We start from the raw sequence: 72,089 nt of genomic DNA, 5'->3' as shown, positions 1-72,089 counted from the left end.
GAGTGTGAGTGAGTGAGTGGAGAGTGTGAGAGTGTGAGTGGAGAGTGTGAGTGAGTGAGTGAGAGTGTGGAGAGTGTGAGTGAGTGTGAGAGTGTGAGTGAGTGGAGAGTGAGTGTGAGTGAGTGAGTGGAGAGTGTGAGTGAGTGAGTGGAGAGTGTGAGTGAGTGAGTGAGTGGAGAGTGTGAGTGAGTGAGTGGAGAGTGTGAGTGAGTGAGTGGAGAGTGTGAGTGAGTGAGTGGAGAGTGTGAGTGAGTGAGTGGAGAGTGTGAGTGGAGAGTGTGAGTGAGTGAGTGGTGAGTGAGAGTGGAGAGTGTGAGTGAGTGAGTGGAGAGTGTGAGTGAGTGGTGAGTGTGAGTGAGTGAGTGGAGAGTGTGAGTGAGTGGTGAGTGTGAGTGAGTGAGTGAGAGTGTGAGTGGAGAGTGTGAGTGAGTGAGTGAGAGTGTGAGTGAGGAGTGAGTGAGTGGAGAGTGTGAGTGAGTGAGTGGAGAGTGTGAGTGAGTGAGGTGAGAGTGTGAGTGAGTGAGTGGAGAGTGTGAGTGAGTGGTGAGTGAGAGTGTGAGTGAGTGGTGAGTGAGAGTGTGAGTGGAGAGTGTGAGTGAGTGAGTGGAGAGTGTGAGTGAGTGAGTGAGAGTGTGAGTGAGGAGTGAGTGAGTGAGAGTGTGAGTGAGTGAGTGAGAGTGTGAGTGAGGAGTGAGTGAGTGGAGAGTGTGAGTGAGAGTGTGAGTGAGTGAGTGGTGAGAGAGTGTGAGTGAGTGGGTGAGAGTGTGAGTGAGTGGAGAGTGTGAGTGAGTGAGTGAGTGGAGAGTGAGTGAGTGAGTGGAGTGTGAGTGAGTGAGTGGAGGGTGTGAGTGAGTGAGTGGAGGGTGTGAGTGAGTGAGTGAGTGGTGAGTGAGAGTGTGAGTGAGTAGTGAGTGAGAGTGTGAGTGAGTAGTGAGTGAGTGTGAGTGAGAGTGTGAGTGAGTGAGAGTGTGAGTGAGTGAGTGAGAGTGTGAGTGAGTGAGTGAGTGAGTGGAGAGTGTGAGTGAGTGAGTGGTGAGTGAGAGTGGAGAGTGTGAGTGAGTGGTGAGTGAGAGTGAGTGGTGAGTGAGAGTGAGAGTGAGTGTGAGTGAGTGAGTGGAGAGTATGAGTGAGTGTGAGTGAGTGGTGAGTGAGAGTGAGAGTGTGAGTGAGTGGAGAGTGTGAGTGAGTGAGTGTGAGTGAGTGGTGAGTGTGAGAGTGTGAGTGAGTGAGTGGAGTGGAGTGAGTGGTGTGAGTGAGTGTGAGTGAGTGTGAGTGAGGAGTGTGAGTGAGGTGAGAGTGTGAGTGAGTGAGTGAGTGAGTGGAGAGTGTGAGTGAGTGAGTGAGTGGAGGGTGTGTGTGAGTGAGTGGTGAGTGAGAGTGTGAGTGAGTGGTGAGTGAGAGTGTGAGAGTGTGAGTGAGTGGTGAGTGAGAGTGAGTGGTGAGTGAGAGTGAGTGGTGAGTGTGAGTGAGTGGTGAGTGAGAGTGTGAGAGTGTGAGTGAGTGGAGAGTGTGAGTGAGAGTGTGAGTGAGTGGTGAGAGAGTGTGAGTGAGTGAGTGTGTGAGTGGGTGAGAGTGTGAGTGAGTGGGTGAGAGTGTGAGTGAGTGGAGAGTGTGAGTGAGTGAGTGAGTGAGTGAGTGAGTGGAGAGTGTGAGTGAGTGAGTGAGAGTGTGAGTGAGTGAGTGGAGGGTGTGAGTGAGTGAGTGGAGAGTGTGAGTGAGTGGTGAGTGAGTGGAGAGTGTGAGTGAGTGGAGAGTGTGAGTGAGTGGAGAGTGTGAGTGAGTGAGTGGTGAGTGAGAGTGTGAGTGAGTAGTGAGTGAGAGTGAGTGAGAGTGTGAGAGTGTGAGTGAGTGAGTGAGTGAGTGAGTGGAGAGTGTGAGTGAGTGAGTGGAGAGTGTGAGTGAGTGAGTGGTGAGTGAGAGTGTGAGTGAGTGGTGAGTGAGAGTGTGAGTGAGTGAGTGGAGAGTGAGTGTGAGTGAGTGAGTGGAGAGTATGAGTGAGTGTGAGTGGAGAGTGTGAGTGAGTGGTGAGTGAGAGTGTGAGTGAGTGAGTGGAGAGTGTGAGTGAGTGAGTGTGAGTGAGTGTGAGTGAGTGAGTGAGTGAGTGAGTGGTGAGTGATTGTGAGTGAGTGAGTGGAGAGAGTGAGTGAGTGAGTGTGAGTGAGTGAGTGGAGAGTGTGAGTGAGTGAGTGTGAGTGAGTGAGTGGAGAGTGTGAGTGAGTGGAGAGTGTGAGTGAGTGGTGAGTGAGAGTGTGAGTGAGTGAGTGGAGAGTGTGAGTGAGTGGAGAGTGTGAGTGAGTGGAGAGTGTGAGTGAGTGAGTGAGTGAGTGAGTGAGTGGAGAGTGTGAGTGAGTGAGTGGAGAGTGTGAGTGAGGTGAGAGTGTGAGTGGAGAGTGTGAGTGAGTGGTGAGTGAGAGTGTGAGTGAGTGGAGAGTGTGAGTGAGTGAGTGGAGAGTGAGTGTGAGTGAGTGAGTGGAGAGTGTGAGTGAGTGAGTGGTGAGTGAGTGAGAGTGTGAGTGAGTGAGAGTGTGAGTGAGTGAGTGAGTGAGTGAGTGGAGAGTGTGAGTGAGTGAGTGGAGAGTGAGAGTGGAGAGTGTGAGTGAGTGAGTGGAGAGTGTGAGTGAGTGAGTGGTGAGTGAGAGTGGAGAGTGTGAGTGAGTGGTGAATGAGAGTGAGAGTGAGTGGTGAGTGAGTGAGTGGAGAGTGAGTGTGAGTGAGTGAGTGAGTGAGTGAGTGGAGAGTGTGAGTGAGTGAGTGAGTGGTGAGTGAGAGTGAGAGTGTGAGTGAGTGAGTGAGTGGAGAGTGTGAGTGAGTGGAGAGTGTGAGTGAGTGGTGAGTGTGAGAGTGTGAGTGAGTGAGTGAGTGGAGAGTGAGTGAGTGAGTGGAGAGAGTGAGTGTGTGAGTGAGTGGTGAGTGGAGAGTGTGAGTGAGTGAGTGTGAGTGAGTGGTGAGTGTGAGAGTGTGAGTGAGTGAGTGAGTGAGTGGAGAGTGAGTGAGTGAGTGGAGAGAGTGAGTGGAGAGAGTGAGTGAGTGAGTGTGAGTGGAGAGTGTGAGTGATTGGTGAGTGTGTGAGTGAGTGAGTGAGTGGAGAGTGTGAGTGAGTGAGTGGAGAGTGTGAGTGAGGTGAGAGTGTGAGTGGAGAGTGTGAGTGAGTGGTGAGTGAGAGTGTGAGTGAGTGGTGAGTGAGAGTGTGAGTGGAGAGTGTGAGTGAGTGAGTGAGTGGAGAGTGTGAGTGAGTGAGTGAGAGTGTGAGTGAGTGAGTGAGTGAGAGTGTGAGTGAGGAGTGAGTGAGTGGAGAGTGTGAGTGAGTGAGTGGTGAGTGAGAGTGTGAGTGAGTGTGTGAGTGGGTGAGAGTGTGAGTGAGTGGTGAGTGAGTGGAGAGTGTGAGTGAGTGGAGAGTGTGAGTGAGTGGTGAGTGTGAGAGTGTGAGTGAGTGAGTGAGTGGAGAGTGAGTGAGTGAGTGGAGAGAGTGAGTGAGTGAGTGTGAGTGGAGAGTGTGAGTGATTGGTGAGTGTGTGAGTGAGTGAGTGGAGAGTGTGAGTGAGTGAGTGGAGAGTGTGAGTGAGTGGTGAGTGAGAGTGAGTGGAGAGTGTGTGAGTGAGTGGAGAGTGTGAGTGAGAGTGTGAGTGAGGTGGAGAGTGTGAGTGAGTGAGAGTGAGTGGGTGAGTGAGTGGAGAGTGTGAGTGGAGAGTGTGAGTGAGTGGTGAGTGAGTGGAGAGTGTGAGTGAGTGGAGAGTGTGAGTGAGTGGAGAGTGTGAGTGAGTGGTGAGTGAGTGAGAGTGTGAGTGAGTGAGTGAGTGGAGAGTGAGTGAGTGGAGAGAGTGTGAGTGAGTGAGTGAGTGAGTGGAGAGTGAGAGTGGAGAGTGTGAGTGAGTGAGTGGAGAGTGTGAGTGAGTGAGAGTGTGAGTGAGTGAGAGTGTGAGTGAGTGAGTGAGTGAGTGGAGAGTGTGAGTGAGTGAGTGGAGAGTGTGAGTGGAGAGTGTGAGTGAGTGAGTGGAGAGTGTGAGTGAGTGAGTGAGAGTGTGAGTGGAGAGTGTGAGTGAGTGGTGAGTGAGAGTGTGAGTGAGTGAGTGTGTGAGTGGGTGAGAGTGTGAGTGAGTGGTGAGTGAGTGGTGAGTGTGAGTGAGTGAGTGAGTGGAGAGTGTGAGTGAGTGAGTGGAGAGTGTGAGTGAGAGAGTGAGTGAGTGAGAGTGTTGAGTGTGAGTGAGTTGAGTGGAGAGAGTGAGTGAGTGAGTGGTGAGTGAGTGGAGAGTGTGAGTGAGTGGAGAGTGTGAGTGAGTGTGAGTGAGTGAGTGGAGAGTGTGAGTGTGAGTGAGTGTGAGTGAGTGGAGAGTGTGAGTGAGTCAGTGGAGAGTGTGAGTGAGTGGTGAGTGAGTGAGTGGAGAGTGTGAGTGAGTGTGAGTGAGTGGTGAGTGAGAGTGAGTGAGTGAGTGGAGAGTGTGAGTGAGTGAGTGGAGAGTGAGTGAGTGGAGAGTGTGAGTGAGTGGAGAGTGTGAGTGAGTGGTGAGTGAGTGGAGAGTGTGAGTGGTGAGTGAGTGAGTGAGTGGTGAGTGAGTGAGTGGAGAGTGTGAGTGAGTGTGAGTGAGTGAGTGGAGAGTGTGAGTGAGTGAGAGTGTGAGTGAGTGAGTGAGTGAGTGAGTGAGTGGAGAGTGTGAGTGAGTGAGTGAGTGAGTGGAGAGTGTGAGTGAGTGAGTGAGTGGAGAGTGTGAGTGAGTGAGTGGAGAATGTGAGTGAGTGGAGAGTGTGAGTGAGTGAGTGAGTGAGTGGAGAGTGTGAGTGAGTGGAGTGAGTGAGTGAGTGAGTGAGTGGAGGGTGTGAGTGAGTGGAGAGTGTGAGTGAGTGAGTGAGTGAGTGAGTGAGTGAGTGAGTGAGTGAGTGAGTGAGTGAGTGAGTGGAGAGTGTGAGTGAGTGAGTGGAGAGTGAGTGAGTGAGAGTGTGAGTGAGTGAGTGGAGAGTGTGAGTGAGTGAGAGTGTGAGTGAGTGAGAGTGTGAGTGAGTGAGTGTGAGTGAGTGGAGAGTGTGAGTGAGTGAGTGGAGAGTGTGAGTGAGTGAGTGGAGAGTGTGAGTGAGTGAGTGAGTGGAGAGTGTGAGTGAGTGAGTGAGTGGAGAGAGTGAGTGAGTGAGTGGTCAGTGAGTGGAGAGTGTGAGTGAGTGAGTGGAGAGTGTGAGTGAGTGAGTGGAGAGAGTGAGTGAGAGTGTGAGTGAGAGTGTGAGTGAGAGTGTGAGTGAGTGAGTGGTGAGTGTGAGTGAGTGGTGAGTGAGAGTGTGAGTGAGTGAGTGAGTGGAGAGTGTGAGTGAGTGGAGAGTGTGAGTGAGTGTGAGTGAGTGAGTGTGAGTGAGTGAGTGGAGAGTGTGAGTGAGTGTGAGTGAGTGAGTGGAGAGTGTGAGTGAGTGGTGAGTGAGTGGAGAGTGTGAGTGGTGAGTGAGTGAGTGAGTGGTGAGTGAGTGAGTGGAGAGTGTGAGTGAGTGTGAGTGAGTGAGTGGAGAGTGTGAGTGAGTGAGTGGAGAGTGAGTGAGTGGAGAGTGTGAGTGAGTGAGTGGAGAGTGTGAGTGAGTGGAGAGTGCGAGTGTGTGGAGAGTGTGAGTGAGTGAGTGAGTGGAGAGTGTGAGTGAGTGAGTGGTCAGTGAGTGGTGAGTGAGTGAGTGGAGAGTGAGTGTGAGTGAGTGGTGAGTGAGTGGTGAGTGAGTGAGTGGAGAGTGTGAGTGAGTGGAGAGTGTGAGTGAGTGGAGAGTGCGAGTGTGTGGAGAGTGTGAGTGAGTGGAGAGTGCGAGTGTGTGGAGAGTGCGAGTGTGTGGAGAGTGTGAGTGTGTGGAGAGTGTGAGTGAGTGGAGAGTGTGAGTGAGTGGAGAGTGTGAGTGAGTGAGTGAGTGGAGTGTGTGAGTGAGTGAGTGAGTGAGTGGAGAGTGTGAGTGAGTGGAGAGTGTGAGTGAGTGAGTGGAGAGTGTGAGTGAGTGAGTGGTGAGTGAGTGAGTGGAGAGTGTGAGTGAGTGAGTGGAGAGTGTGAGTGAGTGAGTGGAGAGTGTGAGTGAGTGGAGAGTGTGAGTGAGTGAGTGAGTGAGTGGAGAGTGTGAGTGAGTGAGTGTGAGTGAGTGTGAGTGAGTGAGTGGAGAGTGTGGGTGTGAGTGAGTGGTGAGTGAGTGAGTGGAGAGTGTGAGTGAGTGGAGAGTGTGAGTGAGTGTGAGTGAGTGAGTGGAGAGTGTGAGTGTGAGTGAGTGTGAGTGAGTGGAGAGTGTGAGTGAGTCAGTGGAGAGTGTGAGTGAGTGGTGAGTGAGTGAGTGGAGAGTGTGAGTGAGTGGTGAGTGAGAGTGAGAGTGTGAGTGAGTGGAGAGTGTGAGTGAGTGAGTGTGAGTGAGTGGTGAGTGTGAGAGTGTGAGTGAGTGAGTGAGTGAGTGGAGAGTGAGTGAGTGAGTGGAGAGAGTGAGTGGAGAGAGTGAGTGTGAGTGGAGAGTGTGAGTGAGTGGAGAGTGTGAGTGAGTGAGTGGAGAGTGAGTGGAGAGTGTGAGTGAGTGGAGAGTGTGAGTGAGAGTGTGAGTGAGTGAGTGGAGAGTGTGGAGAGTGTGAGTGTGAGTGAGTGAGTGGAGAGTGTGAGTGAGTGTGAGTGAGTGGAGAGTGTGAGTGAGTGTGAGTGAGTGAGTGGAGAGTGTGAGTGTGAGTGAGTGGAGAGTGTGAGTGAGTCAGTGGAGAGTGTGAGTGAGTGGTGAGTGAGTGAGTGGAGAGTGTGAGTGAGTGGTGAGTGAGAGTGAGTGAGTGAGTGAGTGGAGAGTGAGTGAGTGGAGAGTGTGAGTGAGTGGAGAGTGTGAGTGTGTGAGTGAGTGAGTGAGTGGAGAGTGTGAGTGAGTGAGTGGAGAGTGTGAGTGAGTGAGTGGAGAGTGTGAGTGAGTGGAGAGTGTGAGTGAGTGGAGAGTGTGAGTGAGTGAGTGGAGAGTGTGAGTGAGTGAGTGGAGAGTGTGAGTGAGTGAGTGGAGAGTGTGAGTGAGTGAGTGAGTGAGTGAGTGGAGAGTGTGAGTGAGTGGAGAGTGTGAGTGAGTGAGTGTGAGTGAGTGAGTGGAGAGTGTGAGTGTGAGTGAGTGAGTGGAGAGTGTGAGTGAGTGGTGAGTGAGTGGAGAGTGTGAGTGAGTGGTGAGTGAGTGAGTGGTGAGTGAGTGAGTGAGTGGAGAGTGTGAGTGAGTGTGAGTGAGTGACTGGAGAGTGTGAGTGGAGAGTGTGAGTGAGTGAGTGTGAGTGAGTGGAGAGTGTGAGTGAGTGGAGAGTGTGAGTCAGTGAGTGAGAGTGTGAGTGAGTGTGAGTGAGTGAGTGTGAGTGAGTGAGTGGAGAGTGTGAGTGAGTGGAGAGTGTGAGTCAGTGAGTGAGTGGAGAGTGTGAGTGAGTGAGTGGAGAGTGAGTGAGTGGAGAGTGTGAGTGAGTGAGAGTGAGTGAGTGAGTGGAGAGTGTGAGTGAGTGAGTGGAGAGTGAGTGAGTGGAGAGTGTGAGTGAGTGAGTGAGTGAGTGGAGAGTGAGTGAGTGGAGAGTGTGAGTGAGTGGAGAGTGTGAGTGAGTGGTGAGTGTGAGAGTGTGAGAGTGTGAGTGAGTGAGTGAGTGGAGAGAGTGAGTGAGTGTGAGTGGAGAGTGTGAGTGATTGGTGAGTGTGAGTGTGTGAGTGAGTGGTGAGTGAGAGTGTGGAGAGTGTGAGTGTGAGTGAGTGAGTGGAGAGTGAGTGTGAGTGAGTGAGTGGAGAGTGTGGGTGTGAGTGAGTGGTGAGTGAGTGAGTGGAGAGTGTGAGTGAGTGGAGAGTGTGAGTGAGTGAGTGGAGAGTGAGTGGAGAGTGTGAGTGAGTGGAGAGTGTGAGTGAGAGTGTGAGTGAGTGGAGAGTGTGAGTGAGTGAGTGAGTGAGTGGAGAGTGTGAGTGAGTGGAGAGTGTGAGTGAGTGGAGAGTGTGAGTGTGTGAGTGAGTGAGTGAGTGGAGAGTGTGAGTGAGTGAGTGGAGAGTGTGAGTGAGTGAGTGGAGAGTGTGAGTGAGTGAGTGGAGAGTGTGAGTGAGTGAGTGAGTGGAGAGTGTGAGTGAGTGAGTGGAGAGTGTGAGTGGAGAGTGAGTGTGAGTGTGTGAGTGAGTGAGAGTGTGAGTGAGTGGTGAGTGTGAGTAAGTGGTGAGTGAGAGTGTGAGAGTGTGAGTGAGTGAGTGGAGAGTGTGAGTGAGTGGTGAGTGAGTGAGTGTGAGAGTGTGAGAGTGTGAGTGAGTGGTGAGTGAGAGTGTGAGTGTGAGTGTGAGAATGTGAGAATGTGAGTGAGAGTGTGAGTGAGTGAGTGTGAGTGAGTGGTGAGTGAGAGTGTGAGTGAGTGGTGAGTGAGAGTGAGTGGTGAGTGAGAGTGTGAGAGTGTGAGTGAGTGGTGAGTGAGAGTGTGAGAGTGTGAGTGAGTGGTGAGTGAGAGTGTGAGTGAGTGGTGAGTGAGAGTGTGAGAGTGTGAGTGAGTGAGTGAGTGTGAGTGAGTGGTGAGTGAGAGTGTGAGAGTGTGAGAATGTGAGAATGTGAGTGAGAGTGTGAGTGAGTGAGTGAGTGAGTGAGTGTGAGTGAGTGGTGAGTGAGAGTGAGTGGTGAGTGAGAGTGTGAGAGTGTGAGTGAGTGGTGAGTGAGAGTGTGAGAGTGTGAGTCAGTGAGTGAGAGTGTGAGTGAGTGTGAGTGAGTGAGTGTGAGTGAGTGAGTGGAGAGTGTGAGTGAGTGGAGAGTGTGAGTCAGTGAGTGGAGAGTGTGAGTCAGTGAGTGGAGAGTGTGAGTGGAGAGTGTGAGTGAGTGAGTGTGAGTGAGTGGAGAGTGTGAGTGAGTGGTGAGTGAGTGAGTAGTGAGTGGAGAGTGAGTGAGTGGAGAGTGTGAGTGAGTGTGAGTGAGTGAGTGAGTGAGTGGAGAGTGTGAGTGAGTGAGAGTGAGTGAGTGGAGAGTGTGAGTGAGTGTGAGTGAGTGGTGAGTGAGTGAGTGGAGAGTGAGTGAGTGGAGAGTGTGAGTGAGTGTGAGTGAGTGAGTGGAGAGTGTGAGTGAGTGGAGAGTGTGAGTGAGTGGAGAGTGTGAGTCAGTGAGTGGAGAGTGTGAGTGAGTGAGTGTGAGTGAGTGGAGAGTGTGAGTGAGTGGAGAGTGTGAGTCAGTGAGTGAGAGTGTGAGTGAGTGTGAGTGAGTGAGTGGAGAGTGTGAGTGAGTGGAGAGTGTGAGTCAGTGAGTGGAGAGTGTGAGTCAGTGAGTGGAGAGTGTGAGTGGAGAGTGTGAGTGAGTGGAGAGTGTGAGTGAGTGTGAGTTGTGAGTGAGTGAGTGAGTGAGTGAGTGAGTGAGTGAGTGAGTGAGAGTGTGAGTGAGTGAGTGGAGAGTGTGAGTGAGTGGTGAGTGAGTGTGTGAGTGAGTGGAGAGTGTGAGTGTGAGTGAGTGGTGAGTGAGAGTGTGAGTGAGTGAGTGAGTGGGTGGAGAGTGTGAGTGAGTGAGTGGAGAGTGAGTGAGTGAGTGAGAGTGTGAGTGAGTGAGTGGAGAGTGTGGGTGTGAGTGTGTGACGTGAGTGGTGAGTGTGAGCATGTGTGTGAGAGTGTGAGAATGTGAGTGAGTGGTGAGTGAGAGTGTGAGAATGTGAGTGAGTGGTGAGTGAGAGTGTGAGTGAGTGGTGAGTGAGAGTGAGTGGTGAGTGAGAGTGTGAGAGTGTGAGTGAGTGGTGAGTGAGTGGTGAGTGAGTGAGAGTGTGAGTGAGTGGAGAGTGTGAGTGAGTGGTGAGTGAGTGAGAGTGTGAGTGAGTGGAGAGTGTGAGTGAGTGGTGAGTGAGTGAGTGAGTGGAGAGTGTGAGTGAGTGGTGAGTGAGAGTGTGAGTGAGTGAGTGAGTGTGAGAGTGTGAGAATGTGAGTGAGTGGTGAGTGAGAGTGTGAGAATGTGAGTGAGTGGTGAGTGAGAGTGTGAGTGAGTGTGAGTGTGAGAGTGTGAGAATGTGTGTGAGAGTGTGAGAATGTGAGTGAGTGGTGAGTGAGAGTGTGAGTGAGTGAGTGAGTGAGTGTGAGTGTATGTTCGTTCCAAAAGAATCAGTCAGAATATGCAAGGATTCTAGTCCTAGCAGAATAACCATAATAACTGCAGCACATGAACACCTTTATTCCTAGCTATATAGCTCTCTTGCAATTTTTTTGGCAAGCATGATCCAGCTGTACCGCTTAAAATCACAGGTTTGAGAAGTCCAGGCCTAGATTTACCCTGTGTGTATCACAGGAAGTAAAACTGAATGGCTTTATCAGCTGATTTTTTTTTTTATATGCTTGAATTAGTCTCTCGACTCCAGTATGACGAGATGTAGTGGGCGGGGCTTTCTTTCATCTCATTGGCCACACGTTGAGCCAATGGCTGGTCTGTAAGCGCGTAGTCCGCTCTACAACTGCTTACGCAGATCTACAACTCTCCGGCATGTCAGAGGAGGTAGGTGTGCTCTCCGTAGCTGTGGAGCAGAGAGAGCAGATCTTTCAGCCAGCAGCGTCCACTCCATTCTCCTGAGCTCCTCTGAAGACAGCTCGTGGTCGCAGAGTGCCATGTCCTAGCTGAGGTAGTAGTTTGTGCTGTTGGATGGGATGTGAGATTGCCCGCTTATGGAGGTGACTGCGCAAGCTACTGCCTTGCTAGTGCTGGTCATTAACTCCAGACACTGGACATCTACAAAGTAGCATCATGGGAGCAGTTTTTTTGTGGAGTCGGCTACATTTTGTGCTCTACTCGTACTGCAGCAGTCTGAAAATGTGTAATGTGTTATTTTTGTTGTGTCGGGTATTATTAACGGATACTTCCTTAATTATTCTCCGCTTTTCTATAAAGAGGACATGATCGTGTTAATAACGCGGATGCTGTTAATGTAAAAAAAAAAAAATAACAGTAGGATTAAGGTATTTACGGATTTTTAATCACTAACCTAATTGTATTTCATTAAAAAAATGCACGTGTTATATCTGACTATATCCGATTTTTTTGTTTGTTTGTTTGTTCGTTCGTTGGTTGTTTTTTTCCCACTGATTACTCGATTATTATAGGTACATTAGAGAACAACTGAAAGCACACTGGACATCCTGATTGATGGGTTTGTAGTGTCCTGTTTACTAGTGCTGTTCATTCTAAACTAACTGCTACTACATTTAAAATATGTAATTATCTATCTATCTATCTATCTATCTATCTATCTATCTATCTATCTATCTATCTATCTGGATTTAGGGCAGCTGGTTTATAGAGTGAATTTATTTTTTTGCTCCTGGTCAAATCAGCTGACGTCAAAAACCCTAATCATGGTCTAACTTCTTGATATAGAAGAAAACAAGTCATTAAAAGTTGACTTATTTCAATGATCCACATTTTTACAACGTGGGTCCTTCTAGCCGAAGGGTCCATTTTCCACAGGGTTTCTCCGAGCCCCTCCTTTGGGCGTCACGCCAGTGAGCATGTGGGTGACCTTGAAGATCCATCCTCCCACACTTAGTGCTCAGTGTGATTACTGAGCTCTGTGTGTGTGTGTGTGGGTGAGTGAGTGAGAAAGAGAGAGAGAGAGTGGGTGAGTGAGAGTGAGGGATGGATAGATGAAAGGAAGGAAGAATCCACTGTGAACATAACCTCAGGTCTTCCCAAATGAGCCTTATGTGATTTGCTGGGCAGCACCAACACAGTCCCAAAGGAGATAGGCCTCCCAAATGAGCTTTCCCAATTGCGCCGATGTTAGGATGACCAGATGGCCTATTTCCTTTGGGAGTGTGTTGGTGCTGCCCAGCAAATCGCATAGCTCAACACTAAAAATCGCCAATGCAATCTCTCTTGTGTGCAGCTGAGTACTTGGGGTATGAAGACAAAGGCAGTGCTTTACAGGTTTAAGAAATAAAAAGTATTTTATTTATTTAAAAAAAAAAAAAAAAAACTAAAGGCCAGTGACATGGTCATACAAGAAGCTTGTTTTTTTTCCGAACACTATAAAGTACAAACCTAGAAGGTAGATGTAGTAATGTACTCCACATAATGATGCATAGTATTATTGCAGAAATTGTTGCTTTGTGTTTCTGTAGCATATCTTTTATTTTCAAATCAGCTAAAATCCATATTTAAACTTTGGGGATTAAAGTAAGTTTATATTAGTAAATGTAGTATATTCTAGCAAACAGTCCTGAGGCCTGGAAGATATAATAATCATACTTTTTAAAATGCCAGTGCAGACTAGTTTAAAGATTATATAACGCTGATAAAATTTTATTTTGGCTTCAGTATATTTAAAGTGTAGCATTGCTTTCATAGAACATAGGTGAAAAAGAAAATCACAATAAATCAGAATAGATTCAGTCCCTTAACAATTTAATGTCATGTCATTTACAAAGAAAAAAAATCCTTTTTAGCTATAGAGGTCATTCATGCTCCCTATATTGTAAGTACAAAAATGCTTTTTTTTAGTTTTGCGCTACTGTAAAACATACTGAGAAATCGAGCCTCGGAGGGTATGTCAGAGAGCACCATGGAAAGGCAGTTTTTTCAAATACTATTCTAATGGTGTTAATTCACATATGCACAATAAAACCAAATTATCCATTCCAAGGATTCACTTTCATTTCCATTCACAGAATGGACAAGAGAAAAAAAAATTTAAACAATCACCTCTGTTAAGACAATTTATAAACAGAAGGCAAGTGGAAGACTTGAACAATTGTTAACATCCGGTCCTTGATTTCTGTAGCACATGGACAACTGGTGTCTGTGTTGTTTCATCAAATTATGTTTAATCAAATGTAAACTCCTGTCATTCAGTCGTAAGTCAAAATTCTGCCACTGAAATCCTGTACATGGTTTAAACCTCCTCATTTAAATGTTCTTTGATCCAGGACTTTCTGTGGGTCACCTTGACTGTGACTGTCTGTTTCCGAACATTAGAGGAATGATGTAAACAGATATGTCATCACCAGAACCCAGTCTACCAATCGGTGTCCTCCAGCCTTGTTCAGTAAGTACACCTCTAGCTTTCATCACCAACTCCTGAGCTGCCAGTGTATACCTAAACAACCAGAGGAACACAGATAAACTGTCACACATTAGCAGGGAATAACAAGTGCCAAGGTATTATTGAAGAATTAATTATTTAAAGAAAATATGTTTTTAGTTTTCTGGCAAGGCAAAGCCACTTTACTTTTATTAGCATGCATGATGTCAGTCATTAATGATTTCCCAACTATAACTATAAACCACGTTTTATTGTGGGTTTGAAGTAGAATATTAGCTTGCCCAACCCATCAGGAATATTATCACGTTCTTGCCAGTGCATTGTACAAGTGCTCCCGTCTTTTCCTGCATTTACAGCACTGTTGGGTAATTTCCCTATCCTAAAACTCCTACATTAACATTTCTAATGAACTGATGAATCGAATGAAGTGTGGACACACAGTATGTACAAGAGCAGAGTGTTAGTGGCTGAGGAAATTTGCAGATGAAGTATTTTAAGATGCAAGACATCTGGCAAACTATGATAACTGATCATTCATCATGTTCACAGTAACCGTAACTATTCCCGGTTGCCTAGTGGCTACTTATAGGCACCAAATGCAGATTTATTGTTTGCTCTTGCCATTTACTCAAGCATGATTTGCCATACTGGAGAACTTGCCTGTAATGGTTGTCAGGGTCACAGTTTCCAAGGAAACTAGTAACTGCCTCAGCCACTTCCTTGTTGGAGAGAACATCCCATAAGCCATCCGTAGCCAAAATCATGACATCGTCAGCCCCATGCTCAAACTGCTCCAAGTTGTACACTCGCACCTGGAAACAACACGTCACGTATGCGTAATACGTTCATTCAAAATGGAAATGCAAATCTATGATCTGTCTGTAACTCATTTTCAAATATGAATCTCAAACACTTCTAAAAGGTTCCACAAATTGCACTTCATATGCACTTTTCCTTCCAGCTGTTTGGCTGAGAGTAAAGAATCAGTCACTTAATCATCTTCAGATTTATTTTGGTCAGGGTTGCCGGCTGAGAGCAAACACAAAAATGAAATGCTTGTATAGAAATAGAAGTAATTTTCACAGACTACACGTACGTAAACGATCAAACTCCATAGCACGACCCCAATGCAAGGTGAAGTGGAAGCGAGTGAGTATTTTCGAACGCATAGTTTTAGCCCAGGGTGACAGTAACTCGGCTTTTTTTTTTTTCCCCCAAGATCAAAAAGAGAATCTGAGTCTTGCTTGTGTTTGTGTAGTTGAACTGTGGTTGAACTCTGCCCATTTGCAATTTGAAGATCAAAAGCTATTCAGATAGACAGTGCAAGCGGAGAACAGAGAGTACACCATGCTGTCAGGAACTACAGTGCCTCAAGAGAAGACAAGCTTCTTACAGCTAGGTTCACATCTGCTTAAAATTAAATGTGTTCACAATAAAAAATGATCTCATTGTTATCAAGGACATAATTCTGACATCCTGGTAACCAACAAACTATTAAATGGTACAAAAAAAAGTATAGAAATATACATCATGTCCATTTTATATCCATTAACATAACATTATTCATATGTGATATAACTCTATTCAGTACTGAATGAAGCAAAGATAAAGAAACTACCTCTGGACTGCAAGAGAGAAAAGGTTTAATGGAGATGCCCGTGCCATGAACCTTTAGATCATGATCACCAAATCCTCTGGTAACTCCAATAGTAGCCATCACTCGGGCCTGCGACACCAGAAGAGCGCACAGAGTTCACAACTCTACATCACTGTCCTGCCATTTACATCATTTACATTTACGCAATTAAATTAACACTACCTCTGAAGCTCTAGTAGAAGATACATGTTTATGAGTTACAGTGCACTGCATGTTATGACTTCATGTTATGAAAATCATTTTAATAAAATCATTACTTTCTGTCTAGCTTTATGATTCTTGTGTATTAGGACCACTTTTCTGCCACATGTTTACTAGCTTGCTTCCATTCCTCAGAGACAGACATTTGAAAATCTGATATTATTCTGCTTAATATGGTTTCTCTTATATGACTGGTTTTGTTGTTCACAGAGACGAAAGCTGAACACATTATTAAATGAGAGATGATTAATATCTGTAGTGTACTTGGGTGAATTAGTGTTTGGTACTCACTTCTCACTTCTATATTAAAATATGGTATGATAGAGAATCCAAATACAAAACACTTCAAGTATTAAAATGCTTTATAAACACTATTGAAGTTTATACCACTGCAAAAAAAATGTTACAGGAAGGTATGTACAGTACCTTATATACAGTATATACTGAATGTATACCAGCTTGTTTGATTATGTACAAGTTGATATATAAATTTTCATCTTATGGACCAAATTTCATTCCATTTATGTGGCTTGAAAAACAATTAGGAAATGTAGACACTGACAATGAATGTATTTATAACATGATATGGTGTTTTGCCTGGCTCTGACAGGGGCTTGTCTATAGCTGATTTAGGCCAGATGTCTAATGTCTTCTCAACAGCTTTGACTTATATATAATATAACTTATTATATAATAGAATTATATAATTTTGGGTAATCTCAGACAAAAGAAAGGGTCGTCCTGAGTAATCCAGTTTAACAAACGCTTTCAAACCTGATGTTCCATTCTAGTAGATGTTATTAAGTTTATAAGAACATATATATTGCGGCAGTTGTGCTTCTTAGTATTTTTATCCAGAATTATCATATACCTTCTCTGCTACAGCTAAAGATCCAGCTATAGAACCAGCTATAGACCCAGCTATAGATCTAGCTATAGAACCAGCTATAGACCCAGCTATAGATCTAGCTATAGACCCAGCTATAGATCTAGCTATAGAACCAGCTATAGACTCAGCTATAGGCCCAGCTATAGATCTAGCTATAGGCCCAGCTATAGACCCAGCTATAGATCTAGCTATAGAACCAGCTATAGACCCAGCTACAGACCCAGCTATAGATCTAGCTATAGAACCAGCTATAGACCCAGCTACAGACCCAGCTATAGATCTAGCTATAGGCCCAGCTATTAATCTAGCTATAGTTCCTGCTATAGACCCAGCTTTAGATCCAGTTATAGGTCCTGCTATAGACCCAGGTATAGATCCAGCTATAGACCCAGCTAAAGATCCAACTATAGATTCAGCTATAGATCTAGTTATTGGTACAGCTATAGTTCCTGCTATAGATCCAGCTATAGATACGGCTAAAGATCCAGCTATAGATTCAGCTATAGATCCAGCTATAGATCCAGCTAAAGATCCAGCTAAAGATCCAGCTAAAGATTCAGCTATAGATTCAGCTACAGGTCCAGCTATAGGTCCAGGAAAATCTCAGTCAGACATGCAGCTATGTCCTTGTTATTAGATCCATGTTTTTGTCTTACTACAAAGGACAGGTCCATAATTTTTTCATAAATATTCCTCATACCTTCTTCCCTTCTCCAAAAACCAGTGGAAACCTCAGGTCCTCCTCCTGCAGAGTTTTATATGCCCTACACAAAGAAAGAGCACTTTATTGAGAGCACTGTGGTGCTGGTGCACAGGATAATCACCAGAAAGTGTAGACAGAGCATAATTTAAGAATGGCAAAGCTAAATTATTTATGAAAATAGGAATTACACAAAAATATCTCATATTTGCATTAACTGGATATATTTTTGTCAGTGTAAGCAGCATATCCATCTGTCTTTCCCTTGCCTCCTCATTTCACTAGTTTGATAAGATGTTCTGCACTGCATTTAGACCCCACAGTGATCTTGTAATCAGGCTGCCTCTCTAGCCACTAGGATATGGCCTATCAGCCTGACAAGACATTATGTGTCTATTAACTGCTAACAGCTGAAAATGCAGCAGTTTGAGGATTCAACGTAATCAGGGTTTAATCAAACACAACATTATACACCTAATAGCACATAATATATCGTCTTTAGGCCTGGGTGTACTCTGGACAACTCATTATAGAATGTATAGCATGTTATGCAATTTTAGCAAAAAGAAATTTTCACAAATCCAACAATTATCATAATTTTGAGAAATTCCACCCATGAATTCACAAACTATCTGAACTTTCCTGCACAGGGTCTCAAAAATCTGGAGTTTATCCCAGTCACAAGACAGGGGACACCCTGGATGGGGTTGCAACCCACCAGAAAGCACAATCACACATTTACTCATTCACACAGACAATTGAGAGATGCCAATCAGGCTACAGTTCATGTCTTTGGACTGGGTGGGGGTCACCAGGGTACACAGAGGAAACCATCAACACATTGGGAGAACATGTAAACTCTGCGCATGCAGTACGGAGGCGAAAAATCAATCAATCCACCAACCCCAGATGTGCAAGGCAAATGTATTTCACACTAGTAAGTGCAATTTGTTTGCAACTGTATCAAAATAAACTGACAGATTTCTCACAAGGGCACGTCATCAAATTTCTAGAGAACAAGCTTTCCAAGGATATTAGCATGACTGGATTGTGCTAAGTGCATTTTTGTCTGTATTGTCTCGCCTCAAATCATAACTTTAAAACAAAACAAAGCTGCTGTCTGCTCATCAGATCTAGATTGTAAATGTCTTTAAAATATTGTTAGAAATTAGTACATATTTATTACATAAAGCAAACTGGCCAATCATTTGATATACACATAATATATTCATTAAAGCAATGACCACACTGAAAACAGCCGCAGACATATCCTCTTACCAGCCTTTCATGCTGTAGTCTCTGTACAGCATTCTTTTCCCCACCTCCTTCTTGCAAACAGTTCTTGGGAACTCTAAGTGCGTGAACTCATTTCCCAACAAGTGAGGCTGCATATAAGCCTGAGTGGGGAAAAGAATGTAAAAGCATAAAGGTCATAGATTCCTATCTTTTTGTTGTTGTTGTTGTTGTTGTAGTACAATCAGACAAATTTGCATTAATCTGTGTACTAGTTCCGGGACTATGAACTAGTTACATGCACGATTTCTATTTGTTTTTTTTGCAGGAAACCAGACGATTAGTATTTTTGTGTACTAACAAGCATTCATTGATTTGAATCTGGAAGGTGAGTGCACAGGAGTGACTATGGGAGCAGATGAGCCATTGTTTCTGCCTTATTTTATAGTTTGTTAAATGAAATTCTTCAGAGAATGACCAACTATGGCATCAGAATGTGTGCAAAATTAAACACTGGTCAATGTTTATTGGTTTGAGATCAAACTTAATGGATTGTTTGATTATCTTGGTTGACCTTTGAATCATTTTTTTAGTATTACATCATTTTATAGCACTTAAATCATATTAAATAGGATTCGATGCTCATGTAATTCAGAGTACACTTGACTGTTCATTTAATAGTGGCATTTTTCTGTGCCATATATGTCCCTAAAACCTAACCCCCATAGCTTTGTAAGGCTTGAAAAGGCTTTGTCTTTCACTATTTCGCATTGCTATTATTAATAACATGTAATCTCATGTGTCTATTTTTATCAGTAACGTTATTAACCATTAAAAATGGTAGTGACTGCTTTTTTTCCACCAGTTTGGCCAACCAGATGAGAATGGATTTTCTTTTCCTCTCAAGGTTTATTCCTTATATCGTCTCAGGGAGTTATTCCTTACCACTGTCATCTCTGGCTTGCTCATTAGGGATAAATTAAAATTTAAACATGTATGATTTATATTCTGAATTTATATTAACAAATGTCTATAAATCTGCTTTGCAATAATTTCTATTGTAGATGAATTGAAAATACTAAAGCTGTATGGAGTCCTGAATCATATGGATGAAATTGTTTACTAAATACAGGTAAAAAAATAAAAATAAAAATTGCCATTCTAAGATTTATTCTTTTATAGAAATGGCATTCTTTCAGGACTTACAGTGCTATGAACATCCTTAAGCAAATCCTTCTATTACTAGCAGTATGGACCAAGAACAAAAGGATCATTAAGTTCCTCAAAAATTGTCTCTTATGAAATACTTTAACTTATCATAGTAATTACTTTTATATGGAATTTTCAATAAGAGCACGTCTCTTTTATTCTTACCAAACACTGAAGTCTCTGTCTCTCTGACTCCGGAGTGAAGGCACTTGACATTGGGACGATTTCCCCACTTCGCAGAATTATGGCCCTGGCAAAGAAACAGAAACAGAACTGTGCCTGGGGGAACATTTAAAAGCTTAATCTGAAAGGTCACTGAACTTGGCTTGGTGTGAGTGGGAAGAGAACATTGTACATCTGGACGTTCCTTTTCTATTCTAAGTATATGCGTGTGTGAGTACTGTAACACTGGACTAGCTCAGCTCACTATTTTTGGACCGTATTAGTGTTACCTTTTTATTTGTCTGTATTTTTTTCTGCACTCTCTCTGTGAATGACCTTCTACCACGCAAAAACTGCTTACTCTAGCTCATGGTAAACTAAGATAAGTCAAGGTCATGTGGTGCAAGATGTACCAGGCACAGGATAAGAATGTGTACAAGAATGAGTTTTTCAGGATCCACCCATTGCTATGGCGTGAAATATTGCAGCTGAACATGTCAGCAGTTGCTACAATGCAGTTGTCTTCATGCTTGTCACAGACTTATGAAAGGACTAACAAACTCTAACAAATCCCTTGGTATTACATTGGGCTTTATTGGTCTCAGTTCAGTAAAATATGCAATACCATCCTCCTCAGTGTACCACACAAGAGAACAACATCTATTTTATTTCTAATTGTTCAAAAGCAATCGAAGATGCTTAGCATCAAATATGAGCTTATATGATAAAAAATCTGAATAAATTTACCTGCTGTCTCCTGCATTGGCCACATAAAGCTTCCCCAACAAGCACATCGCCACTAAAGCTGTACACCCTCCAGAGATATCATACACACTTCTCTCTCTGCCAATATGTTTGTCCTGCAGGTGCATAATAGTGAAAATATTAGTTAATAGGTTTCAGTAAAATTCCATGCAAACTATGACTACCATCTAGTGGCCATACACAAGTAACTGACCGCGATATTTACTACTTTAACGGAAAAAATTAATCAAAGTTTATTTTCTTCCATAGTAATTCCTCATAATGTTCTTAACCAACATTTAAACAGCTCTAAAATACAAAAAAACGTAAAAAAATAATTTAAAAAATTCATGGCTTTAGGTCTGTCCTTGTCTTTAAAACTTACCATCTCTTTGAAAGCATTCTCAATTGCACCGACCACCAAGCTCTCCTGCTTCACTTTTTTCTCCATGAAGAAGCGTGGAGTTAGCGTGTTGGGTGAACCTGGTGCTCCCGCGGCACCCCTCAGTGATGCGGCTCTGGACAACGCTCGCTGGGATGAGGCTGATGGGCGAACATGAAAGCTGCTCTCTTCACCCAGACATGTAGGGGGCTGCAATGAAGGCTTCTGCAGGATTTCCAGCACACTTTGCAGTTGCTCCTCAATGTGCAGATGCAGGAGCTTGGACGCAAAGACGGCAGCACCCGACCCAGCATGTCCATCAAAAAGTGCCCAGTAGTGGAAATACAGCTCTTCCTCTTCATGCTTAATGCAAGTACATAAACACATATAGTGATACATACAGTGATATAATATTGCCTTATACTGTATATCTATATCCACCACTCATCAGAGGTCATGTTGGTTGTTCTGTATTTTATTGGGAAACTGTTACATCCCACATTGCAATTGGACGAATTAGGACAATCTGGGGCTTTGGATTAATATGGAATAAAATGGCTCAGTACACCAGAAGAGGTGCATGTACAAGTAAATGTTTGACAAGATGAGTGATGGGGATACATTGCTTTCTGAATGAAAGACCAATCCCAATTATTATTAGATTTTGTGAAGGCAACATAATATGCAGTAAAGTAAATATAAATATATATTACATATAAAAATATATTAAATATAGTGTATATGTTGTCCCACCCACTTTATTGAATAGGTTTAAGTTTAGTTTAGTGCTCTGAGATTTTTGGGACAACCCACAGATGTACTTTAAACATGTGAAAATATGCAATTAGGGAAATCTTCCATACATATAGAGAGATGTATAAAATATTTTACATATTTGGTCAGCCCAAATAGTGGCTATATTTAAATATACTGCAGACCTCAACTGAATAATTCAAAGATACTGGGGAAATGAGTAAACATTAAAGGAGGGAACATGGAAGCTAAATACAGAGGTTTATGATCAATGATGATAATAGCAGCAGTTATAGCATTTAAGGAATCTATTTCTCTAAATAACTTTCTTTATTAGGAAAGGTTTACCTGTGATACTTACTGTGTACTTAGCTTGGTTCATTTTTGCATAGAGGAGCATCTTAAAATCATCTAACATTCTATTTTAATTTCAGCACAAAACATCTCTATTAAACTTTCTGAGCCTAATAAATGTGTCCCAGATTAACAAATGCCAGATTTTGGCACAAATAAAGCTATAAGGAGTGACATGTCGCCTCTGAGCATGCTATGCACATGGTTAGTTCAAATGTGGTTGGAAAGCATCTTAGGAATTTCAGTGTGGATAGAATTTGTTAAAAAGACAATATATAGTATATGACACAGTGGTTCAAAGTTAAGAAAGTGTCCCAGATGTCACTATTTCACCTCATTCTTCATTTCCACTTGACACAAAAACATATACATTTACCTCTATATTGATTTTAAACAATGTCAGAAAATCTATACAGACCTAAAGTTCTTGAATGCAATAACCGCATCAGTAATCCTCGGTACATTGGTTTAGCTTCCCTCTTTTACCTTATTCCCACTTTGACAATCTCTTTGTTACACTTTCTTTAAGTTATTATTTAATTGAGATCTGCAATATATTTAAATATAGCCACTATTTTGATTAACAAAACATATAAATATTGTATTACGCTACAAAAGGCGAGCTAGTATGTTATGGGACTTCAGGATTTCCCATGTTTAAAGAACAAAGATTCAAATAATCTGATTCTACCTTATTTTTTTTATAAGGCTTTCACTCATGATTTGATTAAATAAAAAGAAAAGTCACTGGATACACTGGCATGCTGGCGGAGTAATGGTAAGGTGTAATACCCATGGAGCTGAGTTGGATAAGCTACTCACTGAGCTCTCCTGAATGAGAGAATCCTCTGTAGACTCCAGAGATTCTCTGGTTGGTAGTGAAGCTCGCCTCCTGCTGGTGGGAGTGTAGCTTGGACTGGCGGGATCAGCAGGTCTTTTCCTCAGCTCCACCACCTCACAACAAGCCTGGTCTTCATTCAGAGCACTCTTACCAGCATTAATCACCCTAAACAGATGCAGCAATAACTAACAGGAACACATGATATCATGATCCAAACCTGCAACTTAGTTATTCCAATAATTCACTGTCATTATTTCATAAGGATGGAGTTTTACAAGTTATGTTTCATTAAAACTAGTTGAATTCCTCTAGGCTTATCAATTAAAATAAGAATTGTAAAAATGAATGTTACTTGGTCATTTTAAGTCAGGGGTGTGCATAGTCTTACCCCAGGTCCAAAAGCATCTTTTAGACAGAGAAGATAACTTTCCCACAGCTTCACTATTAGAATGTAATACACCAACACTTTTCAATTGTTTCTTTCACCGGACAGAGGCAGCAGATTACACTATTACACTAACACAGGTAGTTAAAATCCAAGAGCATTTTTTTTCTCTGACTATACCTGGCTCAGCTATTAAGGCTCTCAGTTATTTCTCAGAATGTTTTGATTACATGCACCAGCAATGCCAAAGTGCCACTGTTGGGATCTTGAGCAACCGTCACTGCTCCAGCATTGCTGTATCATTGCTGACCCTGCGCTATAAATAAAGGTGTCTTGTTCTTGTGAATATTGTTCGTGTGTCCAATTACTTTCGACCACTGAAAGATGCCACATATAACAAGTGCTGTAATTACTACACCAATCTACCATCATGTAAATACCTAAATTAAAGCTGACAGTCTGCCATTTGAGTTCATATTCATTATTCAATTCCGACTCCAATAAACTGTGACATATTTTTTGACACCTTGTGTATTTAGTGAAGTCTAATCTATCAACTATGAAAAAAGTTTTGGTACCCCTGTTCATGTAGAAGTCCTGCTTAATAACAGTTAATGACATCTATTGTGATTAACCAACATATTCATTTACAGAATAATAATTTAAAAAATATAATCCAATTTGATTATTGTTATCTGATTTGTTTGTGATTCTTCACACTCTCAAAACATCTTCTGTTCTTCTGCAGTATATCTGACTTACTCAGGAACGGAAATAGAGCCATCCCACCCACACCCCGACTGTGCATTGATCAGTGACCCAGTTACTCTGGAGTAATATGTAAAAGCCCCATCTCATACATTAGATCAAAAAAAAAAAAAACAGGACCCTGAAGGAGAAAAAAACCCTACTGACTATGCTCTCTTCACTTTACAATCTCATCTTGATTTCATTATTACTGGCAGGACAGATCAGATTACATAACTGACTAAAGCTGTCTGGGCTCCAGACTGGAGCTAAGGACCAGACAGAGGACATTAACATATTGCATTACACAAACATCGTAAAAAATTCCAGTGTGAAGGACGATTTTGTTAATAAAATTTTGAGTGTCTTCTTCGGTGTTGAACATTACATAAACAAAATAGACTTGACCAAACCAAATGTGACTGAGGAAGCTGCTAGAATATAAATTGGTGACAAATTAAAAGAAAAAAAAAAAAACAGCATAAAGTGTCCAACGGGTTTTCAACTGGGCACTCATTGACCAGTTCAATGAGCATTCATGGCCTTTGGCTAAGTGCACAGTCATCCTGGAAGAGAACACTCCCATCAGGATAGTCAGAAATGTCTTATCATAGGATAAAGATGATAAAGATAAAGATCAAACATATGAACTTTGTTTAGCCTTGCAGTGCAGATTTTTTATTAATCTAACAACCTCCCCTCCTCAAAAAAACAGCTTACTTATGTCTTAGTATGTATGCATTTGTAGCTTTTAAGGATTTGCTAGCATCAAGTCAGTCAATATATTGATTGTTCCATCCGCTAATGGCTCTATTAAAGCAACTTGGTTTTTGTAGTGTAGAGATATTCTCTCTACCTAAATGGGGTTTTAGTGTGGCCAAGAGACCAGCTGCTTACACTTTGAAAATGCATGCATTGGCATGTTCATCTGATCTATTGCCTCTTAACAGTGATGCAGGCTAACACCATGTAGCCATGTGCAGTATCAGATTTCAGATTTCAGGACTTCAACACATCACATGTATCAATAGGTGAAAAGAAATGTACAAACAAAAATGAGGATGTAAAATAAAATAAAAGGAAAGGAAAGGAAAGGAAAGACAACGATAACATGTAGACAAAGCCATAGTAAAAGTAAGTAAGAAAGCAACCTGGATGACGTGATGCAAAGCAGCAATGTGCACCTGGCCTGATTTTCCTGAAACAACCTACAGTTGAATCAAAACAAGCTTGAGCATCTTGTTATAATAATAATAATAATAATAATAATAATAATAATAATAATAATAATGCATCATCATCCAAATGTTTTTTGAACCACATTATACTACACAGGATCACAGGGAGCCTATCTCAGGGAATTCGGGGCACAAGGAGGGAGTCACCGTGAACAAGGTCCCAGCCCATAGCAGGACACACACACACACAATTTAAAGACGACAAACAGTCTACAAAAGATGTCTTTGGACTTAAGAAAAAACACCAAAAGCACAAGGACACTCCATGCACAGGGTGGAGCCGGTAATCAAACCCCCCGGAGGCGCGAGGCAAACGTGCGACCCATGATCCTCATCATCAAGCAGATGAGACGCGTCAGGTGCATTGCAGAGAAAACATTACAACCAGGAGTGCTGAAGGAAAGTGAACGCCTCTGCTTACTCTGCATAGCCAGTGGACCATAGCAGACGGTTGCTCTCCTTGACGTTCAGGATCGGCCTGGCGATGTGATCCGTGGCACACTGCAGCTCATCCGCACACAGCTCGAGGAAATCGGGTCGAGAGTACGGGAATCTCAGCGGCAGATTTGTTCCGACGTCGTTCTCATTCTCCTGGTTTGCACCACCACCACCACCACCACCACTACCACTAGAAGCCATGATGCCGCCGATCATGTTGGAAACGGCGGATCTCATCCGTGTCAGCATGGTGAGAAATAAGGTACACCGGAATGTATTCAGAGCCGCTGTTTAACGCCACCGTAAAGGCTTAACACGAAACACTGGCTGCCTGTCAACTTCATTCAGCTCCTGCAGCACAGAGGCAACGCGGAACTGAAATCCTACTGAATGACGTCATGTGCCCAACCTGCCCGCAGTCCTTAAAGTGCTCTGAGCTTCTTGACTTATCAGCAGTTAACTGCTGATTTAAAGAAAGACAACTGTGCTACCTATATATCTTATTGTAAACGTATGGACTATATATTTGAGAGGTACAAAACAAAAACAGACATATACTAAAGATTATGTCTCTCTTTTTTAGCTCATTTTGAAGTGACTGCAGAAATAAAATTATTAATGAATAAATAAAATAAATAAATAAAAATCTACAAACAGCTTAATTCACACATATTCATCTCCTTAGTGTGAACTGTCATTTGAAGCAAACAAAGATTTATCTAAAACACAAAACACAAACCTTTTTTTTCCACCACCAAGTCATTCCTTTGTAATTTTTTGACAGCCCTGTGCTTTGGCCACCAGATTTTTTTTTACCTAAATGCAGATGCCTGGCTTAAATTTGGCAACAGTACATGTTGCCTGTGATGGTGACAAGCTATCCATGTCCTCCTGCTGAGAAACAACCACAGAACATGATGCTACCATCACCAGACTTCACAGGAATGGTGTTTCCTGAGCGTTGGGCTATGTTTGATTTGTAACAAAATATTATGCTTCCGATTTAGACCACATGGCACAAATTTAATCTCATCAGACCACAAAATCTTTTTCCAAAAATCTTTTACTTATAATTTTTGTAATTGCATTCCTTAGAAGTTGCTTTCTTATGGCCACTCTTTTTGGCCTGATCTTGTTAGCCCCTAAGAAGGTTCATAGCTTTGATGATGTTTTTATAACCTTCTCTATCTTTCTTTCTTGCTGAGCACTTTATTAGCTGTGCCATACTAACACAGGGTAGGGTCTCCCTTTGCCTCAGTTATCTGTGGCATAGCTTCCACAAGATGTGGTAGCTTAGTGGTTAAGGCATTATCCTACACACATCTCACCACTTGCCACTGCTGGGCCCCTGAGCAAGGCCCTTAACTCTTAATTGTTCAGTTGTATAAAAATAGATGAATTGTAAGTTGCTCTGGGAAAGGCTATCTGCAAAAAGGTGTAAATGTCAGAAACATTCCTTGTGAATCTTCTATTCTTCCACATCCAAAAGGTCTTTTATTGGACTTTGATACAGTGACTGGGAAAACCAATAAAAAAACACTGAAATCATTGTCACGTTAATAAAAGATGAGTTTGCTTTGTGAAATGCTGATTTATCATGCTGGAAGTAGCCATAAGATGAGAGTAAATTTTAGCCATGTAGAGATGTACATGGTCAGCAACAATGCTGAAATAGGCTGAGTCATCCAAGCAATGATTGATTGGTATTACCGGTGCCAGTAAAACATTCTCCACACCATTACACCATTTCCACCATCCTGGACTGTTGACAAAAGTCAGATTCAGTTCATGGATTCATGCTCTTGGTGCCAAATTCTGACTCTACCATCTGTGTGCCTCTGCAGAAATCAAGATTCATCAGACCAGGCTACATTTTTCCATTTTTCCAGTCTTCAGCTGTCCAGTTTTGGTGGATCTGTGCTCACTGTAGCCTCAGCCTTTTGTTCCTGGCTGACAGAAATGGAACCTGATGTGGTCTTTTGCTCTAGCCCATCTGCTTCAAGGTGTGAGGTGTGCATTCTGAGCTGTTTTTCTGCTCCCCAATTGTACAAAGTGGTTATCTGATCAGTAGAAAAAAAGACTCTCCTAGCGGATCTTTCTGTAAGCTGGAACCGGTCTGAATGTTCTTTCTTGACCACTCTCACCAAAAAGGTGTTTCCATCTGCAGAAATGTCACTCAGTGGATGAGATCAGCAGTTATAACAAAACTCAAACCAGCCCATCTGGCACCAACAACCATGCTTCACTCATCAAGTAGATCACATTTTTTTCCACATTCTGGTGGTTGATGTGTACATTACCCAAAACTGCTGGCCCGTATCTGCATGATTTTAAGCATTGCACTGCTGCGGCAACACGATTGGCTAATTTGATAATTGCATAAATGTGTAGGTTTCCAGGTGTTCCTAATAAACTGCTCTGTGAGTGTATATCGAAAAATTAAGATGCTTGGTAATTTCACCTTACTTCCATTTGTTGTAGCAAGAAAGATCTAGAATAAAGCATAACAAAGGCCTAAGGTATTTGGGGCCCAGAAAGAGAGCATTTATAAAGCAGTTATTAAACAAATGGCATAACATATGCAAGTAGCTATTAATCGAAGTCATTCATGTCAACCTGAGCAGCCCATGTGGCCTGTCAGTCTTTAACTTACTTGTAGAAGCATGGATACATTCATAACCCATCATTCTACTTTCTTACCTTCTTGACACCTTCAAGTTTCCTTCAAGAGCTAGCATACAACATATATTACATACTTATCAAATAAGTCATCAAACTCATCTTCTTTCCTATTCTTCATGTTCCCACCCTCCAAAAAAAGAGGCTTGAACTGAATTAGATGAGGTGAATTGGCAGATTTGGTAGATTTGAAAGTGCAAGTGCATGGTGTCCTGCAACGGCTTGGCATCCTATCCAGGGTGTATATTCACCTCATGCACAGCAATGCCTGGATCCATTGCGACTCAGACCAGGACAAAGCAGTTACTGTATGAATGTTATGGTCAAATTTGAACTACCAAAGAGAGAGTATTGACCTACACATTGGGTGATGTGCCGATGTTGTGATTATTTAATATTATAATTAACATTATAAACTTATTATATTATAATTTAAAAAATGAATTTCCAGGTTCCTGGTGTCCTGTATTTCAGGGCACAATGGTGAGATATTTGTGCTTCCAAGCCCTGATGGGCCCAGACCACATGCATAATTCAGATTGTGACGCAGGAAGTATGCTACACATAGGTCATTGGAGAAAGGCTGCCTATTTAGCAACCTCCCCAGACTATGCACAAAAAAAAGTAAGGCTCCTCTGTAGTAAGATCAAAGGGAGAACAGCAGTTGATAAAGGGTTTCAAGGGACAAAGCCGACTGAGAAGAGCTGGCGGCATACATGGCCCAAATGGAAGATCTTTTAGCAGCAATTTAGTTAAGTGCAGAGTTTATTACAACCTTGCATGTAGAGACAGATCCTAATGCGCTTTCTGTGGCTGCATCTCATTGTTGTAGCTTGAGGACCACTTTTGGGTGTGGGGGATGACTTGCTGCTAGTGCATGGTTATGTCTTTGGCTCACCAGTTCCAGGGCACTGAAAGATCATCTCTCCTTGGTTGAAATTCAAACAAGGCATATGGGAAACCAGTGAAAGTCCTTAACCATAGTAACTTTTTTGGTTATTTCCAAAGATGTTACTCTCAAGAACAGCAGCAGTGGATAGAATGATACAGGATGTGCCACACTGATACAGCAGACCAGAACACAAAGACGAGTTAAAATTGAGTCAAGACAAACATTGACCAAACAGTCAAAGCATATTGACGTAGGTAGATATTGTAGATTATGTATGTGTCTGTGGTTCTTTCAGTAAGTGGAGAACTGTGAGTTCATCTGTGTCACCAAGCTTGACTAGATTATCTAGTAAATAGGCATGATGTAGTGGGGGCCTTCTATAAGCTATAAATGTTCAGAGTCACAAGGTGACACCTTTGCTATTTATACTCACAGAAGATATGAGCACACAGCAAATCTACTCAAGTTCCAAAAAAAAAATCCTCCACATCGGTAGAACTATACAGTTATATTTGTGGAATCCTGGAACAGCTCTTCATTTGGTTTGTCTTACTTTGCTGTAAATGCTACAGGATTATTCTGAACAAAAATATATTTTGCTTTTGCATGTAACACAACCCCCTGCGATGGGTTGGCACTCCGTCCAGGGTGTATCCTGCCTTGATGCCCAATGACGCCTGAGATAGTATAGATCGGATAAGCGGTACAGACAATGAAATGAAATGAAATGAAAATTTATCACAACCAGATATAAAATTATTGAATTTTAGAGACTGAATATCTCCAAAAATGTAATAAGGGAAAAAATGCATTTAAAAATTGTATTCTAGTTCTCCTGAAAGATTCCCCGCCTACCTCTCCTCTACATTTATAACCTAAATGTCTTAAGGAAAAATATTACTGCCATATCATAGGACATTATTTATATTTTCATTATTTACTGTCCAGTGTCACCCAAATGAGGATGAGGTTCTCTTCTCTCATATCTCAGGGTGTTTTCCTTGCCACCGTTGCCCTAGGCTAACTCATTAGGCATCAATGTTATGGATAAATAGTAACTTAACTTTAAACTTTAGTTTTAAAATTAGTTATTATTTTAAATCAGTATGATGCACATCTACATAAGCCTCACTGACATCTTTTTGAGATGATGCAACTGATTTCAGTGGTGAATTAATTGCTAATTAATACATTAAAATATTTTTAAATAGCCAGGACTAACAGGAAACTAATGAAAACATAAAATGAGGTAAAATGTTATTTTTGCATGAATTACTGAGAAAACGTTTGCCAAGAGCATTTTTCACTTTTTTTTGGCACATCAGAAGCTTTTAATGATGAGTCAATTTTGGCATCATGTGGTATATAAACAGTAGGTTTATCTTTAAACATTTTGCACCATTTAGCAACCATGCAGTGTAATAACACACTTCCTCCCCTCGCACTTCATATCTCTATCCACTCTCGAGCTGCCTGTCTGTTTGCATTATCAGCAACCCCACTCATAATGGCAGAGATTGTTTTGGAAAACAAATTTCTTTGGGCTGATGGATAAATTTATGGAGTTATGCAGATGCCAAATGTACCTTCTGATCTTCTGTGCTAAGCTCCCACCTGTGCTTTGGATTTACTGAATATGGATATTCTTGTTTTGTTTTTTTTCTTGCAGCTTGGTACAATTCTGTTGGCCTGTTTCAAAAATATTTGTGCTTTTGTTGTTGTAAACCACAATCATTTTAGACAGATTGTATTTATTGCTGTTTTTGTGTATGTGTGTGTGTGTGTGCATTTGGATTTGACCTGTTAAACCTATTAAGATGGTTGGATAAAGTACAATAAAAAAAAAAAAGAATAATGAATATAAATTATAGGGCATGTGTGTAAGCAACTATAATATCAATGGAAATGTCGAATTCATTATATGCATGTGAATATCAGGTAGCTATTACACAAATCTATAAAATGCCTGGGGTTTTGCAATGAACCACAGGAGTCAAGAGACTATCTGTATTACAGGATGTGACAGTGGATCAGTTTATGCTGCCATTTTATAAAGTGACTGTGATTTTAGAATAAAGGATTTGTCAAGAGTTAATTTAAGAACCTTTGAGAGACTATCAAAACCAGGAGTGGCTTGAGAGAACAGATTTTAAGGCAGAATGACAAATAACACAATGGCAAAAACAAAATTAATCTTACTTGACTTATTTACCCTGTAACAGGCACTACAGAGTCGAGACTGAACCTGAACAAACTAATTATTTACACTAATTTTCAGTGAAGGAAGATAGTAGTCTGGTCTAAAAGCCAGGGTGGAAACAAACGGAAACAAAAATCTCTGACGTTATACTGCACTGCTTAATTGGCCTCATTTGTGAAGAAATTGAACTTGTTGATCTTTCATGTTAAATTTCTGTTACTGAAATCAGATGTTAATTGTATAAGCAGTTATTGGTTTGCAGTCGCTGAATTGCTCCCCGAAGACAGTAGTTAACTGAGTAACAGTGTAGATTAAACCGTTACATCCTTTCTAATCAGAGAAAAAACTAGATTACAAATATAAAGTGTTTCATTTTACAGTTCAGCTGTGTTTAAGACAGCAACTTACTACTGGTATTGTCACAGGGTGTGTGAGATGAACACAGAAAAACTAATAACATTAACTCATCAATACAATTCAATTGATTTGTATAGCACTTTAAACAATGGGCGTTGTCTCAAAGCAGCTTTACAGATGTATAGAAACAGAAAAGAAAAACATATATATAAAGTTTAAAGTTAAGTTACTATTGTATCCGTATTTTATCCATAATGAGCAAGCCTGAGGCGACAGTGGCAAGGAAAATCTCCCTTAGATGACATGAGGAAGAAACCTTGAGAGGAACCAAGCTCAGAAGGGAACCTTATCGTCATGCTGTAACTCTTCTCTGCTTCTCTTCCTAAACTAAAAAAAATGTTCAAACATGGGGCAGAGTGATTCTTGCCCCCTATGTGCTTAAGTAATTTCCATTTTTGACCTCCAGTTGCAACAATAATGCTAGAGTGAGCATTATTACCAACTCAACTGAACATTAGCTTATATCTGTAAAACAGCCAAATTATTTAAATTAATCAAAACTTAGTATTTCAATTAAATTTAAAATGTATATGATTGTGAATGACGATTCTATTTAAAGAGATTAACATTTGTTGAATTGCCCTGCCTGACTCTAGTTGAAAGACTCCTGAAGGTTCTAGATTTGTTATTTTATTTCATTTTACTCTTTTTTTTTGTCTATTTCACTAAAATGTAGCAGTTGAAATGACTTAAACGAGGTTTAACAAATCGTTCACATTATTCATGTCCAAAAGGGGGCAGTGCGTACCTGGAATTTGGTCAGAAAGATCTGACCATGTGCAGGCCTTTCCTTCAAGCCTCGCAAACAAATTTATTACTATGTGTGTACTCTGTGGAAAATTATATAGACAGCCAAGACATGATTTCACTGGTTGCACAGAAAAAAAGGTATGATTTCTTATCCATGGAAAGTCACTTTACATGTGGGATGACTTCTCAAGACTGATACATTATGGCCAGTAATATATCTTCACTTTCATTACACAGTATGAATGATAAATATTATTGCCATGACATGTCTCTGTGGTTCAGTCGATATTATTCTCAGTGTTTTTGGATTATTGGGAATCACACTATTCACACTAATTGGTCTTAAATTAAGTCTTTATTTACCTCTGGATAAACCTGCACTGACTCACACAAGCATCATAAGACAGCTTTTGTTTTTAGAACCAGCCACTTTAGATGTAATGGTAATGTGGTGGTTAACTGGTGGAGAAGGATGTTAAAGTGGTTGAGTTTTTTTTTTTCTTGGCTAAAAAATGTCTCTAGTCAGGTAGTCAGGTAGTCATTACACAAATTCACATTTCTTCATACACACATGCAATACCATGACAGCCCACTGCAGTGTCTTTTTTCTATCTTTTCTTTTTAATACTAAGTGGATATCTTGTTAGCCTACAATCCACATGGGTCTTGGTGTTTTTTAAAGAGGAAACTAAAGGAATGTTGCTATGTGAGGCTACTCTTTGATTAATTATGACTCAAATAAACAAACACACACACACACACACTTGTTTCACAATCATTGTGAGGATGTTCTACTGCCATAATTATTAATATAGGTAATAATTCTACACCTGACATAAACATGTCCTCAATCTTAATGAAGTTTTTGCCCCATTAGTTGCTGTTTTTATCCTCACGTGGTTAAAACTGTCCTGTGTGATATTCTTATCCTTGTGGGGACATTTTGTCCCTGTCAGGATATAAATAAATAAATCCAGCCTACATACACATACTTTGGAATTAAAAATGAGTATTTCAGACACATTCCTATCACGAAATTTACTTAGATGCTGCCTAAACTCAGTCAATAAATATGTTTAAAACTTTTCTGTTCAAGTCTAGAAGAAGAAGAAGAAGAAGAAGAAGAAGAAGCCTTTATTATTGCCACACATACATCACAGCACAGTGGAATTCTTTTCTCCATATATATCACAGCTAATGTCGGGGTGTGGGGTGTCAGGGTCGGAGCGCAAGGGCAGCTTAGATGCAGCTCCCCTGAAGCAGAGAGGGTTAAGGGCCTTGTTCGACTGCCCAAGAGTGGCAGTTTAGCAGTGCTGGGGCTTGAACCCCAACCTTCTTATCAACAATCCAGGGCCATCTGAAAATCATGAGAACATTAACCAATATGTTGACTCTATGAATCCATAGATGCACTGAAATATATCTAATAGTTGATAGCCACCATAAACTACTCAAACTAACAACTTGGATGCTAATAGCTAGTTGATGGATATTGATTAGGAATTTGTTGGTTGTTGTTCCATGTTCAGTATTTGTCATAGTGCTTGTTTTAACTAGTTATACACTGATCAGCCATAACATTCTGAGCACTGACAGGTGAAGTGAATAATACACTGATTATCTCCTCATCATGGCACCTGTTAGTGGGTGGGATATATTAGACAGCGAGTGAACATTTTGTCCTCAAAGTTGATGTGTTAGAAGCAGGAAAAATGGACAAGCATAAGGATTTGAGCGAGTTGCGAGTTTGACAAGGGACAAATTGTGATGGCTAGACCACTGGATCAGAGCATCTCCAAAACTGCAGCTCTTGTGGGGTGTTCCCGGTCTGCAGTGGTCAGTATCTATCAAAAGTGGTCCAAAGAAGGAACAGTGGTGAACCGGCGACAGGGTCATGGGCAAGGCTCATTGATGAACGTGAGTAGCGAAGGCTGGCCCGTGTGAAGTTAATGCTGGTTCTGATAGAAAGGTGTCAGAATACACAGTGCATCGCAGTTTGTTGTGTATGGGGTTGCATAGCCACAGACCAGTCAGTGTGCTCATGCTGACCCCTGTGCACCAAAAGCACCAACAATGGGCAGATGAGCATTGGAACTGGACCACGGAGCAATGGAAGAAGGTGGCGTGGTCCGATGATTTACATTTTCTTTTACATCATATGGATGGCTGGGTGCGTGTGTGTCTCTTACCTGAGAAGCACATGGCACCTGGATGCACTATGGGAAGAAGGCAATGCTCTGCTGGAAAACCTTGGGTCCTGCCATCCATGTGGATGTTACTTTGACACACACCACCTACCTAAGCATTGTTGCAGCCCATGTACAGCCTTTCATGGAAACGGTATTCCCTGATGGCTGTGGCCTCTTTCAGCAGGATAGTGCGCTGTGCCACAAAGCAAAAATGGTTCAGGAACGGTTTGATGAGCACAACAACGAGTTTGAGGTGTTGACTTTGCCTCCGAATTCCCCAGATCTCAATCCAATTGAGCATATGTGGGATGTGCTGGACAAACAAGTCTGATCCATGGAGGCCCTACCTTGCAACTTATAGGACTTAAAAGATACCACAGCACACCTTCAGGGATCTAGTAGAATCCATGCCTCAATGGGTCAGGGCTGTTTTGGCAGCAAAAGGGGGACTAATAGAATATTAGACAGGTGGTTATAATGTTAAGCCTGATTGGTGTATGACGTTAGATTAGTCTAGTAAAAGCCATTTCTGTAAATATATCTGTGTATATATCTGTTTTAGTATATAAGTACCTTTTTTGCTCAGGAAATGAGCAATTTCACAGTTGTGCTGAAAATGCAGTAGGGTCCCTCACAGTATGTGCGTGGAAATGGCAGAACTGCTAATGATATGAGATCTTGAAAGAAAACACATGTTAGGAATGTAACCAAATATGGATGCATTATCCAGATTGAACAGATGTGTGCATCCTAAATGAATACAAATACAGACACAAATAGTATGGATTGTTTTTTAAAATATATATTGCTAGAAAGGGTATTTGAGTTTATATCCTAACAGAAGCAGCAAAAAAATCACCCGAGTTTCTGAGATTTTTAGTATTCTGTGATGCATGCTCGAGTTGGACAAAGTAAAACCCTTCACTAGTAATTTCCTGGTCATGGTCACAGTGAATTCAATTAGGCATTTTATATTTAGAAAGATAGAATTAACTTAATTCCATAGAAAAAAAAACCTACCAGGAGCCAGCTGCTTGCTATGCAATTCCCTCCTGCAGGTAATCAGCCTAAACATGGTGCACCTGGTCCTGCCTCTTCAAAAGCCTTCCAAATGCTGTTCCTCTATGTGTGGACATAGCTTTGTACCAGGTAATGGAGCAGCACAATGTTACCCTGATCGGCAAGTTATTTGAGGAATGGAAATAAAAGGAGAGACAAATATTGAGGGCTAGAAAGCAAAGGAGCACAGAAGTAAAGAGAAAACATTAAGGAAAAACAAATGAGCTCAGGAGTAAAAGGAAAACATTAAGAGGAAAAGCTCTCATCTCATTTGGAGATAAATATTTGTTTCCTTTAAGTTAAGGGTGATTTCCCGCTTTATATAATTCATTGGCTTTAGGTTCCACCAAGAGAGGGTCAATCTGAGTCATTCTTTTGTGTGTTAAATGCTCTGAAGCTCCTACATAGCAGACCTCACATCCTGTCACATAAGCACCACTACCCTTATTACACTACCTGCAATCAGCCATGTAGTTACTGCTACTGAGTTGCATTACTCATAGGTGTGTCAACACTTAATTCTCATCCAGCTAAGGTGATTGTGTTATGTTGAGCTGGTTGGTGACTAGTGTGCATTAATTCAGTGCCTGGTTGGGTGCCCAATCTTCTCAGAAAGGGCTGGTGTGGGTGCAGGTTTTTATTCCAACCATGCAGAAGCTACACTTAATTCCAACTGGCTAATCAACTGATCTTGGCTTTCAGTAGACTCGGGTGTGGCTTCTGCTCAGTTGGAATGAAAACCTGCACCCACACTGGCCCTTTGCGGATAAGATTGGACACCCCTGCCTTAATTATATATGGTCCATTCAGGGACAAACTGACCCTATACCATGCCTCTACCTGAATCCTGTTCAGAGCTGTGACAATCATAAAACAGTTACTTATACGAAAGAATACAAACCATGTATTACATACAGCATGCATTCAGTAGTGTGAGATGGACTGAACACTGCATCACCTCTACATGCTGTGTTCATGGTAATGTAATCTTAGCCAATTGAAGATAAGGACATGGTATGGGGAGAGTAAATCTATGAGCACAACAGGGAAGCTTTTATAATCTGTGAACTGAACAGTAGTGGTAGGGGTAGATGGACATTTTCTGGAATTTTGGTGTGTATTTCTAAAAAAAAAAAAAAAGGGACAAAGTGTTTATCTCAGAGAATATTTCACTTGGAAGTGCTTGTTTTTCTAAGAGTGGAATCATAGAAAATGTGGATCCTCCATCTGACATATACCGTTTTAACCTTTAGAATGTATGTAGGTTTGCCTGGTTACATTTTTTGAATATTTCATCAATAAAAACATTTAATTCCTGGAAATTCCATGTTTTAATCAAAAATCTTGTTTGTAAGTCTTAATGAACTGAGTCAAAATGCATTTCCTATGAAATTTTCACTCCCTATGGTATTTTTTGATAGATTTTCTCAATAGTATTTTATTTGTTGACATTCCATTTATAAGTCGAAAAAATTGTTTTCATGGTTTTTTGCATTGGATTTTTTTTATGGCTAATCTTTGTTCAGAAGTCAAAAATAGTCTTGATAATTCACTCGATATGCCTAATCCATGTATGTCATGTATTTGTCTATTGGTTGGTTTGTGTGATGGGGTCAGGTTATGTATGATGAAGTTTGAAACACAGGTATTCAAATATTCAGATTCTGCTCAATCTTTGCTAGCTAAATGAGGAATTTTGTTCAGCCCATTCCCACTGCAGCCTCATGAGTGGAAATTGATGTGGTCTTCTGCTGTTGTAGCCCGTCCACCTCAAGGTTTGGTGTGAGTGGCTATTTGAGTGAGTGTATGATGATTTTCCTCTGACCTCTCATATAAACAAGCTGTTTGCACCTTCAGAACCACTGCTAGCTGGATGTTTTGCTTTTTGCACCATTCTGTGTTAGCTCTAGAGACTGTTACATGAAAAAACCATTAGGAGTGTCAAACCAGCCTGTAAGGCACCAAAATGTAAAACCAGCCTGTCCAGCACCAAAGCTTTTGGCCTACAGCAGGGGTGTCCAATCTTATCCGCAAAGGGCCAGTGTGGTTACAGGCTTTCATTCCAACTGAGCAGAAGCCACACCTGAGTCTGAAAGCCAAGATCTGTTGATTAGCCAGTTGGAATCAGGTTTAGCTTCTGCTTGGTTGGAATGAAAAACTGCACCCACACTGGCCATTTCTGGATGAGATTGGACACCCCTGACCTACAGGATTTTATGCATCACAGTGCTGCCAGTTGATTGGCTAATTCTGATTGATGTTCCTATTAAAGTGACGCGGGAAGTGAACAAATAAACGATTAAAACATTAAAACTGCATGATTAATTCTCAAATGATTTGCATTTACACTTGAGTAAAATAAAAACATGATACTATTTCTCTGAAGAAATGACTCTTCATTTTGGTGCTCTTTATGCATTTATGTTGGATTGCTTTGGATCATCCATTCCAAGTTTAAAAGCAGAGCATTGTAGGTAAAACTGTTGTAAGTGTGCAAGCCCTGAAGCCTGATGCTTGGTACAAAATTGCACATACTAGCACAGGAAGGAACTGTGACGAGGCTGTGACAAAATCATGAGCACCCAGGAAGACACCTTTCACTGTGATGTGATGCACTGCGATGGAGACTTTTCAGTAGTCCCTGTAGGAAAGCTTATACTTTAGTTCCCTTATACAACAATCAGAAGCATATGTGGGAAAGCTGTGAGCTTGAATGTCTGCTGTTATGAATACTAATAAACAAGAAGGCATTAAATTTTGATAATCATCATTGTAACACTTTTACTACTAAACCAGATCATACTATTACTCAATATAGTCTTAATATTTAGCCACTTAATAAATACAAAAAACAGCCATTATAGGGCTGATGTTTTTATTATTGTAAACTGTAAATATTATCTACAGTAAAAATACCACATAGTTTGTTCTTTTCACTAACGACAAGCCTCTCTTCAATGTCAGTAGAAATTTCCTGGAGCTCAACAGACTCCATCAGACAGAGGTTCAAACTGCAGACACCTTTTTTGTGTCATTGTTATCACGCTAGTTATTCTGGTAGTGAGAAATCTTCCATTTCAAATGATCTTAATGAAACTACTCTCTAAAATATCACACTTTCTGCTGTATCTAACCATTATTAGAATAAAGTTTCATTTGTGACCATGCTAATGTTAACGATCCCCTCACCTCTCATCACATCACGCACAGCATCCTGCTTCAGCACACACACTTGTGACAAAGAGAGTGGGGACTAACAAAGATCAAGCCTGTGATTACTCTTGAGGTCCAATTCACAATGCTATGAGAAGGACAATCAAAGGAAAATAGTGATTTCTTTTTGCAAATAGAAACAGCATTATGCTTATACTTGGGAGGTTGTGCTATAGATAACACTTGGCAACAGATCTTGCATCAACAGACAGCATTATTCAATTTATATGGTTCTACTTGATGTCTAAATATGTTACACTTTAATAAAACTGTTCATGTAGAATATCTGATCTGGGCTACAAAAAATTCCATATTTAGAAATCCAGTTGTACTTTCACTACAGCTTTTAAACAAACAAACAACAAGATAAATCGGAATTTAAAGGCACAGTTAACCTGACAAAATAAATCTAACTCTCTGTGTAGGAAGATAAAAGATTGCTAACATGAACACAATTATCTACACAATTATATTCTCTATATAAAATGGCATTAACTGGTAAACAGCATCTCACAATAGCACCTATGTGATAGTTGATTGTATGAGTTAAATTCATTAGAACAACTTTAAAATAAATAATGCAGTAAAATTGCACATAAGTTGTAAAATTTCATTAAAGACTGAAATGTGGTATCATTACATGTATCATGCTTTCAATATAAGCAATTGAAACCAGATTATTTTTGGCACAGGAGATTACTATGTCTATATCTTCTAAACAAGCAAACAAACAAACAAAAAAAACAAGTTCACAGAAGACCATGAACACGGAGCACTACATCACAGTCAATAACACATTTGTTTCCCACTTCTGCACATTTTTACAGATATTTAAAAGTAAGAAAACTGTATTTTGACTAAAGGTTATTTTATTTTTGTATTTCAAAGTAGTGTATGATAGCTTGAAAAAGAAACAGTATAGGCTCACTGGAGCCACAATAATTGAACCAGTTCATTTGACGGGCACAGAAATATCTTGTTCTTGATGATTATATATTTTGTGCTTTCTGTATTCTTCAGATTTACTGCATAGCCTACACACAAACGATTACCCAGTTCCCCACAGGATTTTGACAACACGTGACTCTAAAAGCATCACGTCTCCAACCGAGTAGATTTCAAGGAATGCTCAAGGTCATTTAAACCACATATGGCGCTACGATTGGAGATCTTGGTGAGTAGTAGTGGTCTTCCGTATGCTGCTGTCTGAATTCTTGTCATTTCTTTGTATTGTCTGACGGCAGGGAAAGCAGTGTGTGAAATCCTGAAGAAGGTGACCACTGAAGATCATATAGATCCAGGGGTTACAGCAACTGTTCAAGCTCGCCAGCAAGGCTGAGAGTGTCACAGCCGTGTTCTCTGAATCTGGTAGTGTAACATATTATGGGAGAATTTTTAGACATTTTTTTTTTCTACTAGATGATATGAAGAGAAATTCAACATTACAGAAAAAGGACTAAAATGTATATGTATAATGTGCTGTGAAAATCATTCAGTGTAATCACTTGATTTAAAAAAAAAAAATCATATTACTACTCAAACTACTACTGTTTTTTGGTTTGTCTGCAGTTAATCAAATGAAAATTAAATGTGGACACTATTCTGAAACCTTAAACATTTGGAATGACTGATATATGTAATGTACACATGTTTTGTTAAAGATCTTATTAACAATTGTGCTACAGGAAGGCTGTGGCGCATAAACTAGGCTACACTTGCCGATAGATTTACTAGTTAAATCCTATATTTAAAAAAATACAAAAATACATACCGTCCCAGAGGAAGTTTTTATCCCAAACTGACCACATCTGCACGATGAAAAACGGCGCCCAGCACACTATATACGCCAGCACGATAACAAATGTCATTTTGACGCTCCTAAGTTTGGCTCTGGATATGGTGGTCACACTGCTCACCGAGCTGTTCCCTGTTAGCCCGTTTCTGCACGCCCTATTTCTGGTCTTGCACCTGATGTTCCTCCAGATGCTGTGGCATATGAAGCTGTAACATATGATCAGCACAACGACGGGCACGAGGAAGATGCCCACTGTGATCCAGGTGATGTAGGCGCGGATGCCCCACGGCTCGATGAAGTGGCCCCAACAGTCGTAGACGTCCGAGCCATTGCGTATCTCGCTGAGCGAGAAGATAAAGTACTGTGGGGTGCTGAGCGCAAGGCTGCCCAGCCACGTGCTGCCGATCATGACGTAGGACCGGCGTGTGGGCTCCTGCAGGGTCTTCAGTGGGTGGCATATAGCGATGTAGCGGTCCACCGTCATCATCACCATCATGTAAGTGGATGCAAACATACCCAAAACCTGGAGGTGCTTCACGATCCGGCACAGGAAGTCTGGCCCATAGAAACGGAATGTAATCTCCCAGCAAAGCTGCGGCAACACTTGAAAAAAGGCCACTACCAGGTCTGCCAGGCTCAGGTGCTTGATGAAGAGGTGCATGCGAGACGGCTTTTTCTTAGTCTTGCATATCGCTGCCAGGACGCTGAGGTTGCCCGCGACAGCCACGGCGAAGGTCACGCTCAGCACCGTGATCTCAAGCTTGGCCACCTCCTCGTTCCGACCAAAAGGGTCGCTTTCGTTGGTTGAAAGATTCATTGCTGAAGCATGGAGAAAACAGTTAATATTAGTGCCAGAGTGAGAATAGTGGCAGATCTGAGAATGAGAAACGCGCAGGTTGGGATTCTTAAGGCACGCTCCTGTTGCGCGCGCGCGCTTTTTTCATCCAGACGCATTCAGAAGCGCACTTCTCTCATAGCGCAGCACACACACACACGGACTCCTCCTGTTTCTCTCCTCCTCTGGTTTTTGTCTTCTTCTGTGGTGTAAATCAGATCAGAGCAGCTAACCGCGTCACATTTCAGACACCGTGAAAACAGAGACTATTATAGGGTCTGCAGTCAGTCATGCAGTCCCCAGGCGGGGAAACTACCACCAAATGTGTTTGGGTGCAACAAAGTTCGCTTGACGAACAAACACATAATGCATGCAACATAAAATATATAGTATGCTAAGTGAAAAACAGAAATATTAGGAACTATATTTATTATTTATGGAACGTGCACGTAAAAGTATATAGAGGTCCAAAATTCTGAGAGCACTCGTGAAAATGTTTCTGTTTGGCATTCTTTTAAATCTAGACAAAGGTTTTCATTACAAATAAATTACATACATTAATGACATTTATGAATGTATTGCATGTATGAAGGAAATTGCATGAATGAGTCTTGGTGTTTGGTGTGTCCCCTTTTTTGCTTTAATCACAGTATGCACTCGACTTGGCATGCAAAATCCTCCAATCATGAATGGTCTTTGATATGTTTGTTTTCTAAAAACGTTTAGATCAAGTACTCTAGAGTGTCTTCTGAATGAAGTGATAGAACTGACGGAAAATATGAACTTTTGTACAAAGCATTTAACATGAACAAAATAACACATTTGCTTACATTAATCAAGGACTTTGTGCAACATCTTGAAAACTGAATTGTCAAATAGTTGAAAAAAAAACCCCTATTTTTCAATGTGGTCTCAGACCTTTTTGGGACACCACTGTATATAATCACTCACTGATGATTCATTCTATGAAATAACTATGTTTATTAAAATATATTTCTTTCAGAAGACCATAGAGAAAAGTGCAAAATAATTGTTAATTGTGGCTGTGTTTCTAATTGAATTACATCTCATGCACCACAGCATCATATATTCTTGAAGCATCCTTTATTCATATAGTATAATATACTATACTATACTAAATTTTAATCCTGTTTAATATGCATGACATACATATGCAATATCCTTTAACCACACAACAATACATTAACTTCAGTTAATAACATTTCCACTTCCATTTTACATTTCTGGCATTTGCCAGATGCTCTTATCCAGAGCGCCATACTAGAGTTCTTTGAAGTCTCTTAACAATGAATACATTAACACTGGTTCAATAGATCAAAGACAGAATACTGTCAGCCTAAAAACTGTGTTGGAGGATTTTTTTAAAGCAACATGCAACATACAGCAATACATAAAACTAATAGGGAATATAAGAGCTAGTTTAAGTGCTTCAGGAAGAGGTAGGTCTTCATCAGGCGTATGAAGACGGTCAGTGACTCTGAAGTACGGACATCTAGGGGAAGTTAATTCCACCACCTCGGTGCTAGGACAGAGAAGAGTCTAGATGTATACCTACCTTGTATCCTGAGATATTGTGGGACCGGTGGAGCAGGGCTATAAATAAATAACCAAATTGCCTGTTATATCAATATATAATCAGTTATTGGAATCATTTCATGTCAAATTGCACAGATGATATAAATTATTCTATTGCCTGCTAATTTTTAAACATATAACAGAAAACCTAATTTAGTTTAAACTGACCTTTTACACTTTTTTTGTTGGTTGTGTAACAGTGGATCATATCCAACAATACAAAATCATCTATATAAACCAAGCAGTTCTAAGGCACAATGTTTAAAATGCAGTGGCTGTGAAATACATTGTGAGTGATCTGATTCATATGATTAAATGCTAAGTAATGGAGTGCTGCTCAGTCCATTTTGTTTGATGGCATTATGGAAAGAGAGTGAGTGAGAGAGAGAGCTTGAGCTGCTTTATGATAATATCAATGACAGACAAAAGAACCATGAGTTGAAAACAACGTAGAGCTACATAAAACAACACACATCTAAGGACTTAGCAAATAAGTTCTCCTAGCCACATACTTCCTGTGCAACTTAGTGCAAGGTGAAACATTTTAAAATAATCCTTCATTAGAATATAATATGGTTTAAAATAACAGTTACATTCAGCGTGCAGATTGTTTTTTATTTTATATTAGAAAAACAAAAAGTATCCACACATAAATCTTTTGAATTCATTTCCTTCAATGCGAATTGTTAAAAAAAGGTCAGGACCCACTTTTAATAAAAGCTACATGGTTAATTTGCTCTGTAAACCTTATTAATTTAACGATATTGTTAGAAAGGGCTGTTATCTCATTTAGACAGGACAAAACAGTTACCACTTTTTGCTGAATAGTAAATTGCAATGTAATGTAATTTTAACTTAGAGAAACATAGAGAGTGGAAGCACTGATCCAATGTGATGTGTTCATGATGGTACATGTTGTGGATCTCAAGACTTAATTATGCTTATTTATGTGGTTATAATTAAAACAATCAACATATTAATGTCAAATACCAAATTTGATATTGAGCCATTATTTGCCAGTTACCTTAACTGTTTTGAGTGAAGAGCTCATGAATAATCATTAAAGTAATTCTTCCACTCCAGCCTTGCTTCATTGAGCTGGCTTTGTGCACAGGGGCATTGTAATGCTGGAACAGGTTTAAACCTCTTAGTTCCAGTGAAGGGAAATTGTAATGCTACAACATACAAAAACATACAGAATTGTGTTCTTGGTTCGTGGCAACAGTTTGGGCGAGGAACACATGGGTGTGATGGTCAGGTGTACAAATGTTTTTAGCCATAAAGTCTACTTAACACTTGACACAAACTTTACCTAAGTGCTTAACCATGTTTAGATCTGTACCTGTGGCATTATTATTCAATTTGGAGCTTAACTTGATACCAATACTCATGACATCACATTTTATTACAGTAATCCCCCTGTATATCGCGGTCCCGATTTCGCGATTTTTATTTGGAATATAAGTGATTTTTTTGCGGCTTTTCCCAGTATATCGTGGTATCCGCAAACCTTATAGTGAATTGTTTTTATGTTGAAATGAGGTAATTTATTAATTAAAATATAATCATTAATTACAAAGTATAAACATTAATTGAAAATGAAGTAAAATGTTAATAAGAACACGTAGCATTGATTAGGAAAGCACGGTGCGGGATGCTGAAATTCAAAATACAGTACGGCTGGAGGAACGAGTCTGGCCAATCGGAATGCTCCATTCATTTAATCATGGTTGTGATTGGCTGCTGCCGGTTACGCGTGCAGTTGGGAGAAGGGAAGCAGAATTCTCCAGCATCGCAGTTCTTCGCGTGTCACTGTCCTGAGTGTTTCGTTTTGTGTTGTGTACACTGTATTTTTAGTTTTTTCTGCAAGCCCTAGTAATTCATCTTGCTATATGTGCGCAAATGTTTTCTGTGTGTGTTTAAAGAGTGTGGGAGGGTGATTTACGGATTAAACATGTATGTCCATGTATCGCTGATTTTCGTTTATAAACGGGGGATTACTGTACATTTTACATTTATTACATGAAGACATTAATAACTTGAAAACTCTCATGGCTATATGGGATCATTACAGGAACAGTGTTTACATTATGCACTGTACCTGGTTTTGTAATATGGCTTCATGTAATCATGCAGAGCAATCAACAGACCTAATGACTCAGAAGATGTACGACTATAATTAAAAATCTGATCACATGGCGACTGCTTTGAATACAAAAAGTTGTGTTTTTTTGTTTGTTCAATCAGATTTTAATTTTGTGGTTCAGCTTTTAAGGTTGTGTTGTTGCTGTGGTTATTACTACCCTAATAACCTGACATTATTGTACCAAAGAGATGAGAACCACACACACACACGACTTCTTGTCCATGGCCTGGCATTTTTCAGCTGTAAGAAAGCAAAATCTTAATAGTCTTACTGAAAGCACACGCATTCCCAAACAGCTGCATCAGCTACCGTGTAAATAGATCAGTAATATAAGAATTGACATCAGGAATGATCTCACTTGATAAATCATCCCTTAGGAATATTGAGCAGGACAAAATCTTACCATCTAAAGTGCAGCACCAGTTTAACAACTGTTTCTGAATCCTTACCACAGATTCCCAGGGGGATTGCATTGTTTAGGTTTGTCTAAGGAGTTGTGGAACAGGTTGAAAATTCACTGTTAGTGATGAGATCCTTATGTTGAAGCTCGTTTACTTCGCATTTCATAAGCGTTGTTTAGTTTATAGTTTAAGATAATTAATTTGTCTTTGCACGGATCACATATACTATACATATACTGTATATACTCATATAATATTATATCAGCGAGAATCAAAGGAGAAGGTGTACAAGACAGTGGTGAGACCGGCCATGCTGTATGGTTTAGAGACAGTCTTCACTGAGGAAGAGACAGGAGTCAGAGCTGGAGGTAGCAGAGCTGAAAATGTTGAGGTTCTCTTTGGGAGTGACAAGGTTGGACAGTATTAGGAACGAGTACATCAGAGGGACGGCTCATGTTGGACGTTTGTGGGACAAAGTTAGGGAGGCCAGATTAAGATGGTTTGGACATGTTCAGAGGAGGGAGAGTGAGTATATTGGTAGGAGAATGTTGGACATGGAGCTGCCAGGCAGGAGGCAAAGAGGAAGGCCAAAGAGGAGGTATATGGATATAATAAATGAGGATCTGAAGTTAGTGGGTGCAAGTGTTGAGCATGCAGAAGATAGGGATAAGTGGAGAAAGGTGATTCGCTGTGGCGACCCCTGAAGGGAAAAGCCGAAGTAATAATAATAAGAATTAAACCAATATTACCATATTAAACAACTTCACACAATATATATATATATATATATATATATATATATATATAGCCATACTGCAAGGTTTTAGTGTGTGTCGATCAGGATAAAATACAACATCCTAGTAACAAATGCTTTTCTTTGTTCTTTTAACACTTTGCAAATGCAATCTAAATCTGGACTGAACATTCAGAGTACTTTACTATTCACCCAGTTAAACTGAGAAATCCAATTCTAGCCATTAATCACATTCTGACATCATGAACAAGTTGATTTAAACCTATATACTGTATGTCTGTGACAATTTGAAGAAAATATAGAAAATACATATATGTCTATGTAGCACATAAGGCCTAGGTTGAAGTCTATATCTATTTTGAATTGCCCTGCACTTACCTTAAACTATCACACTTACTTAATTCATGCAATGGCTTACTGTTCATTCCTCAAGCTTGAAGCATTCCTCAACCATTCCTCAAACATCTCCTGATGTTGCTTTCAGAATGCAGAAGTGATCTAACCAATGCCATGGACATCTTTCGGTGCATGATCTGAAAAATACAGTATGCATCAGGTAAGGATGAGGATGAGGTTCCCTTTTGAGTCTGGTTCCTCTAAAGGTTTCTACCATTGTTTCAGGGTGTTTTTCCTCACCACTGTTTCCTCTGGCCTGCATAATAGGGCCAGAACTATTCAGGGTCAAAATAACTCAACACACAGCCATTAATGTCTAAACAGGAAAATAATGGTGGCCACACAAAATATTGACACTTTGGGCCCAATTTGCACATTTCCACTTAGGGGTGTACTCACTTTTGTTGCCAACAGTTTAGACATTAATGGCTGTGTGTTGAGTTATTTTGAGGGGACAGCAAATTTACACTGTTATACAGGCTGTACACTCACTACTTTACATTGTAGCAGAGGGTCATTTATTCAGTGTTGTCACGTGAAAAGATAAAATAAAATATTTACAAAAATGTGAGGGGTGTACTCACACCCCTCATTTAAAATGTAAGAATTTTTATTCTGAGGTTTTATATTCTTGTAACACTGCTTTGTGATAATGTCCATTATTAAAAACGCTATACAATTAAATAGAATTTTATTGATGCAGTTCATCAGGTGTCATTTTATAAACATATAAGTTATAAATTAAAAAACAACAACAATGGGATTAGTGATTATTCTAAGTGTACATCTTTTGTACATTTAGTGTGCATTTATACCCGGAAAAGCATTAGTGTAGTGCAATGGATTTAAGCTGAATAACTGAAAATTATTCCCTAGTCAGTCACCTAAGAGAGAAAGCTTTCCAGACATTTCCACAGTATGTCTGGTTCCAGATTGAATAATGTTAAGTTTTACAAATTGCAGTTTGCTGTTATAATGTTTTAATGAAAAATTGGTTCTATATCCCTAGAATACAATCAAAAGAAAATTCGTTATTTCTATCAGATACTAAACTAACCACTTTTATTGCTCCCTTAATCAGTACAACTGTTATCAGCTGCTAGCACAATTGCAAAATGTTTTTTTTAAATAAATAATCAATTAGCCTTGTAATGACTAAAATAAAAATGATTCACTTGGGTTAGCCAAAAAAAGATATGAGATTGAACCAGAGGACTAATGGTTGCTGATGATAGGCCTCTATGCAGCAATGTAGATCTTTCTTTAAATATCATCTGATTTATTTTATGTTTTTAAAATGGGTTTTTCTTTAGAAAACAACGACATTTCCAAGTGATCCCAAACGTTTAAACAGCATTATAAATGCAGTGCAGTAACGTTTCTCACAAACCTACTTAACCTTATAATAAATACAATATATAATATGTTTGATATCTATGCATTCCTGACTGAAGGACGGTTTTAATCCATGTTGCACATGAATCAATAAACTTTCCTACAATGACGTCTCTTTACATTCTTGATTCATAAACATAGATAAGCCAATAAGAATGTGTAGGCTTAACTGGATTACAACACAAACACAACTTTGTGACTGGATAAATTAAAACTGTTAAATTAACCACAAAATCCCTTAAATATTTCACCATGAAGAACAACAATTTGTGAGGACATTTATTTAAATACTTATATTTGGCTTAGCAACAAATTTAAACTAAAACCTTTAAAATAAAATGGACATAATATGCATACGTGATTTGTCTGCTACTGACCATGCTGCAATGCTATAACATTAGACATATACACTACTGTTCAAAAGTATGGGATCACTTGGAAAGGTCTGTGTTTTCCAAAGAAAAACCCATTTTAATCCATTTCTGAAACATCAAATGAATCAGATGATTTATAAAGAAAGATCTTCACAGAGGCCCATTATCAGCAACCATCAGTCCTCTGGTTCAATCTCATGTTTTTTTGGCTAAACCAAGTTAATCATTTTATAAAGCTAATTGATTACAGTGCTCAACTGGAAAACAAGGAAATTTCCAAAAGATCCCAAACTTTTGAATGGCGGTGTAGATACATTTAGTAAATCAGATGAGGACTTTATGAATATGTTAAATGTGCCACAACCAAATTTAAATCAGGTAATAGAAACCATCCATCAACAGCGAGCAGAGAGAGAGAGATTGTGTATATGGCAAGCAGTCATGTGGTCTGAGCACTTGGTTAAAAAACTGCTCTCATTCCTTAATTGCTCTGTGATTTGGTTTTTGTTTTGTTTACACTGCCATGTGTGTTTTGTTTGATTTATGTCTTGTCTACACCCCTGTACTGTCGGTGGTGTCCTAATTAGTCTCACCTGGTTTCAGTTCACATCCTGATTTGTGTGTGTATTTAAACCCTTGTGTGTGTGTGTGTCTAGTGTCTGGGGTAAAGTATTTGCTTAGTTTATGCTTGTAGCTGGCATTACCAAGCTTTTTGATTGTTGTGGTGCTCTCTGGTTTTGACCTAATTCCTGTTTCTGGTTTACCAGTGTTCTTTCTTTTGTCTTTGATATCTTGTTTGTTGATCACCTGACTACTGCTTGATTTTAACAATGATTTTGCTTAATGTTTTTGGACTGTTTGGCTGGTTTTCATTAAAAGCCGTTTACATGCATTTGTATCCGTCTCTGTATGTTTCTTTTGACAGAACACTTCATTGCTGCATGGAGTTCTGCCGGGATGAACATGTGTCCTCTTCTTGCAATGGGTCAACATCGAATCCCCAGCCTCCTTCAACGCCACTGAAGTGTTCAGGAGATTTTTTATTTATTTATTTCCCTTTAAGCAGTGCTGATTTTACTTTGAGAGCCTTTCTGCCCTTAAGCCCAAAGAGAGGCAGTGTCATGGGTTTCTATTATGTTGACTCACAGGCCGAGCTCCTGGTTATCAAAAGAAGCCCCTGTCTGGGATGTATAGCTGGCTTGGTGTGTCTCCTCAGTGGGGTGTTCAGGGTACCCAGGCTAAATGCCAACCTCTTTTTGTTTTTTTGTTTTTTTAAAACCAGCTACTATGAGATGCCAGCCTTCTTATCATAGCTCCAGCCAGAGGCCAACACAGTTACCTCCAGCACAGAGGTCCAGTGCTCATTTCCTTACTGTTCCATGACTTTAGGGTTTGTACTGTATACATTGTGTGTGGTGTTTTGCTTCATGTCCCCTCTTACCCATGTCGCTGATTATTGCCCTAATGTGTCCTGATTAGTCTCACCTGTTTTCAGTTCACATCCTGATTGTGTGTGTGTGGTTCAGGGTGAAGAATTTGCTCAGTTTACAGATGTATCTGACATTACCAAGGCTTTTGATTGTCACATTTCTCTCAGGATGCTTTCTGGTTTCTTGCCTTTGTTTCTGATATCCTGTTTGTTGATTGCCTGACTATTGCCTGTCTTTTGACAACAATTTTTGTCTTTTGAACAGTTTTGGACTGTCTGTCTGCCTGGTTTTCATTAAAAGCAGTTTTCCTGCATTTGCATCCGTCTCTTGCGGGTTTCTTGTGACAGTTTGTTGCATGTCTCGAAAAACATTAATTTCATCATTATCCAGTGTTCCCCCGAAAAGAACTGGGTCATAGCCAGTAGCTAGTTATTTGGGGGTTATTAGTTATTAATGGATGCAATAAATGTACTATAATTCAGTGACTGAGTTTAATGAAGGTAATCATTAAACACACACAGGAAAATTGTCTAATCACTTGACTGCACTGTTATCCCTGAAGTTGTTTTAACTCAAATTATTTAAGTGCAATAAACATAAATCCTAACACATTTGCTCTATTACTCACTTTTTTGTGTTAAATCCATGATTTGCATAGGTTTTATAAATCTACTGATTGTTTTCAGTTGAATTAACCTAACGAAGCTCATTTTAGTCCGTCGTCATGGCAACGAACTGAAAAAAAAATGAGGAGTAAACCTGGACTCCATGAAGAATTTGTGTGGGCATGCACGGATGTAGCGCACATTTCAAACAACGTTTGCTGGTGAGTTGAGTCCTTCTACATTGTGCTCTGAAAAAAAAAACCCCAATGTAATAAGATATAAATGAGAGCTAACTGTTAACTAATAAAATAAACATAGTTTAACGCTGCATTTATATTTCCAAACGCTTCATCGCAGACTTTTTGAATTTAAATACACCGAATTAGTTCACGTAGGTTTTTTTTTCTAGTAAGAAATGGACGAATATGTTTAGGTTATAGGTTATTTTTCTGCATTTTTGGGTCGATATTTGTATGCACCACGCCATGTAAAATAAATGTTTGACTGTTCATATTAAACATTTGTGAGCGACCATTGCAGAAACATCAGATCTGGTTCATTTATTATGACTGTATTGCAAATGCAGCACAACTGAACAAACATTCCATAAGATTTCACATTACTTTAGTGAGTATTACACAAACTAGCTTGCATAAAAAAATCCTTTTTTTCCATGCACGTGACAGATAATATCCCAAGTAAGGTCTATAAAAATGTAACCTCAGGTTTATCCAGATGGTGTTAGCCAGGCTAGTTACTGAACTGAATTTCAATACAAAGTCTGTTCTACCATGTTATGCTTGATAAATGTACTGTAACTTAATATGTTATAAGCACGGTTTGCATTGTCTTTAAATTAATCTAATTTAAATGTTTTAAATTTTGCTGGTTCCAAGAAAATACATGAAAATTGAAAATGTGGAAATGTAAGTTCTGTGTTTTTGCTTCTGACAAGAGGGGACAGCTTTTAAAGCATTACAGACTTAAACATGGGAGTTATACAAGAAGCCAGCTTTATCCATGTCTGCACCAGGAGTGCTTATGTACTTTTAAGACTTTCAATAGCCTCAAAGCACATTTATCACGTTTGCATAAAGTAACTCAGCAACAACAATCTGTGAGACAGTTTGAAGTTAAATTTCGTTGCCGGCTTTGTGATTTTCTTGAACCATGTCAGGATACTGAATATTTTGCCCACCTTCGGCGTCGACATCTTAAAGACAACCAAATCGTTCAATGTCCCTTTCAAGGCTGTAGCTTTGAAAGCAGTGTTTATTCTACTTTCAGTGCCCACAAATCTAAGAATCACAGAGATCATAATGAAGCCATGTTTAAGCCAGAATTGATAGTAAGAATAGGGAGTAATGTTAATGAAAATGATGACAGCATTATTGATACTCAGGAGTGTTCCCAGCAGGAGATGATTTCAGATGAGTTAGACCAGGATGATGTCAATGCAGAACCCAGTGAGATGAAATGTCAAGATTTAGCACAACAATTAGAGCATAATTTAGCAGCTCTTTTTTTAAAAATGCAAACCATCCTTCATATACCAGAGACCTCTGTTCAAGAGGTAATTCAACAGCTTTGCCAAATAGTTCAGTTTTCCAAGCCACTTTTGCACAAAAATGTTAAGGCTGTTCTACAAAAACATTTAGGAAATACAGGTGAATCTGTTGTAAAAGAGTTGGTTGAGACTTTGACAGAAAACAACATCTTTTCAAAATCGTGTGGGAAAAAATGGATGTCTAGCAACCAGCAAAAGGCGAGCATCATACATCATGTGCAACTTTCCGCTTGTAATGCCCATAGAGTATGTAGTTGAGAAAAGAATGAAAACTGTAGCATATGTCCCACTCTTACAGATGTTACAAAAACTCTTGGACAACAAAGATATTTTGGATAAGGCCATGTCACAGGATCAACATAATCCACATGAATATAGGAGCTGTAGAGATGGCTCAGGCTTTAGAGAAAATGTTATTCTTAATTGTGATGAATTCACAATAGCTTTGGGTCTGTATACAGATGATTTTGAAGTGGCTAACCCTCTAGGAACATCTAAAAGGAAACATAAGATGTGTGCAGTATATTGGGTTACTGCAAACTTGCAAGGAAAGTACAGATCAACACTAAGCAACATTCAGCTTGCTCTCCTGTGCAACACTGAAACTGTTAAAGAGTGTGGTTATGAAAAAGTACTGTACCCACTTCTTTGTGATTTAGCCTCTCTTGAACAGCATGGGGTCTACATTGAGCGGCTTGGTAAAAGTGTGAAAGGGACCGTGCTCTTTATGGCAGCAGATAACCTTGGTGCCCACTCTCTTGCAGGATTTTATGAGAGCTTCACAGTGGAAAAATTCTGCAGATTTTGCATGGCATCCAGGTCTGGTGCACAACACCTACAGGTACGTGATGGTTCATTTCAACTCAGAGAGAAAGGTGCACACAACATGCAGGTGCTACAAACTTTGCAAGATCCAAATGTTGGTAGGCAGACTGGGGTGAAAGGACAATGCCCACTCACAGCAAACTTGGAGCATTTTAATGTCATTGGAGGTTATCCCCCTGACATTTTGCATGATGTTTTAGAGGGAATAGCCCCAGTGGAGTTGTCATTGTGCATCAAAGATCTGGTGGCAAAAAAATATATCACTTTAGATGTGTTAAATAGAGCTATAAAATCATTCTCTTACACATTTCTCAGATAAAACTGATAAGCCTCAGATTATTTCAAAGAGCTTCTTCTCCAAGGGCACACTTGGGGGAAATGGCCATGAGAACTGGTGTCTAATTAGGCTTCTCCCTCTACTTATTGGCCATTGCATTCCAAGTGGTGATGACACATGGGAAATACTTATGCTACTCAAGGACATTGTTGCTCTAGTTGTTGCGCCTCAATTTACTGCTGAGTCATTGTACATTCTTGACTACAAGGTAGCAGAGCACAGAGAACTTTTGCAGTCAGTATTTCCTGATTTTAAACTGCGACCAAAACACCACTACATTGAACACTACTCTGAGCTAATAAAGGTACATGGTCCACTTACTGAAGTCTGGACAATGCGTTTTGAAGGAAAACTTAAGTTTTTCAAGAAGGTTATACGCGATGCCCAGAACTTCAAGAATGTTGCCATGACACTTGCAGTAAAACACCAGAAGGCTCTTAGCCATCAGCTAGACTGCAGTCCTTTTATTAAGCAAGCTGTGGAAATGACTAATGTCACATCAGTGTCAGTTGCCACATTCCCAGAGAACATTCAAAAAGCAATTGGTCAGAAAATTTCTCAAACAGAATCACTGCTTCTTGCATCATCTGTCTGCATTAATGGAATTGCTTATAAGACAGACATGATACTTTCAGCTGGATCTTGTTCAGGGCTACCTGAATTTAAGCAGATCACTCGCATTGTTGCTGTAAACACAAAAGTACTGCTTGTGTGCAAAGTCATGACATCATGGTATTCTGAACACCTTTGGTCATATGAACTATGCTGCCCAGACACACCATCTTCTTGCGTGCTTCAGCTTGAAGACCTGAATGATGTTCTTCCATTATCAGCATATTGTGTGCAGAGTAAACTGATGGTGACATTAAAGCTTTTTTATTCTTTGCTAAATAATTTCTCTTTTGTTCTTTCCCCTCAGATGGATTCTCCTATGGTTTTAAGAGTTATCTTGACGGAAGCAGATATTAGAAAAATCACATTGACATCAAGGCCATGCTCGTTGGAAGATTTGATCAGTTCCCTCAAAAATACTCTGGCACTAGATTACATCTTTATTTTGCAGTTTAGAGATCCAGAGTTTAACAATGAACTTTGCAATCTGACTGATTTGCCAGAGCTCCCTCAGAAACCGACTGTCAAAATCATTCCACTGATCCAACTGATTCCACTGTCATCAAGTGATACTCAGGCATCTAGTGAAATTATGAGTGATACTTCAAGCACAGAGGATACAGTAATAATCTCCACATCACCCCAGGAAAATAAAATGGCATGGCCTGAAGTCTATGTGATTCCAAAATTTTCTGTTGATGTAGAGTTTAGGTTGCGTCAAGCAAATTTAATTTACATGAGGGATGGAACGCACTTAAAAGTGACAAAGGAGTTGAAACATGACATTCTTCAGAAGCTGGCAGAAGACATTTACTCCTTCAAAGCTTACCCAACTTCTTCTGATCTACGTGATGTTGCTAAGGCATTAGTGGTGGCTCATCCATGCCTTCAAGAACCAGGTTCACCTTCTGGATACTGTGGGTGGACACACAGTTTAAAAGACAAAATGGGCAATTACAGGTCAAAAATGAGGAGCCTTGGACACATGGATGTTATGGTTAATGCAGGGAAAAGAGGGAGATATTCTGCCAGTTCTGAAGCACCTAACAAAAATATTAAGAAACCAAGAAAAGTTGAAAGAAAGAAGAAAGAAAGAAAAATTGAAAAGTCAATTATCTGCCTAATATTCCAGATGGGCAAGATGCCTCTAGCCTTGAAATATACAGACAGGAATTGGTGGATGAAATGAAGAAAAAAAACCCGATTGCAGTCTTTATCAATCAGAGGATGGACCTTACCCTATCTTTCAGAAGAAAAGAAGTTGTAATCAACAAACCTCCTAGAAGCCAGATGCTTCAGCGTTGGCCAGCACTATTTTTAGAAAGTCAGGCAATGTAAAATACATATTTTCATATCTTGTGTAACAAAATGAATGTAACACATCAGACTTTCCTGTTAACAAATATTTTTGTGTACTGTTTTAGGTGTACCAAGAATTCAGGGCAGTTGGGAAGAACCTTAAGCAGGAGTTGTATGGCTCACTTGATCGTCACTGTCCACAATTCATTCAGATCTTCAGGTCAAAGAGAGGTCTCACAGGGCAGATTTTAAATAATCTTCTACAGCAAACCAAGGCTCATAAATTTAAGTTTGTCATTCATTTTATCATATAACTTTGAGATTACTTCAGGATTGTTAAGCAAAACAGAGAACAATGATGGATCGAAATTTTCTTCCTTTGATGTTAACGATTGAAAGAACATTGTCCTTGCCACCCCTGTACAGCAGACCTCAGACCTTGCTGACATGAGATGTGCTGTTATAAGAGGGCTTCCAGTAATACTTGGTGATGACCCAACTGAGTTCTTCAAAGCATGCTTGGTATGTATTGTTTTTTCTGATATGGCACCTTTTAAATTTACATGTATAGAATGACCTAATTTTTTATAATAAAATGCAATTATTAGATTAAAAAGCAAACATAAACACTTAAATTTAATATTCAATTTACAGGTTTTTGTGCACATTATTGACCACATCATTAACTAATAGACTAATATCCTAAAGCATATTAGACAGCTAAAATTTGTTTTCATAATTTCCATTTTCATTTCCAGGGTTCTGCTGACGAGGACTCACACCAACACGTGCCAGTTGGAATCCTAAGTAAAGAAAGTGAAGATGTGGCCCAACATCCCCTGACCTTCCAACTCCATCCATCCTCTGTGGGAATCATCCTGGAGGGTAATGTTGTGATGGACAATTTGGAGAACCTGCCTCAGGCCATGTGTCTTGTTTTTGGGTTGACTTATGCCCTGCATCTAGACTATCCAAAGTGCATGACCAAGACATTCCATTTTATTCAGCAGGTATTGTTATGTTTGGGCAAGAAGGAGCTAAAAGGCAAAGTTTTAGCACTGTCAAATCAGCTTGCCACATAATACCAGAAAACACACGTTTGTTTTTTTACATACAAAACATCCACGTCTTAATTTTATACACACTGTGTGTTAAGAGTTCTACAGAGGCATAGTAATACAGTACAAGAAAACATATTATTCCTGTTCAGAGTTTGGCAAATGTTTATGCAGTACATTAAAACAGTGTAAGAGAACTTATTGTGCCTATTCAGAGTTTGGCAAATGTTTATGCAGTACATTAAAACAATGTAAGAGAACTTATTGTGTCATTTCAGAGTTTGGCAAATGTTTATCCGGCATATTTATGCAATGAAAGAATACATATTATGCCTGTTCAGAGTCTGGAGAATGTTTATGCTTTACAATGCAAGAGAACCTATTGTGCCTATCCAGAGTTTGGCAAATCTGTATGCAGTATTGTAATACAGTATAAGTATAAGAATATATATTGTACCTATTCAGATTTTGTGAAATATGTAATAATGCAATGTAGGAATAAAGTTGGTTATAACATATTTTGTTTTTGTTGTTCTTTAGAAATTTATAAAGTGAATTTAAATTGTAAATTAAAATACTTGATGAATGCATTTTTGTTGTTGTACAGACTAGAGTCATTTTTACAAAAAAACAAACAAATTAGAATTAGATTTAATAAAGCAAGTTTAGTGCAATTTAGTATTTTGAGTTACGTAAACTAATAAATTTTAATTCTCGTAACATATTAAGTTAGTTCAAATAACTAACACTTCCCAGTACAGTTATTCCTAAATGTTAAGTGCAGAGTTACCATAAAGTTTTTAAGTTGAATCAACCTGTATGGGCTTACAGTGTGCTGCTGAATTTGTAAATTTGGTTGATCTGGTCCAAGCTCCCTGATTCTTATCTTTTCTTTATCAGAATGCCTTGTGAAAGGGTATTTTTGTAAAGATATAACCGAATTTTCTTCGTAAACTTTTGAAAAGCATGTGACTTGAGGCTGAGCTCTGATTGGCTTGTTTTAAATTTTCCTCCCGCCCACCTTGGTTGTTAGCAAATCAATATTGTGTTTCTATATTTGACCTCATGTGATTGGTCCATTCTCAACAAGTCTTATTACCGCTCAGCAGATGGTCAGTTAACAGACAGGTACTGATTCATGTGGAAGCAGGTGAAATATCCTGAGATGAAAGAAAATTCGGTTCTATCTTTACAAAAATACCCTTTTACAAGGTGTTCGGATAAAGAAATGATGAGAATCAAAGAGCTTGGGGCAGATCGACTAAATCCAGCAGCAGTCACGTGATGGCGAAAGAACACTCAGCCAGAATACACTCAGCCAGAAAGAAAGGAGACCTGTGATTAGGCAACTTTCCAGTGTGTGTGTGTTTAATGATTACCTTTATTACTGATAATAAACCCACACTGAACTCAAATTCACTGAATTATAGTAGATTTATTGTAAGCTTTAACAATAATATTTTCAATATTTAAAATTAGCAGTAATGTAAAAATCACTTGTTAAATGATTATTTACTATTTAGTCTTAAATTACTAACAGTTTTTAGGATTTTAAGATTAAAATCCCCCCACACACACTTTTTAAGCACCAGCCGCCACTGGGATCAATAACAGTCAGTCTGTCCATCCATCCATAATGTGGAACAAAAAGAACTCTTAACAACTTCTCTATCTCTAACCCCAAAATTTATCATCTAACCACAGACATTTGCCCAAATAATCTAATTAATTAAATAAGGCAAACAAACATTGGCTTCTATTTCAGTTTTATGCATGACTCACCTCCTTATCCCATAAAGTATGACTCATGCAATAACAAGACATTACAGCTATTATATAACAGGACTGTGGATAATGCAATTCAATTTGGCATAAGTGACATTTTTAGAATTAGATTTTTTCCCCCCATTAACAAAATCAAGTTTTGGGCTTAAGAGGCATGTGGTCTCTTAAGACTTAGTCACAAGGTAAAGCTCACTTTCATTTTGTGTTGACAGGCATTACTGTTCACCTTAATTATGCCACATGAGTTCAATAATGTCCTCAGAGACACAAAAATATTAAACTAGGATGCTCATGGAATTAAAATTATATTATTCCGAATCTCCCTTATCTCTCTCTTTCATTGTTCATAACAGTTTTTAGGACTAATGTCATTGTGGCAGTTAAATATTTCAATAGATAGTCATAACATAACATAATCCATGTAACATCATTTAAGTGAGTTTGATCAGATGGATAGAAGTAGCTGTGCATTAATACTCCTTGGGCTGTGCCAGGCTTAGTCATTTGTCCAAGCTGTAATTCTTGTATCTATTTATACTCTTATTTCCCTGTGTTACCTTTTTTAAAAGATGGTCTAGGGGCGAGAGGAGTAACATTAAAATTGTGGTGAGACTGTAAAAATGGTGGAGGCAAGAGACAGACAACGAATAACCAATGAAAGTGATTTAATATACAAGTGAAAGGAATACATATAACTACAAAGTATATTTACACAAAAAGGAAATAGATATATTTGTAAATAACCCAATAAAGAAACTACCAATATATACAAAAATTTACAATTTACCTTTTAGCTAGGGCGTCTAAACATCAAGTTATCTACGTGTTGCACAATAGGAATCGCATGACATCTTCCCTATCCACCTTTCTCATCAGGGAAAAGTAACAAAATAAACCAAACAAAAAAACTGTTCAAAAAGGTAAAACGAGTAAAAAAAAAAAAAGTACAGCAACCAGACAGGGAGCAGCCAGCAAAGGAGAAGAAAGAAAGGGGGGCCTCCATTTACTCCTTCCAGCATCCTTTTATCTGCCAGCAGAAACTTCTCTGGCAGCAGAAAGGTCAGCGGCACAAGGCTTAATGATAACTGACAACTTCGTGAGCCAATCGGCAGACAAGGGAGGTAGCCTAAGAAATCGACAGGAAAAGGAGAGAGAGCAAGCAGGACAGAGAGGAAAAAAAAAGAAAAAAAACACAAACACTCCCACAAGCACATTTATGGATGTAACACTGGATATTTTGACCATTCATTATGGATTTCCTATAAATCATACAACACAGCTTTGTTTAGAAACACAGTTTGAAAGCATGATTGTTAGGAGGGAGATTTTCTTTTTTAATTGTATTTTAATTCCTGTCATTTGACAGGAGAAGCAAAATAGGGCACAATACCTGCAGAAAGTTGAACTGATTTCATTTCCTCCAAAATGACTGAAAGTTTAAGCATGTGTTTGATTTATTTTTGTCTGGGGTATCACTATTGCTTTTTCAATATGGCATAATTATTCTTTTTAGACACTAAAAATGAAATGTGTTTGATTTATTTTTGTCTGGGGTATCACTATTGCTTTTTCAATATGGCATAATTATTCTTTTTAGACAATAAAAATGAAATGTCATCCCTATACAATGACTAGTAGAGAGAATGCTACAGACACAGCAGTACAGTAAAGCGTCATTGCAGTGTTGGTCACCTGAAACACAGGTCTACATCACACCACACCATGTTCTGATACAGACACACACATGCTGGGGTTTGCTGCACATTGTCCAGATTCATGGATAGCTACCTGCTGGGCAATAAAATTTTGACCTCTCCTGTTTGTCTTGGTTGAAGCCGCCTCATCAAGGGAGATGCATTTGTGATGGTTTTTGTCAGCATGCAGCTCCATCAGCCTCAAAAAAGACATTTTGGTAAGAGAATTACTGATTACAATGATGGAGAATTTTCCACAACAGGCATCTTGAAGTGAACAGACCCTACACTGTAAAAAATGTCTGTGAAAACTATGGTGAAAAGCTGTCAAATAGCAACAGTAAAGTACTGTATAAGGCTAAAAGGTACATTACTGTAGCAGATACAATGAATTACAGTAAATAAAATAACAGTATATATCTTTAAAATTTACTGTTATTATATGTAGAAAACACAGGATTGAACTGTAAGATCTAAAATGTTGGTCAAATTAACGGTAATATACAATAATGTCATAAGCAATTAATTACCATAGAATTTACATTATTATTCTTTCCAAATTACAGATTTGTGTATTTAAATTTACAATAAAAAAAAACAACATTTCACTATTTAGCAAGTACATTACTTTATTTTTACCAAAACAAATGTTAAAAATGTAGTACAGAATATGTTTGTTAATATCCCATTACCCATCAGTTGAGGAATGAGGGCTTTGACCAGGGGCCAAACAGTGGTTGTGCTATATAAGAGTATTTAACATAATATATTTTTTACAGGGAAACACACCCACACCCACACACCCATCACTGGTTACACCTGTCCATTAACCAAAAAATGCAAATATCTAATCAGTTAATCACAACCTTAACCCAGCAACTCAATGCATTTAGGCATGTAGACATGGTCAAGACGATCTGCTGAAATTCAAGCTGACAGTCAGAACAGGGAAGAAAAGTGATTTAAGTGACTTTGAACATAGTTTGGTTGTTGGTGCCAGAAGAACTGTCAATCTACTGGGATTTTCACGAACAAACATCTTTAGGGTTTAAAATGCCTTTTTAATGCCAGAGGTCAGAGAAGAATGGCCAGACTGGTTTGAGCTGATAGAAAGGCAACAGAAACTCAAATAATCTTCTTACACCTGAGGTATGCTGAAGAGCATCTCAGCACATGTTGAACTTTGAAGTAAATGGGCTACAGCAGGAAAAGACCACAGCGGGTACCACTCCTGTCAGCTAAGAGCAGTCAACAGTTCAGGCTGGTGGTGGTGGTGTACTGGTGTGGGGGGATATTTTCTTAGCACACTTTGGGCCCCTTAGTACCAACTGAGCATTGTTTAAATGCCACAGAGCATTGTTGTCACAAAGTTAAAATAATCTCACACTGGTTTCACAATGAGTCACCAGATCTTAACCCAATCTAATAAACTTGCAGCAGCTATGATGATACTATACTGTTAATATGGAGCAAAATCTCTAAGAACTGTTTACAGCATCTTTTTCAAATCTATGCAACAAAAAATTAAAGTAGTTCTGAAAGCTTTTTTGTGATTCACTGTTTTCTACATAAAATATATAGAAATCAAATGAAATTGAGATATGTACAGTATCTCACAAAATGGCTTAGACATTAATGGCTGTGTGTTGAGTTATTTTGAGGGGACAGCAAATTTACACTGTTAAACAGGCTGTACACTCACTACTTTACATTGTAGCAGAGTGTCATTTTTTCAGTGTTGTCACATGAAAAGGTATAATAAAATATTTACAAAAATGTGAGGAGTGTACTCACTTTTGTGAGATCTTTTCACACCAAAACAGAGTGATGCCATGCACTGAGTATTTTCACCTTTCTATCAGAACCAGCATTAATCTTTTCAGCAATTAAACACAGGATCGGACTACACAGGCTTTTCTCCCCCATGACCCTGTCATCAGTTCACTGGTTTTCCTACCTTGTAACCCTTTTGGCAAGTGCTGACTACTGCAGATTGGGAACGTCCCCTAAGAGCAGCATTTTTGGAGTTGCTTTGACTCACCCATCTAGTCTAGTCATCACAATCTGGCCCTTGTCACAGTAGCTACAGTTCCAATATACAGTTCCAATTGAACATACACTATATTGCCAAAAGTATTCGCTCACCCATCCAAATAATCAGAATCAGGTGTTCCAATCACTTCCATGGCCACAGGTGTATAAAATCAAGCACCTAGGCATGCAGACTGTTTTTACAAACATTTGTGAAAGAATGGGTCGCTCTCAGGAGCTCAGTGAATTCCAGTGTGGAACTGTGATAGGATGCCACCTGTGCAACAAATCCAGTCGTGAAATTTCCTCGCTCCTAAATAGTCCACAGTCAACTGTCAGCTGTATTATAAGAATGTGGAAGTGTCTGGGAACGACAGCAACTCAGCCACGAAGTGGTAGGCCACGTAAACTGACGGAGCGGGGTCAGCGGATGCTGAGGCGCATAGTGCGAAGAGGTCGCCAACTTTCTTCAGAGTCAATTGCTACAGACCTCCAAACTTCATGTGGCCTTCAGATTAGCTCAAGAACAGTGCGCAGAGAGCTTCATGGAATGGGTTTCCATGGCCGAGCAGCTGCATCCAAGCCATACATCACCAAGTGCAATGCAAAGCGTCGGATGCAGTGGTGTAAAGCACGCCGCCACTGGACTCTAGAGCAGTGGAGACGCGTTCTCTGGAGTGACGAATCGCGCTTCTCCATCTGGCAATCTGATGGACGAGTCTGGGTTTGGTAGTTGCCAGGAGAACGGTACTTGTCTGACTGCATTGTGCCAAGTGTAAAGTTTGGTGGAGGGGGGATTATGGTGTGGGGTTGTTTTTCAGGAGCTGGGCTTGGCCCCTTAGTTCCAGTGAAAGGAACTCTGAATGCTTCAGCATACCAAGACATTTTGGACAATTCCATGCTCCCAACTTTATGGGAACAGTTTGGAGCTGGCCCCTTCCTCTTCCAACATGACTGTGCACCAGTGCACAAAGCAAGGTCCATAAAGACATGGATGACAGAGTCTGGTGTGGATGAACTTGACTGGCCTGCACAGAGTCCTGACCTCAACCCAATAGAACACCATTGGGATGAATTAGAGCGGAGACTGAGAGCCAGGCCTTCTCGTCCAACATCAGTGTGTGACCTCACAAATGTGCTTCTGGAAGAATGGTCAAAAATTCCCATAAACACACTCCTAAACCTTGTGGACAGCCTTCCCAGAAGAGTTGAAGCTGTTATAGCTGCAAAGGGTGGACCGACGTCATTTTGAACCCTATGGATTAGGAATGGGAATGGCAATATAGTGTATTTTCCTGAACTCGGTGTGTTGGAAGCAGAAAAATGGGCAAACATTTGAGTGACTAGACTAGGGCCAAAGTATGGGTATATAACTGTCAGAACACACTACTGTTTTGGTGGGAAAAGGAGGCACAATATTAGGCAGGTGGTCATAATGTTATGGCTGATCAGTGGATATAAATATACATTTATATTTATACTCCATTAAACTCCAAATACACAATTCATAGTGTTGCATCTCTGTGTTGGAGCTTTAGAATACCAGCCTAATGGTTAAGTCATATTTTAAGGCAAATTAATTCTAATAATTTTAAATGCACTTTAAAATTGAGTACAGGTTGTCAACAGAAATGGGCGTTTCAATTCAAATATTAACGTTTGCACCTTTGATGAGCCGTCCAATCAGCACACTGCATTTGGCGCACGCCCTGGGACCAACGGTTATATTTTGAATCTCTCACACAATTAACACCAGCAGGTACTGCAAACGGATTTTCTGGACTTTGGATACAGCTCTTCCCGTTACCACTCTTAGGTGAGGTAAATTTTAGCCAGGTCAACAATATTATTCTAATAGTATTGTAATTAACGCTACGAATGTCGCCAAATTTACTTTAAGCTAGGTTAATAATACTAGTATAATTATGTTCTAACATCTTTCGGAGAGGGGATAAATTGATGACATTGAAGTCAGTTGGGAAAACATGGTTGTAGGCATGCCTGGGCATGCTTTAGTGTAAATCCGTTGGTAAAGTGTGGTGGACGAATGTCTAAGATCATGTATTCCTGTTGCATTTGTGGAAAATTCATTCCGTCTCTAAAGGCTTATGTTGCACATTGCAGACTGCATCGTAGTGAACCCCGTTGCATTTTCAACTGTGTTAGAACTGGTTGTAAGCGAGTGTTTTCTAAGTATGCAGCATTAAAGTCTCATGTGTATCGTCACCATGATAGCACGTCATCGGTTGCACAGGATTTTTTATTAACAAAATTAAAATGCACAGTTTCCCCTTTGTAAACACCAGTGTGATGGAGTCAAAGAGTTGGTTGCTCACTTAAAGGAGCACATAGTAGAGGGACGTTCTGTGAACTGCCCAGTTAGAGGATGCAAATCTGTGTTCAGTGTAAAATCTTCATTTACTTCCCGTATGTCTAGAAAACACAGACATTGCTCAATAAATGCGACTTGTGGCTCAATCAAAGATAAAACTTCTGAATGCCCTTCCACAGGTGAGTATAGAGTCACAACAGGACATGACACTGCTATTATGTCACATGTTGGAGACAATATTGAGGACATGTCTAATTTCAGTGATTTGTATCACAGAAATCTGTGTATGTTTTACATAAAGTTACAGGGACAACATCTTATTCCAGCATCTACAATTCAGGACATTGTTGAAGAGATGCAAAATATGCATGAGTTAGGACAGATCTACACTCTAAATCAGTTACACTTTCTTCTGAAAGGTTTGTCAGTATCGGATGAAGACATTGTTAAAATCTGTGATACAGTGAAGAAATCTGATTTGTTCTCAGCTTGTCACACAGGGCCTATGAGAACAGCATACTCTAGAGCCCAGTGTTTTAAAGAAATATTCAAATTTGTGGAGCCCAAAAGGGTATGTTTAGGGAGAGATGAAAACAGAGCAGAAAGATTTGCATATTATGTCCCTGTGTTAAACACTTTGAAAAATATGCTAGGATCAGATTTTTGGCAGGGGCTCATGTCAGTAGATGCTAATGTTTCCCTCCCTGATGTTCTCTGTGACACACATGATGGTAAGGTGTTTACATCAAATACCTTGTTTCAGGAAGACCCAACTTGTCTTAAGATGGTGTTATACCAGGATGCATTTGAGGTAGTAAACCCTTTGGGTTCGGCAAAAAAGAAGCACAAAGTTTTGGCTGTATACTCCTCGCTACTAAATTTGCCTCCACATGTTCGATCAAATGTTGATCACATGCAGCTGGTTTTGCTGTGCAGAGAGAAGGATTTTAAAGAATTTGGCCATGACAAGGTTTTCTCAGACCTGCTAGCTGACTTGCAAGTATTGGAGGAGAATGGGATAACAATGGCAGATGAAACGGCTGTTAAGGGAACACTTTACTGCATTGTTGGAGACAACCTAGGCTCACATTGCATTGGTGGATTTACTGAAAATTTCAGTTCCTCAGAATATTTTTGCAGATACTGTCTAATTTCTCGAACTCAGTTTGAGAGCCATGACCCAACTTCATGTGGACCAGAGCATATCTCAGAATCTTACAGTTCTGCAGTTAATCAGTTAGAGGCTGAAGGTATTTCAGATGTTAAAGGAGTGAAATTTAGATCAGTATTTAATTCATTGAAACATTTTGATGTTTGTCTGCCTGGTTTGCCCCCATGTCTTGGTCATGACATTTTTGAAGGTGTCCTCTCTTATGAAGTTGCGCTTTACCTGAGGTATTTTGTTCAGGAAAAGAGATGGTTCACATACTCTGTTTTGAACAGGTGCATTAAGCAGTTCAAATATGCAACCACAGATGCTACCTCCAAGCCATGTGAGGTCAGTCCTAAAACACTTCAACTTTCTGGTCATGCCATACAGAATTGGAATTTTTTAAGACTTTTGCCTCTTATAATTGGAGATAGAGTGCAAGATACAGAAGATGATGTGTGGCAAGTGATTCTACAACTTAAAGACATCGTTGACTTGATTTGTGCTCAGAAAATTTCCAAGGCTCAGGTTACTTATGTGCTCATTCAGGAATATTTAGATTCCAGGAAGGCACTGTTTCCAGATAACAAGTTGAGGCCAAAGCATCACTACTTATGCCACTATCCAGGATTGATTATAAAATTTGGCCCACTGATCAAATTATGGTAAATTAACAGTTACTTTAAAAGATGTTCAAGGCATTTAAAGAATTTTAAAAATGTGTCTTACACTTTTAGAAAGACATCAGATGTTCCAGGCCTATCTTTCAGCTGGGTCAGTGAGTCCTCCAGCCTTGCAAATAAGAGACAGCTCACCATTTCACACAGATCTTTACAGTAAACAAGTTAAAGATGTTGTCTCACAGTTTAACTTCAATGAAGTAAATACACAGATCGCTGCAGATGTGCAGTATAATGGAATTACATGCAAAAAAGGCCAGTTTGTTGTCACTAGGAATGATGACTCCATGGAGTTTGGTGAACTTATTCTCATTGTAGTGAAAGATGAGTCTGGACTTCATTTTCTAATGAGAGTATATTTTTAGCAGAAATGCTTCCACAATTCCACATGTACTCTGTGAAAAATGACAGTGAAAGATTGCAGTGTGTACACATTAATAAACTGATTGACATGTGGCCGTTATCATCTTATATGAAAAATGGATACCAGATAGTCCCATTGAAGCACAGTGTATTGTCAGAGTAGATAATTTGAACTAGTAAGCCACAGAGCAAATTTTTTTTTATTCTTTTCTTTTCTTTTCTTTTCTTTTCTTTTATTTTTCCCCTTTGTGTGTGTATGTATTCTATCTAATAGATATGGCTAAATCACAAGTACAGAAGATAAGCGGTGCCATTACTGCAGTTTTTCCTGATCTTCCTGTAGCAGTTCTTAATTCTGTAGTAGATACTTTAAAGGTACTGGGTGCAGAGACCACAGATGATCTGCAGTACATTACAGAAGGAGACTTGTTGCCTGTGTTAAAGCCAATCCAAGCCAGAAGACTTGTCGCCTGGGCCCAAAACAGTAAGTGTATTTAAAAAAAAATTGCCATCACACTAGAGCAAATACTATCTAGTTATTTATACTATGATAAATACAATTTTTAGCAGAGCAGCATATTCAGCAGAACATCATTCAGGGTTTAATATTTAATACTTTGTTATAGAATCACCCACTTCAACCTCAGCATGTTCCTCTCCATCCTCTGTTTCTACCTCACCAGCATCATCCATAAGCACCCCATTGCCCCTGCCAGGCTGTTCTGCTTCTGTGTCAAACTGGGTAGACAATTTCCAGATACCATGGCAGAAGCTTCCAGAGGAGTTACTGCAATGTTTGGAAAGGCAGAGAAGACCTAGTCCTCGACTACGACGAGAGATGATAAGGATTGTGGTTTCTGAAATTATGAAGATGTGCAAAAGTCCAACCAAGGGCCACACTACTGAGACTGGCAAAAGGATGGTGGCTAAGTATCCAGTATCTCTACAAGATGTCATTGAGGGTGATGTTGTTGGACCTGGTTACCATTCACTCGTCAAGCAACTCCAAGCACGAGTTGAAAATGTTAAACGTCCCAGCACACAAAAGGTAATAAAACGCAAGGCAACATCAGATGATAATGACACAGAGCCCATTCCCGCTGAAATAAAAGCAAGAGTTCAAGACACATATGGTTGTGTGAACTGGCAGCCAAAATATTTGCCACTTTCCGAGACTGTGGAGAGTCAGCAGGAAAAAAAGAAATGATGAAGATGTTTAAAGAGATGAATTACAAATCGGAAGATGTGAAACAATTAGTACAGTCCACCTATTACACACAGCGTCAAGACATCAACAACGGATCAAGCATCCAGACACTATGCATAGAGTGGCCATTTTTGTTCAAGGAAGTTGGTATGGCTGCACACTTCCAAGAACTTACTGGTGCGAGTCTAATGGAGTGCTTCCTTGAAAATGTGGAAAAAAAGGCAGACACCTCTTAAACTTCCTCAAAACTGTTGATGCACCAAAAACAAGCGAGTCCTGGATGCTCTTATCAAGTTTCAGACAGAGAGACCAGCTGGATCAGAAGAGATCATACAGATGGTACTTCTTTTACTGGCATATTTTGGTGAGAAGGAGGAGAACCTGTTCTTTTTTGTAGAGGAGACATGTCTGGCCCAAGACGTTCAGGTGGAGAAGTTGCCAGAAACACCCTGCACCCTGTGTGTGGTAAGTAAACAGAAACGCAAAAAGTGAAGTAAAAGTAAAAAGTAAAAAAAAAAAAACATGGTTAAGTCTACTTGTGTACTAATCTCAGCTGTTATTACACCATTGGAAATGATTTTATGATATTGAAACACTTTTTTATTGAAGTTTATTTATTTGTGTGTTTTGTTTTTTGTATTGTTCATTTGTTTAGGGACCTCCTACTTAGCTGCTAGGATCTTCATGTTGAGCATCGACCAAGAGGTTGTCAGTGACCACATCACATCATTTATGTCTGCCTTCTGCCTGTTGTTTGGGAGTTACTGCTGCTTTAACATACACTACCCTGTGGAGCTACATTCAACATTAGAGTTCATCCAAAGGTACAATTTCTTTTTTTTTTTTGTTAGAATATGTAAAGTTATTTTATTGCTCAGGATCTGTTTATTTATTTGTTTGGCTGTTTTTTTTTTTTGCATTAAGGTGTTTCTTCTCAGTAAATCCAGAGAGAGGCACCAAAGTCGAGTGGAAGAAAAACAAGAAAGTACTATCAGTCAATCCCAGAGTTCTTACTCTGATTGGATATAGACATGCCCCTTTAGGGATGAGCGTTTTGGTACAGTGCATCTTAAGTTAACTGAAAGTTAATGTAAGCTTTTCTTTATGCAATAAACATGTCCCTACAAACATACCAGTGCAACAAAAATTTATTTTAAAGTGCCACACAAACACACACACAAACTTTAACACAAATATCTTCTTCTTCTTCTTCTTCTTCTTCCGGCTTTCATCTCTCTCCACCTATCCCTATCTTCTGCATCCTCAACACTTGCACCTACTAGCTTCATATCCTCATTTATTACATCCATATACCTCCTCTTAGTCCTTCCTCTTTGCCTCCTGCCTGGCAGCTCCATGTCCAACATTCTCCTACCAATATACTCACTCTCCCTCCTCTGAACATGTCCAAACCATCTTAATCTGGCCTCCCTAACTTTGTCCCCCAAACGTCCAACATGAGCTGTCCCTCTGATGTACTCGTTCCTAATCCTGTCCAACCTTGTCACTCCCAAAGAGAACCTCAACATCCTCAGCTCTGCTACCTCCAGCTCCGACTCCCGTCTCTTCCTCAGTGACACTGCCTCTAAACCATACAGCATGGCCGGTCTCACCACTGTCTTGTACACCTTCCCCTTGATTCTTGCTGAAAATTTTCTATCACACAGAACTCCCGACACCTCTCTCCACCCATTCCAACCTGCCTGCACTCGCTTCTTTACCTCTTTCCCACACTCTCCATTACTCTGGACTGTCGACCCCAAGTACTTAAACTCCTGTACCTTCTTCACCTCTTCACCCTGTAATCTTACTGTTCCTCTTCCCTCCCTTTCATTCACACACATGTACTCAGTCTTACTACGACTGAATTTCATTCCTCTTCTCTCCAGCGCAAACCTCCACCTCTCCAGGTTTTCCTCCACCTGCTCCCTGCTTTCACAACAGATCACAATGTCATCTGCAAACATCACTGTCCAAGGAGACTCCTGTCTGACCTCCTCTGACAACTGGTCCATCACCATAGCAAACAGGAAGGGGCTCAGAGCCGATCCCTGATGCAGTCCCACCTCCACTCAACTCCTCTGTCTGACCTACAGCACACCTCACCACTGTCCTGCTCCTCTCATACATGTCCTGCACCACTCTGACATACTTCTCTGCTACTCCTGACTTCCTCATACAGTACCACAGCTCTTCTCTTGGCACCCTGCCATACGCTTTCTCCAAGTCTACAAACACACAGTGCAACTCTCTCTGACCATCCCTATACTTCTTCATGCTCTTTCTGGGCATGACGCCATACTGCTGCTCACAAATTTCCACTACCTTCCTTAACCTAGCTTCCACTACTCTTTCCCATAGCTTCATTGTATGGCTCATCAACTTTATCCCCCTATAGTTGCTGCAACTCTGCACATCACCCTTATTCTTAAAGATTGGCACTAATACACTTCTCCATTCCTCAGGCATCTTCTCACTCTCTAAAACCCTGTTAAACAAACTAGTTAAAAATTCCACTGCTGCCTCTCCTAGACACTTCCAGACCTCCACCGGGATGTCGTCAGGACCAACTGCCTTTCCACTTTTCATCCTCTTCAAAGCCTTCCTGACTTCATCCTTTCAAATCTTATCTACTTTCTGTTCCATAGAGTTCACCCCTTCAACTCTTTTTTTCCCCCTCTCATTTTCCTCATTCATCAGCTCTTCAAAGTACTCCTTCCATCTCCTCACTTGTGAGCACTTTTCCATCTCTATCCTTAATAACTCTAACTTGCTGCACATCCTTCCCATCTCGATCCCTCTGCCTAGCCAAAGTCCTTCTCTCCATCTCTAGTGTCTAACCTAGTGTACAACTCGTCATACGCCTTCTGCTTGGCCTTAGACACCTCCCTCTTCACTCTGTGCTGTAACTCCTTGTATTTCTGTCTATTCTCTTCAGTCCTGTCCATGTCCCACTTCTTGGCTAACCTCTTTCTCTGAATACTATCCTGAACTTCCTCATTCCACCACCAAGTCTCCTTATCTTCTTTCCTCCTTCCAGATGACACACCCAGCACCTTTCTCCCTGATCACTTCTGCTGTAGTTTCCCATTCATCTGGCAGCAGTACCTGCCCACCCAGAGCCTGCCTCAACTTCTGTCTAAATTCCTCACAACATTCCTCCTTTTTCAGCTTCCACCACTTGGTTTTCTTCTCTATCTCTATCCTTGACCTCTTCTTACAGACCATCAAAGTCATCCTACACACCACCATCCTATGCTGTCTGGCTACACTCTCTCCCACTACCACTTTACAGTCACTAATCTCTTTCAGATTGTCTCTTCTACATAGGATGTAGTCTACCTGTGTGCTCCTACCTCCACGCTTGTAAGTCACTCTATGCTCCTCCCTCTTCTGAAAATAAGTGTTAACCACAGCCATGTGCATCCTCTTAGCAAAGTCCACTACCATCTGTCCTTCAAGGTTACTTTCCTTAACTCCAAACTTGCCCATCACCTCCTCATCACCTGTGTTCCCCTCACCAAATCTGCTCCTATCACCACACTCTCACCTGTGGGAATACTCTCTATCACTTCATCTAATTCACTCCAGAATCTCTCTTTCTCCTCTAACTCACAACCTACCTGTGGGGCATAACCACTAACAACATTCAACATCACCCCTTCAATCTCTAACTTCAGATTCATCAACCTGTCTAACACTCTCTTCACCTAAAGAACATTCCTCACAAACTCCTCCTTCAGGACCACACCTACCCCATTTCTCTTACTATCCACACCATAATAAAACAGCTTGAATCCTGCTCCTATACTACAAGCCTTGCTACCCTTCCACCTGGTTTCCTGTACACACAGTATATCCATCTTCCTCCTCTCCATCATATCAGCCAGCTCTCTACCTTTCCCTGTCATAGTACCAACATTCAGAGTTCCTATTCTCAGTCCTACACTCTTACCTTTCCTCTTCTCTCTCTGTCTGCAAACTCTCCTCCCTCCTCTATTTCTTCGACCAACAGTAGCCCAATTTCCACCAGCGCCCTGTAGGTCAACGGCGCCGATGGCGGTCGTTGTTAACCCAGGCTTCGACCGATCCGGAATGAAATTCAGAGTACTGACGATTTGCATGGTTAAATTTGGCAATGTTTTAAGCCGGATAACCCTTCCTGACGCAACCCTCTCTATTTAACCGGGCTTGGGACCGGCACAGAAGTCACTGGACTGTGACCCCATGGCTAGATTAAACTTTAACACAAATATAAAAATGAAAAAAGTGCAAATCAGTTATATTAACCAAAAATTAAATGTTAAAGTATCCAAATGGAATAAAAAAAAAAAAAATCTTAAATAAGGAATAAAACAACCAAACTGAACAAAAATGCAAAATGTGCAAAAAGTATACCCATATACATAAAGTGCTTTGCTTATAAATTGGCATTTAAGAATGTCATCTCACGCACTTAGGGGGTGCTGAGACTAAACGTAAGATTCTCAACTGAATCAGTCTATGACCCGACTCCGCAAGTCCACTGAGAATCAGCTGAATCAGTCGATGAGTACGGTAGCAGCCGTCTTCTTAACACTGTACATCAATTTCTTACACTGTTTTTTTTCTCTCTCTCTGTTACCCTGGCAGCACATTTGTTCATTTGTTTCTTTCTAACTTTTTTTTCTCTGCTTTGTTTAATAACTGCATTAATATTAAAGTATAATATATAAATGTTCTGCATTGTTTAATAATAATAATAATAATAATAATAATAATAATAAAAGAGCACGGTAGCCATAGGATAAATAAGAATGGGGTTAATTTAGACCTTGGGCTCATGAATCATGAGTTAGTATGCAGAATCGGATCATTTAACTCGGGTGAGTCAGTCAGGACCGGTACTATTTTAGATAAGGGCTTTGTGGCTCCCGGTGTTTTCTTTTCTTTGGGAAATGGGTCCAAATGGCTCTTTGAGTGTTTAAGGTTGCTGACCCCTGGCTTATAGGAATACTGTTAAATAGTGAAGTGTTGGATTATTTTTTCTGCCTCAATTCTGTATACTTAGGTTTAGAGATGGGTTGAAGAATCTTGGAGTGCTCCAGAAGATTCAGCAACATCCAGAGGTTTTTCGTGACACCCTCTGCTAGACCAAGGAACCTAAC

The 72,089-nt window shown here is 40.2% G+C and overlaps 2 protein-coding genes across 2 annotated transcripts; both read right to left on the bottom strand.

Moving 5' to 3' along the window:
• Window positions 1-12,285: 12,285 nt before the first annotated feature.
• ppm1h (protein phosphatase, Mg2+/Mn2+ dependent, 1H) lies at window positions 12,286-25,255 on the bottom strand. The gene is made up of 10 exons (XM_058408922.1): window positions 24,860-25,255; window positions 22,050-22,233; window positions 20,124-20,483; window positions 19,742-19,854; window positions 18,998-19,082; window positions 17,669-17,787; window positions 16,391-16,454; window positions 14,562-14,669; window positions 13,604-13,755; window positions 12,286-12,997 (listed from the first exon to the last, which is right to left on the bottom strand). The coding sequence occupies exons 1-10, from the start codon at window positions 25,123-25,125 to the stop codon at window positions 12,841-12,843; spliced, it is 1,608 nt and encodes a 535-aa protein (XP_058264905.1). The 5' UTR covers window positions 25,126-25,255; the 3' UTR covers window positions 12,286-12,840.
• Window positions 25,256-37,982: 12,727 nt separating this feature from the next.
• Window positions 37,983-41,025, bottom strand: avpr1aa (arginine vasopressin receptor 1Aa). The gene is given in 3 exon segments (XM_058408525.1): window positions 37,983-39,457; window positions 39,459-39,640; window positions 40,047-41,025. Coding segments are annotated over 3 exon segments (1,110 nt in total). The 5' UTR covers window positions 40,888-41,025; the 3' UTR covers window positions 37,983-39,370.
• Between the last annotated feature and the right edge of the window lie 31,064 nt (window positions 41,026-72,089).

Source organism: Hemibagrus wyckioides, linkage group LG14 (assembly GCF_019097595.1).
Source record: "Hemibagrus wyckioides isolate EC202008001 linkage group LG14, SWU_Hwy_1.0, whole genome shotgun sequence".
In the NCBI taxonomy this organism is placed as follows: domain Eukaryota; kingdom Metazoa; phylum Chordata; class Actinopteri; order Siluriformes; family Bagridae; genus Hemibagrus; species Hemibagrus wyckioides.
The sequence above is the reverse complement of the archived record's forward strand: the minus strand, read 5'-3'. Positions and strand labels throughout refer to the sequence as shown.

Coding starts and splice junctions, on each gene's coding strand:
- ppm1h (XM_058408922.1), bottom strand. CDS start 25,125: ATGCTGACACGGATGAGATCCGCCGTTTCCAACATGATCGGCGGCATC. Junction 20,484..22,049: donor CTCTCATTCAGGAGAGCTCA/GTGAGTAGCTTA, acceptor ACTTGCATTAAG/CATGAAGAGGAAGAGCTGTA. Junction 13,756..14,561: donor TTCTCTCTTGCAGTCCAGAG/GTAGTTTCTTTA, acceptor TGTTGTTTCCAG/GTGCGAGTGTACAACTTGGA.